This window comes from Sceloporus occidentalis, unplaced genomic scaffold (genome assembly GCF_023333645.1).
Source record: "Sceloporus occidentalis isolate IW3139 unplaced genomic scaffold, rSceOcc1.0.p SCAF_50, whole genome shotgun sequence".
NCBI classification, from domain to species: domain Eukaryota; kingdom Metazoa; phylum Chordata; class Lepidosauria; order Squamata; family Phrynosomatidae; genus Sceloporus; species Sceloporus occidentalis.
In genome coordinates, this window is record NW_028317030.1 from 6,183,625 (window position 1) to 6,247,842 (window position 64,218).

General features: G+C 43.8%; 2 protein-coding genes across 2 annotated transcripts; one reads left to right on the plus strand and one right to left on the minus strand.

Annotated features, from left to right (window-relative positions):
* Positions 1-20,169: 20,169 nt before the first annotated feature.
* Positions 20,170-35,301, plus strand: LOC149288782 (rap1 GTPase-activating protein 1-like). The gene is made up of 16 exons (XM_089491462.1): positions 20,170-20,444; positions 22,630-22,717; positions 23,124-23,159; positions 24,524-24,706; positions 25,552-25,649; positions 26,834-26,912; positions 27,211-27,264; positions 27,366-27,449; positions 28,192-28,292; positions 28,401-28,530; positions 29,116-29,271; positions 29,741-29,812; positions 32,503-32,589; positions 33,429-33,590; positions 33,677-33,780; positions 35,253-35,301. Exons 1-16 carry the CDS (start codon positions 20,170-20,172, stop codon positions 35,299-35,301), a joined length of 1,758 nt encoding a protein of 585 aa, XP_089347588.1.
* Positions 35,302-36,958: 1,657 nt separating this feature from the next.
* LOC149288783 (zyxin-like) lies at positions 36,959-44,917 on the minus strand. The gene is made up of 8 exons (XM_089491463.1): positions 44,653-44,917; positions 42,479-42,717; positions 41,427-42,368; positions 41,025-41,142; positions 39,680-39,849; positions 38,036-38,214; positions 37,754-37,874; positions 36,959-37,069 (listed from the first exon to the last, which is right to left on the minus strand). The coding sequence occupies exons 1-8, from the start codon at positions 44,915-44,917 to the stop codon at positions 36,959-36,961; spliced, it is 2,145 nt and encodes a 714-aa protein (XP_089347589.1).
* Positions 44,918-64,218: the final 19,301 nt, after the last annotated feature.

Consider the following 64,218-nt stretch of genomic DNA (forward strand, 5'->3'; position numbering starts at 1 on the left):
GTGAGCAGAAGAACGTCTCTTGTTACGTTGCGTTAGCTACGTAACAATAACAGAACGGCAAAAGGGACTGAACTTAAAGGTTCTAAGCTTGTAAAGGATAAAGAATTTTAAGAAACCCCAATAGGACTTCTAGAGATCTCGGAAAGTTTGGACGGAGGAGACCTGTGTAGTAATTCCTGAAAATCCAGGACTTAAAGCTTTTTTTTTTCCTCCCCCCCAGATATAGCTCCCCCCCCCGCCCCGATATAGTTTACCTGCTGATGGGGAAAATATAAAACGGCGTTGGTTGTTATGTTCCGATGACAGCAGGGATGGAAGAATGAGCAGACATGATGGATTGTAGGTGTCGGGAAGTGGAGTGGATAACACGTGTTCGTACCACGTCTCCGCATCACTTAGTGAAATGAGGAATGATTTTCTATTATTATACCGGCGCTGGATGCGTTCGGTTTCATTATCAGCTCTCTAAAGGTGCATTCAGCTGAGGCTGCGGCAGATCTTCGCGTTCGAGAATCTATTTTTGTCAGGACTGTAAATGTCCAACTTTTCATTCTTGTTATTTATTTCTCGGCCAGCGATGAGTCCATATTCCTCCTCCTTCCTTCCTTAATGTATCTAGAAAGTTGCAACCTAACCCTTCAAAAGAAACATAGTATCTGCCGGCAGATCGGCCCCATCCGGCCCCCGTCTAGTCACCCGTTTCTCCTGCTGTAAAGACTCAAACCTTAATCAGTCGCTGGTCTCGTCTTAGATTCAGGAGCCGTATGTCTATCCCATGCATGTTAAATACCCTCACTGTATTACGCTCTACCACTTCTGCTGGGAGGCTGTTCCACTTATCCACCACCCTCTCATTAAAGTTAAACTTCTTTACATTCCATCTAAGTTTCTGACTCTCTAAGGTTAGACTCTGTCCTCTTGTTGTAACTTTTCTCCTCCATTGAAATAAACTTCCCTCCCTGTACTTTGTTAAATCCCCTTCTGTATTTAAATGTTTCCATCAGATATCCTTTTTTTTTTGTGCAAATCGTAGCTTTTAGGAAATGGTCTTTTTTCGTTGCTTCAGGACTCGTCTGCAGCTTCGAGGCCTACAGACTTCCATGCGGAGTCTCCAAAGAAGTTCAAGGTCTCCTCTTGGCTCCGCAGGAAGTTACCAGATTTACTGCAGACTTCCTGCTGAAATAAAATTGTATCGAAGGACACATTTAGGTCAAAGAGACACCTGGCATAGCACGACATGCGTGTAGGTCAGAGACTGGCCAACGTCTGCACCGTATAAATAAAAAGATAAAATAAAATGAATATGCAGAATAAAATTCTAAAATAAATGAAGGATTTTGACAAAAGAATAAAAAAGGGGCACGGCTCATACTGTAGCTTAATATACAAAATGTAATTATTTAATAAATACAAGAAAAAAAAACTTGGGGTATCATGCTCCCCAAGACAAGGAGACGATCCCACAGATACACTGTATTGTTTTTTCCGTTTGGAGCTAAATTGCATCCACATGTTTGTGTTTTATATGTAATTTTTTAATGTAGGAACCAAAATGTGTTATTTGTTGAATGGAAGCACTTTTGGCTTTTTTTTTTTTTTTTTTTTTTTTTTTTTAACATTTATGTAACTATCTAAGTTTGGCAGCGGAGTAAAGAATCGTGGAGAAGTTTATTGAGGAATGCAGAGCTACAAACACCAAAAAAAAGCCATGACTCCAACTAAACACAAACCATGAAAAGGGTTTGGGGTAAACAGAACCTCTGGGACGCACGGAATTGCATCAAATTGCCTAACATTGTGTTTAAATGTAAATATGATTATACCAAATTTCGATGATACAATCTCCTTACAGATCATTAAACCGCACGTCTCAGCTTTGGGGAAAAAAACAGTTCACAGCAGGGTAGCGATTACAAAGAATATGTAAGAAAAATGAAAATACTCTCGCCCACCATCATACAGAGCTAACATTGAAAGCCACAATGTCCACAGACCCGCCAAACAGACCACACTCACAGGACCACCACATTGAGCTGTAGCTGAAAGCCACCACTCTCACAGACTCGCCATACAGAGCTATCCATGAAAGCCACTACTGCCAAAGGACCACCATAGAAAGCTAAGCCTGAAAGCCACCCCTCTCAAAGGATCACCATACAGAGATGACACAGAAAGCCACCATGCTCACAGAACTACCAGAGCTAGCCTATAATGCCACCACACTCACAGAACCACCATACAAAGTTAACCCTGGGAGCCACAATGTTCAGAGACCCATTTACAAGGGACAACAATACAGAGTTAACCCATAAATCCACCATACCTACAGACGCACCATACAAAGCCAACCCAGAAAGCCACCATACTTACAGATCCACCATACAGAGCTAGCCCAGAAAGCCACCATACTCACAGGACCACCATACTGAGCTAACCCAGAAAGCCACCATACTCACAGGACCACCATACAAAGCTAACCATGCAAGCCACCATACTCACAGGACCACCATACAGAGCTAACCATGCAAGCCACCATACTCACAGGACCACCATACAGAGCTAACCATGCAAGCCACCATACTCACAGGACCACCATACAAAGCTAACCATGCAAGCCACCATACTCACAGGACCACCATACAAAGCTAACCATGCAAGCCACCATACTCACAGGACCACCATACAGAGCTAACCATGCAAGCCACCATACTCACAGGACCACCATACAAAGCTAACCATGCAAGCCACCATACTCACAGGACCACCATACAAAGCTAACCATGCAAGCCACCATACTTGCTAACATAGCTGGGTAAGGATTCCAGATTCAGTGAAGCCATATTGCGTTGTGGATTCACTCCCTGTTCACAGGATTATGTCCCCTAGCTGTATGCTTCCCGCCACCCTGTTTCTGGAATCTCTTCTAGATTGCCCCACTTTAAGAAGAGAAGATAGTTCAACTGATTTAGACTACTGTAATCCTTAGCATGCATCTCCTTCTGTACTCATCCGTTGAACAGACGTACTTAGCAGTTTATAGATTACTGTATGATAAAAGGGGAGATATATCATAAGCGCAGTCATATAATAAATACCCAACCCTTCAGAATTCACAGTCTGGACACTTTAACAACAAGGTTTAATGGGAAGAATGTTACTCAATTCAACCCTATTCTCTACGGTAGTACGAACTAGTACAAACTTTAAATGACGCATGCATGGCTGATCTTTGAATCTTTGCAATGATTCGACTTCACATGATACATTTTCAGTAATCTAAACCAAATTTAGATTATGGCTTTTATGCATTTTACATGCGCAGCTTCAGTGTATCCCTAAATTTATTCAGAATTCTGATCCAATTTTAAGTATCCAATTATGAAAGGGACAATAAAAACTAGGCTTTTTACCATGAAGGCTTTATATTTAATCAAACGGATGCAGTGTTTTTTTTCCTGAAGACCCAAAACTCAAAGTCCTAGATTATTTATTGGTGATATGCAAACGTTTGGTCGGTGACCATATGAATGCGGCTCTGGATACAAAGTGTCCATACGTAGAATTAAAAATTCAAATAATCCAGGGACAATGTTGGGTCCGAGAGAAGCCCCCAGTGAGGGATTAGTCAAATATTGGGAATAATGTGATGAATCTGGATGTCGGCACATGGATGGGCCAAGCTTTATTCCCATGGGCCTTGCATAAACATAGACAGGGAATGTGACAAAAATACCTTTGGGGTACATCCTTTAAGACGGAAGGAGCAGATGAGCTTTATTTTTTCGATGACCATCTGATTAGCCCTGTCCTGCTGAAAAAAAGTTGCTTGTATTACCTGCTGCCTGCTTCCCTCCCTCTGCTCCTCTGTCTGCTTAATTCTCTTGTACCCTTTGCCTGCTTCCCTCCATCTATCCACTTGGTCCTTCTCTCCCTCCTTAAACTTCTTGCTCCCCTCACTGCCTTTTTCTCCCCTGCCTTTCATTAGCCACCTGCTTCTCTCCCCTCTCGTCTCTACTTGCTTCTCTCTCTCCATTCAATTCCTGCTTCCCTCTGCCTACTGCTTCCTCCTCTATCTCATTTTCTTCTACCCACTGCCTCCTTCTATTGCTCCCTCTTAAACTCCCTGCTCCGCTCTATTCACTACATCTTCCTCTCCCTCTTAAACTACCTGCTCCCCTCCACACTCTGCCTGCTTCACTCCCACTTTTATAAGCCACCTGCTCCCCTCTCTTCTCTCTACCTGCTTATCTCCCTCTTCTTTTAACTTCCTGCTTCATTCTACACCTTTCTTCTTCCTCTGCCTCATTTTCTTCTACCAACTACCTCCCTCTCTCCCTCCCTCTTAAACTGCCTACCCCCTTCTACCCACTGCCTGCTTCTCTCCCTTTTACATCAACTGCCCTCTTCCTGTTTCCCCCACTCAGCTTCAACTACCTTCTTCTCTCATTTACTCTTTTTTCTTTCTTCTTCCCTCCCCACTGCTTGCTTCTTTCCATCTCTCTTTCAATTATGTGCTTCCCTCCCTGCTACTCTGACTGCCTGCTTCAGTCCTTCTCCCCACCCCCTCTCTGGCATATTCTGTGTGGCTCCCTTGTCTTCTCTTATATCAAACCTTTAATTAGATACTCATTAATTATATCTCTGTGTGATTCTGCAGGGAGCCTCTGAATAGAACATTAACCCTTCGTGGCCATACTGGTTTTTTTTTGTTTTGTTATATTCCAAAAATGGGATCCTCTGAGCCAAGATTTGTTTTGTCATATGGTGGGCGGAATGTTGGCCCAAAAAATCCAATATTAACCCATTCCCTTGCATTATTTTATAATTATCAGGTGATCACATGATAAATCAAATTAATGTTTGGGGAAAAAAAACAATGATAACCATAATGGATGTTTAATAAAAAAAAACATATCTTAATATATAAAGCATGTTTGTTGTCTCAGACTTTGTGGGGTGAAAACAGGAACTGTGATCAGATCTGAAAATACATAAGATAATTCCATTGCGACATCAGGTTGGCATTCAGTCCCAAATCCCCACCCATCTGGTTCCAATCTTTTAATCAGGAATTGGTTAGAACATTTTGGATCCAGTGTTCGGGGGGCCGCTGTATGGTAATCATTAGAAGGAAGGACTCGACCTCACCTCCTTGCACGGTTCATTTTGGAACGAGATTATATTATAGTCGTTTACAATGGAATAATGTGAGTCACTTCTGTAATTCCAGACTTTGACTCTTGGGATGGAGATAATATTTACACAATCTTTTTTTCTTTCTGACCGGAGTGGATCAGATATGATACGTTGTTGTGTACAAAGTCATTATTGTGAAACTTTGGAAACAGTGGCGCAATCACCATAGTGACCAATGGAAAGGACCCTTGTCCCTTCTTGGAGGAGGCCTATGGCAGCGGTTGGGCAGCTAGAAGTGAAGCTGTCTCCTGTTGGAAGCATCAGATGCAACAATGTATCAGGGGGTTCTTAACATGGCTGCTAGGGGACAGAGCCTACCTCGTTGACTAACACGTGCATTTGTTATTTCTTTGTTTATGTTTTCATGTCTATAGTCTGTTTTGGTCACAGCTGCAGAGGTGTCCCATGGCCAGCCTACTCCACGGTGTTCCACCAGAATGCGATTGAGAAGATGGGCCTTGTTGGCCATTCATAGCACTTTCTGGACTAGGACTTTTGGTCATAGGTTGGACAAAACCACTTGACTAAAGGGTTTGGGAGCTTATGGATCATTTCAGTAGTGTATTTACGTTGGGAGATGCCATAGGCATGATCAAGGGCAGCGTCCCCTACTCGGCTGCCGTCCTCACTGCGGAGTGCCGAGATCTCATATCCTACAGGCCTGCAGCGCCCTTTACTGCATCTTATGGATGCTATACCTACAGACCTACACGGTATAAATAGGGCAGTGGGGGAGATCAGAGATTTCCCTTGTAATTGTTTCATTGAGCGGTGGGACAGCGGGGGGGGGGGGGGCACGATCACTCAATAGGGTTTTGTAGTGGCATAAAAACGTAATGCGTGGTTTATCATATCCAGCGGTCAGACACGCTTACGCCGTTAGGTGGCTGTCGGCCTTAAAGAGCTAGGGCCAACCTCATTATCCAGCCCTGCCGCCCCAGTTATCCTAGGACAGAATACGTTGTTGCTACCCCTTTTGGCCAATGAGTAACCCTCCGATGAACGCCCTACTCATAAACACAAAGTTACTGGGTTTTTTTGTGTTCAGGGATCGTCTGGGGTCGGGACTCCAGGCTATGGGGCTAAACGCTCAAGTTCATGTTGATTGCTTCATTTTACTGCTTTGTACCAGAATTGCTCTTTATACATAAAACCAATTAAACCTGTTTTCTGTTTTGACTCTTTTAAGAGGAACCACGTCTTCTGAGTCTTAGTACCTTACTGTGATAACTACCCTGAACCACACGAGACATAAAATTAAAGACACAGACACACAGTAATAAATAAACCTTATATTATAAGGCAGAATGTGCGCACGTGTGATGGTTCGACCGCTCAAAGTTTACAAAAAAAAAAAACTTGTTAAAAATGAAAGCATCAAATTATCCATAAACAGGAAAAAAATAAACCACATTCAGGCAGTAAATTAAGCTTTAGGTCGTCCTGATTAATTTAAAGCGTCACTAAACTTTATTGTTCATACTAAAGAAAACGAGTAAAGCAAACCTTACTTATAGAAATGGTAAGGTTTGTATATTCATTAACTTAAGAATTTCAATTAAAAAAATCACTAATTCACCACTGATCACTTTCAGCCGCGTGCTTTCTGTGGGTTCCAGGCGTCTGCAGTGCATGCGCCGGAACTTTCCATGATGCACATGGTATGGCAATACCAATCAATAGCTGATTATGCAATAAAATAAAATATTTAAAATACAAATATCTGTTTTATGGAAAACTTTAGTCCAAATGAACGAGGTGCGTCCTCCATGGAGCTGTTTTGGTGACGCACTGTTCTTTAGAAATATGCAAAGTATTTTTTTCTTTTTCTCTGGTGTCCCAACCAGTTTAAGGTGGAAAAAACTAATTTAACAGGGACCTGCCTACTTCAATTTTATGGAAAAGTATGGGTTAAACCACTTGTCATAATGCCATTCATCAAAGGATGATGAAATAGGTTAAAAGGTCTTCGAAAGAGTAAGCAAAGTCAGAATGACTTTGGAATCTTTAGAATACTGTAGAACTCTAGCGATCTCTGAGGTCTCTTTGCCGTCAGAGGTGCTGTAAAGCTATGACATCATAATAGCGGTTATAAACGTGATAACGGTATGTCTACGAGATGTTTTCCACGGTCAAGCAAAAGCGACGGGGGTTAAGAAGCAAATAGGCAGTTGGCATTTAGACTGTAGTATACCCTACAACCCCTATGTCACGCACGTTAAGCAAGTGTTGGTAATAAATTAAATAGCAATATTGTCTCGCATTTCCTTAGCTCGCCGGAAATGTTCTGTAGATACTTTAAGGATATAAAGGTTTTCGTTAATAAATAAAAATGAATAAAGGTTGCTGCTGTCGGCTTTAATGTCCCACCGGTACGTAGTCACCAGTCTCAGATCTCTGTGTTTACTGTTATTGAAGTTCATAGGGATCGTAGAGTAACCTGTCATGTCCGCGATATATGAGCTCCGCTGATTACTTTTCGGAGATAGGTGGCATGCTGAGCGGTGGCCCCCAGTACTTATTCACATTGAAAGCATTTTTCCTTCTGATACAATCTTTTGTGAGAGTTTTCTGCTATCCCAAAATATACATTTCCATCCAATTTCATAAAAACATCCATCAATCAAGCACTGTCCAAGAAGAACCGGTCATGGGACAACATAGAGCCGTAAGTCTTCGTGGTGTTGGGAAGAGGACTAAACCGTCCTAAAACCCATTTTTTTTTGGGGGGAGCACTAAACATTCAATCTGTCCTGCAGAGCCTACTTAATCTTATGTTTGGCAGAGCAGTAACCATAACCCTCCAGTCCGTTCTGATGAGCGATAGTCGTTCATTTTAGTCCGAGGAGAACCTAGCTTTCACTCCATCCAGTAGAGCGTATTTTGTTCTGTAGGCCATTGAGTTCACAGTAAGTAGAGAGTTCATCCTTCATTTCAGCCCTGAAGAGCGCTTGGACCCGTGGGACACTAATACTTCGTTTTGGCCATCCGAGGCATTGATCCTTCATTTAATTCCGAAGGGCATTAAGCCCCCCGGTCTGTCCCACAGAGCCCTGAAGCTTGGTCCGCTCATTGAGATGCCTCAAACACATCGTCCCATTGTCTGACGGTGTCGTTGTACGATGGTGGAGGAGTCAGCGGTTCTGGCCATCTGTCTCCATTAATGCCAACAGTCTTGAACTCGTGGATGTCAGAGCTGATCCTCAGCAACGTTGGATGGGGTAGTCGTATCTCCCCTATCGCTCCTCGCCTGCCGCGGTTCAGGGCGCTATATGGAGGGGGTTCCGTTTCTTGCGCGGGACCAAGCGTCACCGTCCATACGGTGGCAGGGCCACAGACAATGACGTCTTCATATCGTGGGGCGTCAAACTGCCTGCTATCCCTGTTCAAAGAAAGAGAATGGCATGAGGTATGAGGGAAGCACAAACATATCGGACAAAGGGGAAAATGCTAAGCAACTGAACAATGGCAGATATTTCGTTACATTGTTTCCTGCGAAACAAAAATAAAAGTTTCTATAGCAACAACCTATCAGTGCCTGCTTTTATGTCACATGACAATTAAGGGTTCCCAGCCAAAAATTTCAACAATTCTACATGATCAAAGAGTTACTTCGACAAAAGGTTTGGGCGTCTTACTGTATTGGGTATAAAATAATACATGGAATAAAAGAATCCATCCCACAGCGATATCTGAGCATCCCAATTGGTTCTCTTCTTCCGCTATATCGCGGCTGAAACCCCGGCTTCAATGCAGGTGACTTCATTCAGTATATTTTACCTCCTGATAAGCCACGTTTTTTATAGGGACTAAGGAACCATTTAGTGGCCACCATTAGTGAGTCATTGCCATGTGAGGAGCCTTCAAAGGATCAACATCTGGTAATCCCAGGATTAGCTCATTGAGGAAGCTCCCGGATATTTATTTATCTACATTCCGAATAGAACTCGTCCGGACATAATATGGAAAAAGAAAAGTATTAAAGGGCATTAAAAAAAAGGATAATTAAGAAAAAGAACCCAATCAGGTGTTTTTGTTGAAAAAAAGGCCTTTAAATTTGTCTTTTTTTTTCCAGGGGAACAGAGAAGAAATCCGGAACGAATGGTATGTCGCCTATACCTACTCAGCGATCGGAAGCCTCCCTGTCCTAAATCCGCACCAATCAATTACATTTAAAAATAATAAATTATAAATGATGAATAATTCAGCTGGGGAAGCACCTGGGAAAATCCGACGGATTTAGCAACTTCAATTATTACTGTTTTTATTAGCACTGGCATGGCCGCTGGCTTTGTGATTGTGGTAGAGGCAACAAACCCCCCAGTTTATTGGGGGGAAAGCATTGGGGGAAAGTGTGATTGGTAAATTAATGAGCGTATACCCCAAATTTTAAATACTCCGGAGAGGAACCCCCCGCGGTTTTAGGAGGTGGGGTTAGGGGCGTGGCTGTAGGTGGAGCATTTCTAAAATTTTTGACATTTTGTGCCTTGTTGATCACTACTTATTGTTGCATATATATATATATATATAATTATTTTATTATGTATTGTTTTATATAGCACGATAATATTCCGCAGGGCTGTACAATGGGATGTATAATTATATATATATATATATATATATATATATATATGTCAATATTATTATTTTATTAGTTATTGTTTTCTATAGTGCCAATATATATATATGCTACAGAACGTAATTTGGTAAAATATCTAGTTTTCTGTTTTCTAGGATTTCTCTTTTTGGGCTAAAATTTCAATTATAAATAGTTCTATTCTATCAGCTTTGAAGCAAAGTATGCCTGGAAATGCTGGCTGTTTTAAATAAATAAATCGATGGAAATGTCAAATTTAGTGTAAAGGATTTGAAAATGTGCATTTCTAGAGTATGAAAGGGACCATAACCGGCAGAGTTTTGGAGACATTAGGTAGCAATGGTTTGGCGCCTCTCTCGGACTCACGTTTCTGTCTGCGGCGGCTGCTGGTTTGTGTTCCCGCTCTCGGCCTCTGTCTGTCTTTCTGCGTCCTGATGTCCGCCTGCTTTCTTCAGGCAGGATGAGAAGGTAATTATGAGATAGAAGATGACTGCGAGAGAGCCGGCTCCCATGAAACAAATTCCCAGGATGAAGACTTGATTGGATACGGTCAGCAAGACCACGCCGATCAGCAATAACGCCATCCCGAGCGTCACCAGCAGGCGATGGACGCCCCTCTTGAAATCTCTGGAAACCATGGTGTGGTGAGCAAAAAACGCTAAAAAAGGAAGAAAAATATCAGATAAAATTACAATGTCTCTTATTTCCATTTTGCTGCATTTTACTGCAAATTACATATTGGAGTTAGAAAATAATACTTATTTAGCTCCTCCCCCAGCTGCCTCTACTGAAAGCAGGGAGCATACCTGAGTATGCTTCTTGCACATGCTCAGTAGAACTCTAATTCTAGTCAATGGGAGCTGAGTTACCATTAAAGTCAAAGAGAGAAGCAGCAGCCAATCATATGTATGCTGTCTGAACGCTGATGTTTTGCAAGCACACATGTGATTGGCTGCCAGGGGAGGAGTTAAATGAGACAGAAGTAACTGTAGTAAGTTTATCAGAATCAGGATCTCTTCCCTAACCCGTTATTTCTGTTTCTTTTTATATTCGTTGAAACAAGGTTATTATCGCCTCGATTTGCCGAATATCTTAGCAGAATGGCTCTGATACACTTGAGTCACCTGCATTCAAGCAGGGATATCAACCAAAACATACTGGTAGCAAAAACACCAACTGGGAGTCTTAGGTAACCTCCGAGGAGAAATGTGTATTAGTTACTCGTGACTTTTATACTTGCATTCGCCTTTTTACAAGGAGAGCAGGCGAAGAGTGAAAACGAGTCCAACTCCTTTATTTTAGGTTGAAATATAGACCCATGATCCACCTTAAAAAATCATACCTGTCGGACCATGACTATTTAAATATTAACCCCTTAAGTAGCCCATCACACAGATTCTGTTTGCAGTAACTCACTAATGGTGGCAACCAAATGGTCCTTATTGACAACCACAATTGGTACAGGAGGTAAAGATATTTAAATGAAGTCACCTGTATTTAAGCAGGGATATAGCAGTGAGATGACATTAAATCAGGGGAGAATATAATGGAGTCGGCTCCAGACTGTGTGACCCGAGATTCTGCCCCTTCACCCTGAGATTGGGGTAAAAACCCAGGTATGCTAATCGGCTTATCGCCAGTCATCAAAAAAATAGTACATTATGATTCGAAAGAATAAATTATTGAAAGAGACAAAATGTATGCTCCTTAGTGACCTCCATTGATTAACCCCTTCACGACAAAGCCGGTAGATGTACGGGCTCACAGTCCATTGTCATGAACGCGTTGTCCTTAAGGGGTTAAGCGCGCTAAATTAATATCGTGTTTAACAATTATTTTACACCACCTCCAAATCGTGTAAAACTTAGCCGCCAATTTTAACCCCCATTATTTACAATGTAAGCGTCGAGTGTATATAGAATAGGATTGCGTAATGTGTGACACAACGTGGACAAAGATGGCCCCCTGCCAACACTATGTATGGACAGTCACAAGACACGCAACGTGGGTGTAAAAAACACACAACCGACAAACCGAAAATAAATGTTTTTACGACACGCCAATGACTTCTGCTGAAAACCCCTTCTGCAATTATGTTACAGCCAGAAATGTCCTTGGTTTCCCCCAAAACAGCTGAGTGACCCCAAACTTCTGTAAGATAACGTATATACCCTTAAGTAAACGAATTCCGATGGCCTCCTTATGTGTGATCGATTATTCCTTGTTTTTAAAACATTTTTAATGGTAGGAAATTTCTCTAACATTCCTAAGACTGTCGACAACTTTTAGCCCGGGATCCCATTCATATGACGGCCGACGCATTTTTATAAGGGAACTCTGTAGAATACCCGTCAGATTAGTGGAGGAAGCTCCCGGCAGGTAGTAGATTCTGCCTAAATGTCTTAGTTGCCTAAAAACCCCCAATAGCTTTAGTTAAAAAAAAAAAAAAAAAAACGATCAAAAACTTGGAAATTGATACAACACTTCTGGAACACCTTGGCTGTGCACCAGGTTCTTGTAAGCACTACCTGCTGCACAGTCTATCTCATTCACTCACCGATCGCAGGAAATGTGCTCCTCTCTCAGATCCAGTCTAGGCTTCTTCTGGTCGCTCCAAGGTCTGGCTTAGTCTCAGGTTCTCCAATATCTTTCCCACAATCTTTATCTTCCTCATGCTGACCTCGCTGGATCAGTAGATGCTTCCTGGTGGAGTCGGCCTTTGGCTTCTTATTAATAAACTTTCCTGCTTGTGTTAATTATTATTCAGTCTTTTTGTAATGAGCCGAAGATAAACTTGGAAAAGCCATGCTTTCAGGAATTCCCCGTCCCGCCGTGTTTTTGGATCGTCTCTGACTCACCTGTCTGCTTCCAGAGCCGCGTGCGTTCCTGCACTCTCTCGTCTTTGGAATTCCACCGGTCTCTCTGCCTCTTCACCTGTAACCTTGTGTCGTTTGAATCAGGAAGCTGAACTCTATAACAGATGACACGCCGTCACTCCCTCGTTTGTCTGATAAAAAAAAACCAACCTTTTTCATTCTCCAGGTGCGGCCGTACCAAGGAGCGTCAGAGTGTTAACCTTAACTAGACCCAACCGGTCACCGACCAGCACAACGAGAACCTCATCCCGGTTTATACAACCTCTCCCGACGTCTTAAATCTAACAGATTCTGGCTTTAGAATCTTGGGTATGTAACGCAAAATAGATAGGCAAGAATATATCATTAAGGGATTTCTTATGTTGTGAAGGACAGGACTCATTTCAAGGTTTCATAGTGTTCTACAATAGAACCCGAGTGTTCTATCACAAGCAAACACAAACACTGTCTCCACTACCTTGATGGCCACCAGAACACATTTGGACTTAGAAGATCACCAGAACTGCTTAACTGCAGAAATATTATGGCATTTGATGCCAAAGTCTACTGTTTGGTGGCATGGAAGGGCAAACCATGGAAGATCACGAGGTTAGAGGAGTCCACTCTGATACAAGATGAGCCCAGAAAAAGAGAAATGCTTGGGGTATATTTTCAGCTTTTAGCACATTTTCCAAATCCTACATGTTATGGTTCTATTCACTAAATAAACCAATATTTGTATTAAAATTCAAATATGTGTTTTGAAAGCCACCTCACGTGTATGCCCTGGGAGCAGATATCTTAACGTCCACCTCTAACCTTCCACAGAGTAAAAAGCGGAGTTACTTGACCTTTCAGGACCCAACGGGTCTTTTCTTCTGAAGACGGGACCTCCGATATCTTGAAAGCTTTAGGTGCCATCTGATCATGTCAGGTTCTTCTTTGTCGTTGGTCCACCAAAAGGTATCACAACTTATTTGGGGACTGTAATGAACCCACTGACACAAATCTCTTAATTTTAAGGGGAAGATGCTTTTTTATAGCATTGGTATACACCTCTGGAGCCCAGATACTTCTGCGGATGAGTTGGAAGCCATCCTGGAAAAAGCAGAAGGAAAAGCTGGAAAATGGGTAAAATAGATGGGGCGATTTCATTTGGTCGGGTGGTCTATCAACAAGTTTGTGGTCTGTCAAAGCTTCCTGAAATTTGGATTTCTTGGTGCTTGGGGCACGACTGGACAGGATCATGCCCTGTGCCAGCATCACATCTGCTTCTGGAAACATAAGGAAGCTTAAGGAGGCGCATGGGCATAACCATCAGGTAGCTCATGTGTGGTCTTCAACTTGCGGTGCCTGCTACAGCGGCCCCATAGAAATGATAAGGGGCAACTATTTTTCTTTTACCGAGAGGATGGTAAGTAGGTGGAACAGCCTCCCAGTGGTAGAGGTTATTAATGGTAGAGGGAAATTTGTGTGGCATAGACATATGGCTCCTGAATCCAAGATGAGGCCAAGACCTGAAAATAGAAGTTTGGTTCTTCTCTGTCGTCCCATTCTATGTTTCTGCCCTTCCAATGGCAACCAGAAGGCCCCCTCCGTTAAATGTACTATTATTAACTAATATTCCCCAAAATATAACCCTCCTATTAGAAACCCTTCTTTATAACATTCACCTTTCACACTCCATACACGCACCTGACAGCAGGTGTAGGTTCTGTAACCTGTCACGTCTTGCGACATACATACCTGCGCTCAACTAAGTCGTTGCCGTTTGGTAACACTTTATTGGGACCGGGTGCATCGATCCACAGCTATTAGGAACAGCACTTATCACTTAATGACATTCCATGCTAATCTGGGCGATTGCGTTATCTATAGTTATCACATAGATTGCAAACACTGTAAAACTGCCCCCTTCCGTCAGCAACGACGAGTCCTCCCGCTTTCTACAAGATGCCGTAAATGGGTTAATAATAGCCAATATCTGCTGTTGCATAAGAAACTGGTTTAGAATGTTCTGTATCCAGGTTGCGGACGGGATAATATGCAATTATTATGTCTCTGCCATCACGGGGTATATTGTGCAGGTGCGGGGGTGATTTATAGGATTGCGTTCTTCTTACCACCCCGTGGGTTCTTCTCCATCTCATTCTTAATTGCCAAATCTCTAAAAACGTCACCTTTAATGAAGTCAAATTTTTTTACTGTGTCAAACCCCATGAGTACCCCCAGCGGGGGTCGGATTCACGGCCGAGCGCATCGAGTAATTGCTCCAAAGACACGTAGTTCTGAGGAGCAGAAATCGCGGCCCCTGTGTTCTGATGGGTCCATACCTCTCTCCTGTCCCATGCAAAGAAGAGATCCGATTGGGTCCAAGGACGTGCGGCAATCATCCGGTCTCCCCGTGAACTGCCACGGGAGACAGGAACATACCCCGTGGTGATACAGGGTGCGCGAGCAGCCAGAGGGAAAGTTGCAGGAGCGGTCAGAGGGAAGCGGGGGCAGGAGGTGGGATATATGTGTATGTGTTTGCGTGTGTGTTTGAGCATGCATGTGTACCTGTGTGTGTATTTGAGCATGCATGTGTAATTGTAAGGGATTGGTGAGATGGAGTGTGTGTGTTAGTATGAGTAAGTGTGTAAGTGCATTTACATATGTTGTATGTTGGAAGGAGGGGGCAAGAGCAAAGAAGGCACAGACCAGTTGTTGGGGGGCACTGATGGCACAGAACAGCTGTTAAAGTAGGAGGGCCCGGGGCAATTTTTGGCACCAGGGCCCCGTGGTTTCTAGTTTGACAGTGTGTATGTGTAGATATGTGTGTAGATATGTGTGTAACCTCGGGTTGTGGGAGCAGCGTTGCAGCACACCTCACTCCCCGACCCACTTCCCCTCCAAACACGGCATGTGTCCCCCCCCACCAACCTCAGCGGGACCTCCTACCCGCATTCTCAAGTGGGGGCCGGGTAGCAGGAGCCAGAGAGTTCCCAGGTATGGTATATATGTGTAATTGTGTACAGCCCCGGGGAGAAGTTGGACGCCAAATACTGCTGTATCCCCCCCCACCCACGTCACCTGCCCTAGTTACCCCATCCCGGTCTCCCCAGTTCTGGATCCTATGCGCATTTTATTCTGATCTGAAACACGACAGCTCCCGTGATGGAAACTCCCGCGGAGATTTACCAACCGGCATTATTACCACCGATGCCCCGCCCACCGTAAATTATCCTGTTTATTTAGGCTCCCATAGCCACACCCATCACGCAATCAGAAACATTCATTTCCACGGCACGCCCTGTTCTGTTTGTGGACATTTCTTCAGGGCGACGGCCGACGGACCGGTTATTATTGGGTAAACAGGGAGAGTGAACCTCCGGAAATCTAGTACCGCGCAACGAAGGAATCTGCGGATTCAAACGATTTCATTTCAGTTTCACGTTATGATGGTTTGTAGCCGGTTCGGTTTCCGCCGCGTGTTCACCTTGCGCGCTAACGGCACGTGAAACAATCATATAGACAATAATCAGGCCGGATATTTACAGGCAGATCGGCCCCATTCGGCCCCCGTCTGGTCGCCCGTTTCTCCTGCTGTAAAGACTCAAACCTTAATTAGTCGTTGGTCCCGTCTTAGATTCAGGAACCGTATTCCTATCCCCATGCATATTTAAATCTCCTCGCTGTATTACCCTCTACCACTTATGCTGGGAGGCTGTTCCACTTATCTACTACCTTCTCAGTTAAGTGTATCTTTAAATAACGACACGTCAAGGTTTCCACGAGGGCCGGTATTAGAGCCATTTGGGTAACACATTTGATGTCGTTACATAGAATCTGCACGATGGGCTATTAAAGGGTTAATATTTCCGCGGAATGCTAATAACCTTGTATTTTTTTTTTATTCCTAATAACTTGGATTGGATTCCATTTTCCATCGATCGATTGCACTTTGATCCATTGAGACTTTATGGAAAACATTCTCTCTGATGTCCCGGGCTTATTGCCCCCAACTGCCCCCCACCCCACCCCCGTGATTGTGGATTTCCACAGTTGACCATAACCTATACCCTATCATAATTAAAGGAGTGGGTAAACTTTAACCCCTCCACTCCCATAGCCAGGGCTGTCTCACCACGACGACTTAACTTTTTCGGGGGGGCTCCCCATTGGCATCAACGTCACATAGATGTATGAGGGGGGGCTGGGGCAATAATTAGCCTTGTGCATGGTTTCCTTGACCAAGTGATATGGCCGCGACGGGTCACAGCAGATATTAAACGGATGCGCTATACCTTCAATTAAATTAAGGAAAAGCTGTGACATCAAAGACTCAGAATTGACTCCAGCAGTGACATCATCACTCGCTTTTTTTTTTAGGGTTTTCTCATTGATTTTTCTCATCTCTAACCTGCACCAAACGTATAGCCGACTCATCCTATGGAAACTGTCCCTGCTCCATCAGTTACACGTCCGTCGGATACCGGCTGTCAGTCTGGGAGATATAAAAAAATAAACTAAAAACTAAATTAAATATTTGAAAAAATGTAAAAAAAAATACAATCCACTTTCAGCTTCCAATGAAAAATTGCAATCAATATATTACATAGTCATAAAAACTGCAAAACCAACAAAAACAGCAGTAATTTTCTGCATTTTATATTCTTGCAATAAAAGGGTCCTGAAAGAATTCTGACCATAAAAAATAGACATAGAATCTGCCGGCAGATCGGCCCCATTCGGCCCCCCGTCTAGTCGCTAGTTTCTCCTGCTGTAAAGACTCCAACCTGAATCAGTCGTTGGTCTCGTCTTAGATTCGGGAGCCGTATGCCTATCCCATGTGTGTTTAATACCCTCACTGTATTACCCTCTACCACTTCTGCTAGGAGGCTGTTCCACTTAACTACCACCCCTCAGTAAAGTAAAACTTCCTTCCATTCCATCTCAGCCTCTGACCCTCTAGGTTTAGATTCTGGTCTCTTGTTCTAACTTTTCTCCTCCTTTGAAATAAATTCCCTCCTGCACTTTATAATCCCGACTGTCCATGTATCGCCGTCTGTAGCTGTCTCTCTCTCTCTCTCTCTCTCTCTCTCTCTGTGTCTCTTTCTTGTAAGTCTTTTCTTTTGTTTTGTGTTCAGTTAAAGGTCTCTGGTCCCCGGCGCGTTTGTATCTCTTCTGCGCACGCGTAATTATGTCTTTACGAAAAGGCCGCAGCCAATTTTATTTATTAACCAAGTCATTGCCACGCAGCCTTAGGCCCAACACCTCGTTGCCTCAACAGGGTAAAGACCACCAACTGAACACATAAATATAATAAATAACATCCATAAACATAAATAATTAACAAAAACCATAAGGCCTACGAGGCAAACGCGGAACCGCCACACAGGGACGGACACGATGCCCAAACCTGAGGCTCCCAGCACCACCTACCGAGGACCCCCCCACTAAACGCTTCAGGTCACATCGTACTCTCCTCGTCTCGTATTTCATTTGGCAGAGAATTCCTGGCTGCGCCCCAGAAAAATGCAGCTTTACGGACATTTATTTGATGATCGCGCATGCTGAGACAGATTAGAGGGGAGTGTACGCATTATGTAGAAAAAAGGGTTAAAAAACCACTTTGCTGCGCGGCATACAAAAACGATGGTAAATTCCCAGTTTGTTTATCTCCAGAGAATGGAATTGGGACCCTGGGGTCGCAGCCCGAATCCCGCTGTCCAGCCGAGCTCTACCTCTGTCCCGAAAAGCAAGATAGAAGTAGAGCTCGTGGGATAGAGTGGGAAAATCGGGACTGTCCTGCGCAACTTGGGACAGTTGGGAGGCATGGGATGGGGCCGGAAAATCTGCGCCTCCAATGAACATAACCTAAGGTTTTTGCCATTGATCAGGGCAGACTATCAATGACCCACAGTTGCCAACAGTCCCAAATAGGCTGGGAAAGTCCCACTTACCTTTTGTCTCAATGGACAGCTGGCATCAATGCATGTGAAATATCAACAGGTGGAGACTGGATATGACATCATATGTTAAATGATGTCACTGCCCACAGGCGGACACCCATGTGACACCATGAGACACTCCCAAGTACGAAGCAGACCGCGCCATTCACCTTGCCCTGACTTAGTTGCCCCAGCCTCTCGGTGGGATCCATTACGCGTTCTATATCCACCAATAAAATGTACAAAAATGTGGAATCTGCCGGTCTAGTCTGCCTGTTTTCTCCTGTAAAGACTCAAACCCCTTTGAGGCCGTTCCACGTATCTACCACTTTCTCAGTAAGGTTAAACTTCCTTACATGACATTTTATTATGTTTTCTTTTGTCTTTATGTTTTTGAAGGCTGTTTATTGTCACAACAAACCTTTCAAAGACTTTCAAAGAAGAAGTATATTTACCAAACATTTCGTGGAAATGCAGAATTGCTTCGCAAGAAAGGCCCTTTTTCTGATTTTCTTTACATTTGTTCAAATCCCCTCCCCTCTACCACTTCTGCTGGGAGGCTGTTCCACTCATCTGCCACCCTCTCAGTAAAGTAAAATGAACAATTCATACAGTTAGCAATCCCCATATTTCTTGAGCTTGATGTTGAATAAAGAAATGCAGAGACAGAAAATGTAGGTGAATAAGGTGGTCCGCAAACATTCGGGAGTCTAACAAGCGCAGCGAGGCTTTCCCATCAGACAAACGGCAGGACTGTGTACTCGGCGGATTAATCTGGAATGTATGATATGCATCACTAACAACCAATCATCAGGGGGATAAAATCCCTTCACAAACTATGCCTATCCTGTGCATGTTTAAATTCTCCTCACTGTATTAACCTCTACCACCTCTGCTGGGAGGCTGTTTCAGTTCTCTAGATATTGTGCATTTCTACTGATTTACGGGAAAGCAAAAGTTAAAACAATATATAAAAGCGTAAACGTATAAAGTAACATTTGTAACATTTTTGTGACAGGATGACCACACCAGGGAGCGCTCCAGGGCTTGTCCCGCATACTCCAGGTGAAGCGCTCTGGGCTGCTGGAGCAGCGCTGGGAGACGCCCACTCCCCGCCCACCAAGGCCAATGTCAGCAGGAACAGCCACTGATATCAGGAGACCGCCTGCCGACATCAGCGGGACCACCCACCTGCATCAGCCCACCGCCCACCTACATCAGCTGACCACCCACCAGGACAACGACTATACCAGGGTTATATAATGTTAACCCTTTAAAGTCTGAAAGTTCTATGAACACATTCCATGCTAATCCTGCGTCCCCCCCCCCCCCCCCCCCCCCCCCCCCGGTACAAATAATCCGTGCCGTCTACATAACGCTATATGGACAAAAGTATTGGACACCTGGCCGTTACACCAACAGGGACTTTGATGACATCACATTCTAAATACATTAATATGATGTCGGTCCCCCCTTTGCAGTTATAACGGCTTCCGCTCTTCTGGGAAGGTTTTCCACAAGATTTTGGGGAGTTTCTGTGGGATTTTTGCCCGTTCATCCAGTAGAGCGTTTGTGAGGTCAGGCGCTGATGTTGGACGAGACGCCCGGCTCACGATCTCCATTCCGGTTCATCCCAAAGGTGTTGGATGGGGTTGAGGTCGGGGCTCCGTGCGGCCGGTCACGTTCTTCCACCCCAAACTCATCCAGCCGTGTCTTTATGGATGTTGCTTTGTGGGCCGGGGCGCAGTCATGCCGGAATAGAAAAGGGTCTTCCCCAAAACTGGGGCCAGAAAGCTGGAAACTGCCCCAGAACATTATCCCTCCTCCATCAAACTTTCTCGCAGGCACCATGCCTTCCGGAAGGTAACGTTCTCCTGACATCCCCCAGACTTCTACGTATTGATGGGTGATTCTGCGCAGAATGAACCGACTTGTGGCAAAAGGTGGCATCCCATGTTTAAAGTCACTGAGCTCTTCAGTGCGACCCGTTCTACTGCCAGCGCCTGTCTCTGGAGACGGCCGCCTATGGGCTGGATTTTATACACCTGTCAAATAACGAGCAGTCATCTTAACTTCCTGTCCTCAGGATCCGCATGATTATTCCTCCCTAGGTGGGCTCCTACTTTGCCTATAGGTGGCGCTAGCCCTGGCATTGAAATAAATGTGATGTATACATATATATGTATGTGTATATTTGCGTATATTGTATATATATATATATATATATATATAAATGTACCGTATATGAGCATATACTATATGTATATAGATCTATATGTGTGTATATTGTATATATATATATATATAAATGTATATGTGCGTATATAATATATATATATTAATGTATATGTGCGTATACCGTATATATATATATATATAAATGTATATAAGCGTATATAATATATATATAAATGTATATGTGCGTATATAATATATATATATATATAAATGTATATATGCGTATATAATATATATATAAATGTATATGTGCGTATATAATATATATATATATAAATGTATATAGGCGTATATAATATATATATAAATGTATATGTGCGTATATAATATATATATATATAAATGTATATAAGCGTATATAATATATATATAAATGTATATGTGCGTATATAATATATATATATTAATGTATATGTGCGTATACTGTATATATATATATATATATATAAATGTATATGTGCGTATATAATATATATATATAAATGTATATATGCGTATATAATATATATATAAATGTATATGTGCGTATATAATATATATATATATAAATGTATATAAGCGTATATAATATATATATAAATGTATATGTGCGTATATAATATATATATATTAATGTATATGTGCATATACTGTATATATATATATATAAATGTATATAAGCGTATATAACATATATATAAATCTATATGTGCGTATATAATATATATATATATAAATGTATATAAGCGTATATAATATATATATAAATGTATATGTGCATATATAATATATATATTAATGTATATGTGTGTATACTGTATATATATATATATATAAATGTATATGTGCGTATATAATATATATATATTAATGTATATGTGCATATACTATATATATATATATATATAAATGTATATAAGCGTATATAACATATATATAAATCTATATGTGCGTATATAATATATATATATATATAAATGTATATAAGCGTATATAATATATATATAAATGTATATGTGCATATATAATATATATATGTGCGTATACCGTATATATGGTGTCTCGTGCTGCTTCTGGTAATGTCATGGTCTCCGCGGGACACGATATCAGCGGGAGAGGATATAATGTGTGGCAGGTTAGAGTCAAACAATGAGACAGGCTGAGATAAAGAGACTGACGCAATTCAGAGCGGGAGAGGAACCATCAGAGAGAGAACCGTGCCTGTCTCTGCCTGGGGGGTCCCGTAATCCCAGGAGGGGTCACTCACTGATTGTCTCTCTGACATTTCCCTCTCTCTTTCAAGTTTTAGGCTTTGACATTCATTAGACCGGCTGACGGTCTCACAGCCATCATGAAGCAGCAGGTCTCTGAGTGACTTCCACTCCTGATAACGCTGGAGCGCCGCAGTGTGCCGGAGAGCGCTTCTTAAAAAATCGGGATGTTTTCGAGAAAGAGAAGCTTTACTTTTGGAGCGTATGGCGGGTGAGTAGATGGCAGGCGTCTCCTTCCGTGAGATGCATGGGTGGACTTCTCTTTTTCTCTAGTGCTGTCTCTTTCTTTGAGAACCCGCTTTCTGTCTCTTACACAGTGTCTGTTGCTGTCTCTCCTAGCCAAGCTCTCTCTCTCTTGGCGCTCTTTAATGAGTGTGCGCTGTTGTGTGTGTCATCTTGGTGGTCTCTTCTGGATCCCACCTGTGGAGCAGTCTCATTCTTTTGGTATCTCAAGGTGGATAAACTCCCCTTCACCACCACATTTGTCCCGAGACCTGTCCTCTCGCCTACCAGAGATCTCTCTCCGATACAGTCTAACCGTCTTCCTTCTCTCCTGTTAGGAAACCAGAAGACCCCGACCTTTGTAGCGGCCAAGTTCTGGACAACCACAGTGACGAGATGTCCCACGTACCAACTACTCAAAGCAAGGTCAGCATGCGCTGCGTCATCAAACGCTCGTTTATCATTTTTAATAAATATCTGTCACTTCTCTGTAATATTAATTAACCTAACCTTTAATAAATAAATAGATTCAGGAGCCGTATGTCTATCCCATGCATGTTTCAATCCCCTCACTGTATTACCCTCTACCACTTCTGCTGGGTGGCTGTTCCACTTATCTACCACTCTCTCAGTAAAGTAAAACTTTAGAATTTTAGACCTCATTGTAGTTCCTGTTTATTAGCATTTTGTGTTGTAAGAGGTTATTTTTTTTAAAAAGTCCGCGACTCACACTTTTAGACAGCATAAAAATGGCATGGGAAGTCCTGACCATTGGAGCTTACGATCTAATTCCACCCCAGAATTTGCCTGTAATTCTTTCTCTGTTTCCCAGCCTGCAGATTTGTTTGAAATGATCGAGAAAATGCAGGTAAGTGTCGACGCTTTTAAACTGAAAGATATTTTGTATTTTGTGAAACATCATGCATTTATATATTTTTATATATACTGGCATTCAAAAGTTTGGTTTTGAAATAAAAAGCACATTTTGTTCATTAAAATTACATGAAATAGATCATAAATCCAGCGCAGACGGGGTTAATGTTGTAAATAGCTATTGTAGCTGGAAATGGCTGATTTTTAATGGAATTTCTTCATAGGCGCACAGAGGCCCTTTATCACTCCCATCACTCCTGTGTTCCAATGGCCCTTTATCACTCCCATCACTCCTGTGTTCCAATGGCCCTTTATCACTCCCATCACTCCTGTGTTCCAATGGCACGTTGTGTTCACTGATCCAAAATTAAGTTTAAAAGGATAATTGATGGTTAGAAAACCCTTTTGTAATTATGTTATAGCCAGAAATGTCCTTGTTTTACATGAAAACAGCTGAGTGACCCCAAACCTTTGTATATGATATGTTTCTTATTCTTGTGCTTGGTGTTGATAATGTATGGATTGTTACGATGTTGCGGTTACGCTGTCTTTTATTTGTAGTGCAGCCGTTTGGAGGATCAGCGATGTGTCCTGCCCTCACCTCTGAAGGTTTGGTATTCATTTGACCTTGATGCAGCTCACACTTGTTCCATGAATGTCCTTCAAACCCTCAAGGTCGTTGCATATTTTTTAGTATCCCCGGACCAATGAAACATAATTCTTATCTGTCCCTCTTTAGGAAAAAAACAAATCCTCCATCCCTCTTTCCTCCCTGATGCCCCTCTTTTCTAGGCGCTCAGAATGTTTGCTGGGTATGAGGGGATCGCAGGGTTCTACAGCCCTAAAAGCCCCAATAATATGTATAGAAACAGCAGGAAACGGCTTCATAAATTAAACGCTAGTGACGTAAATAATTATCACTATGTCATAGAGTTCTTTCTAGAACAAACATGTCCCTCCGCAGACATCTAGAATACCGGGGCATAGAGAATATTGTATGTTTGGGGTTCCTCTGTTTTATCGCTCAGACTTCCCCATAACAAAGTAACCAACATATAAATCCCTCGGCACTCGGTCGCGGTAAAACCTTATTCATTGTGTCTCTTTACCTTTTCTGCGGACAGAGAAACGAAGCAGACGCGGAGCATCCGATACACGGGGTCAGGAATTTATTTATTCTTCTCGTTCTCCTTTTACCTTTTTCTAGGTGTTAAAAGTAATATCGCCGTTTGTTTTATTTATCACAGCCTAAATTCCCTAAATCTATGTAAAAAAAAAAAAAAAATGTACATTTTGAATGAATGTAGTAAAAATACTTTCTTTTGGTCTCTTTTGGTTACAATGTATTTTTTTCCCTAGATACTAAAACGTGGCCGTCCTTTCCCCCTCCTCATTTCACCCGCTTCTGGGGGATATTGGATTGAGGGGACCTGTCATTCTTTGCCTCCCCCTGGGTCCGATCTCCCAACATCCAATGAAAGGCTGCGAATTCTCCAATCAGATCCCACCGCGCGTTTATATAGGAAGTACTTCTTGGGTAAGGTACGGTGATCTCTAAATTTCTATCCTAGCAATGATTAGCGCTGATGTCTTCTCGTATACTTCCATGTGATATTTTGCGTTAGAGGCCAGCCTAGGGTTGTCTTGTTTTAGGCACAGGAGGGTCATGTGGTGGGTCTGTTGATGGTTCCTCTGTAGTGGTGGATCATGGAGGTTGCCATGTAAGTAGGTTATGCCATGCTGGTTCCTTTGGTTTGTGTAAGAGAGGGTCTAGTGTTGTGTGCAGTGTGTTAGTTGTTGTGGTTCCTTGGTGCGGGGCATATAGTTGGGTATGTCATGGTGGTTGATGGGTTTAGGTTGGGCAGTTGAATATGTCGCGGTTGCTCCTTTGGGTTGGCAGTTGAATCGGTCATGGTGGTTTCTCTTGGGTGTGTGTGAGTATAATGTGGTTTCTTCGTTCTGGGAGTTGGATAGGTCATGGTGGTCCTTGGTGCGTAGTTGGGTGAGACGTGGTGGTGTCTCTGTCTTGAGTAACGAGTCAGAGAAGAACATATCAAGAAGAACAGACTGTATTTGTTGCAGGAGGAGCCTTAATTACCTAAATGCATTTTTGGATAACTTTGACCCCTAGATCATTACAGCGTCTCATGACTGTTGGACACTATGAAGAACCGGTTGCACTTTTGAAGGTGGCAGTCATCCCGTCATTAAGGCTGGGCGCTGCTAAAGGGCTAAATTTGGAGCAATAGAAGGGACGTTCCATTGGTATCTGACCACATACCAGAGACTTTCTTAATATGGCTCATTCCCATTGCATGCAATCCCTAATTGTGTTATCTACCCCATGTCCGTTAAGCAAGTGCCCTGACCGTCTGATCCTGTAACAGGAACATCAGAATTTCTGTGCCCAAGACCCGCGGCTCGGAGCCGTTATCCTCTCGGCCAGACTGGAGCCAAAAACAGAGAAGCTGAGTCTGATCCTGAGGTGAGAGGCAGAAGATGACATTATTATTCCTCACAAACACAATGTATCTCCAACAGGCTTCCTAGGCAAGCCAGGGATTCTGGATACTTGTGCTTGAAATGACCCTATTGATAACTATGGATGTAGCCGAGTAGGGCATCTAGAAGAAGAATAGTGGGTTTTATTTACCCCGTTTAATTTATAAAGCCATTTCCTGCTGTTTCCATACACATTATCGGGGCTTTTAGGGCTGTAGAACCCTGCGATCCCCTCATACCCAGCAAACATTCTGACCTCCTAGAAAAGAGGGGCATCAGGGGAGGAAAGAGGGATGGGGGGGATATCTTCCCAAAGAGAGGCTGGCCCCCCTAAACAGGGACACTTGGAAGGTCTTGGAGTGTCTATGGCATAGGGGTCCATTGGCCCCAGTTATAGGTACCAACTATTTCTATTTTTAAAAATGTCTATATATACGTCTTCTACTTGCATATTATACCGTATATACAATATGATGTCATAGCCCGGCCTATACAGTGCAGGACTGAATGCTACCGACGATGCTTGTGTATAATTTATCTGCGGGGCTGCTGAATGAGCAGTGCCTATTGCTAGTCACATGACATTGATGGATTGATGACTGCGTGGCGTTCTGAGCATCATATGAATATATGACATCATTAAGCTTTCACCATGGTTAGCGTGGCAGGGCTCCCTCTATCGCAAACCTCCTCCCCGCTTCTAAAGGTTTCCATGTAATTCCATCTCTTTAAAGCATCTTCCTCTCAGAGATTTTTAGGGGCCCTGAGTAAAATGATTTCTGGGGTCCCCATCTTTTACACCCTAAATGAAAAAGTATAGTTAACCATAACCTTGGGACGTTATATTTGACATCACATATTTGTTTCAAACAATAAAGTACCTTAGGGATATAACTTTTGTTATCACACTATGATCCTTTATACATCATACTGTTACAGTATATATCATATATTACTTTATCTACTTTGTACATCTTTTTTTTGTACGGACGTCTGCTCAGGGTCAAGGTCGAGGTTAATGTTAACGAATGAGAGAAGTCATTAAACTTTCACTTTTTACCCAAATCGCAGACAAACATTATAAAGGAACTCATAGAACTTGGTGGGTTCGGCTTTAGCCTCGCTTATTTTTAACGGGCTTCGGTGGGTTGTGTCTGTGTTTTCCAGAACCAAGTACGGCACCAAACATCGGCTGATCGACACATCGAACCTCGACCACTTCCCCAGCGCAGATGAGATGGCCCACGTAAGACAGAGACCTCAGAGGACTCATTCTCAGAGTGTCTGCTCCCCAGTTCTATTAAAGCGGGTGGACAGGTGCCCCGTTTGCGTGGAGCCTTCAGACATGCCACAAATGATGGGCAAATCAAGAATTTTACTCAATAACCCCCAACATTTATTTTTTGACCATCTCTATGTCTGACATTGTAGAGTATCTGACCCAATTTATTGTCCGTCTCTCTACTTTCCCTGTGTCTCGATCCCTAACACCCGTCTCTCGGTTCCATGTTTCTCGCTTTTTCTGTCTCTTGTCTTCCATGCAGATCTTGTGCGAGGATCTGGCGGTGGATCGAATGTTTCCTGTTCTCTACCTGAAGGTGAGGATTCGTAACCCTGTAGCGTGGATGGTGTTCTTATTAAGTTGCTTTTCGTACCTTTTGGCTCGGGGGGGGTGAAATAATGATACTGCCTCCTTCAGGCATCTCAGCTCCTTGTGACCTTCGATGAACACGTCATCAACAACAACTTCAAGTTTGGTGTCATTTACCAGAAAGCAGCACAGGTGAGACGTTCTAAACGAAATGGGATTTGGGGACAAATTATTGGGAAAACACAATAACAAATCACTCCTGTGTTCCAATGTCCCTTTATCACTCCCATCACTCCTGTGTTCCAATGTCCCTTTATCACTCCCATCACTCCTGTGTTCCAATGTCCCTTTATCACTCCCATCACTCCTGTGTTGCAATGTCCCTTTATCACTCCCATCACTCCTGTGTTCCAATGGTCCTTTATCACTCCCATCACTCCTGTGTCCCAATGTCCCTTTATCACTCCCATCACTCCTGTGTTCCAATGGCCCTTTATCACTCCCATCACTCCTGTGTTCCATTAGCCCTTTATCACTTCCATCACTCCTGTGTTCCAATGGCCCTTTATCACTCCCATCATTCATGTGTTCCATTGGCCCTTTATCACTCCCATCACTCCTGTGTTCCAATGGCCCTTTATCACTCCCATCACTCCTGTGTTCCAATGGCCCTTTATCACTCCCATCACTCCTGTGTTCCAATGGTCCTTTATCACTCCCATCACTCCTGTGTTCCATTGGCCCTTTATCACTCCCATCATTCATGTGTTCCATTGGCATGTTGTGTTGTGTTGTGTAGGAATTCATTTTTTGGTCTATTTATGTAGACACCAGGCAGGTATCGTAGGTTGTCTTTTGTTTTTTTTTACAGCTCATCAATTTTTGAAAAATCCAACATTTTCTGTTTTTCTCCATTTCTTTTCCATTTTCTCAGGTAACAGAAGCAGAGCTTTTTAGCAACACAGAAGAAAGTTCAGGATTTACCGAGTTCCTTGACTTTCTGGGAGAAAGAATTAATCTCCAAAGCTTCAAAGGGTGAGACGTTGTTGTCTGCGTGAATACACATTCATTTTGTTTGGTCCACATAACTTATTAGCAGAAAGTAGTTTGCTGAGACCTTCAATCTTCTGGGTTCTCCTGTAGGTTCCGTGGTGGTCTGGATGTATCCCAAGGTCAAACTGGATCAGAGTCAGTTTACACCACATTCCGGGGACACGAGATCATGTTCCATGTGTCAACCAAACTTCCCTACACACCTGGGGATGCCCAGCAGGTCTGTATGAAGTCTCACTGTCCACTTGCAGCTATTTCGGGACCTAAGACCACTACCTGGTCGCTGCACAGGGGCTTCCTGCCCCATCCCACACCCTCTCCTCAAGGCTCTTGTTTATGGTTTTACCGGTTCCTTAAATCTTTCCCTCTCTTCTGTTTTGCCTCCCACCTCTCTCAATTCTTTGCATTCCCTTCCTCTCTCTTTCCTAGTGCCTCCCTCTCTCCTTCCTCATAACTCCTCTCTCCTTCCCAATGTCTCCTTATCTGCTTCCCCTCTCTCCTTCCCAATGTCTCCTTATCTAGTTCCTGTGCCTTCCTCTTTCCTCCCCAATGTCTCATTATCTGCTTTCCCCTTCTCCTTCCCAATTTCTCCTTACCTCGTTCCCAGTGCCTTTCGCTTTCCTCCTCAACGTCTCCTTATCTGCTTTTCCTTTCTCCTTTTTTCCGTGCCTCTTCTCTTCTCCTCCCTAATGCGTCCTTGACTCTTCCCAAGTGCCTCCTTCTCTCTTTCCCTTTTTTCCTTACTTCTTGCTCCTGTTGTTGCCTCTTTCCTTCTGTCCATTCAATAATCGCTCCCCATTTCCAGCTGCAGAGAAAGCGTCACATCGGGAATGACATCGTGTCCCTCGTGTACCAGGACGATGGGGCAGTTTTTTCGCCGGATATCGTTACCTCTCACTTTTTGCACTGTTATATCGCTGTCCAGCCTGACCTCAGCCCCAGCGGAGACACGCTCTACAAGGTGAGGTCTACACCTGAAGACATGGGTGGGTGCGCTGGGGACTGGTAAGGTCTTTTTGTCCTTCTCTTATGGGACCCCCGGCCAGCTTTCCTGAGTACAAAATAAACTCAGAGGAATAAAAAGTAGCGTATTCAATTATAACTAAATTATTAATTCATAACATTATTGTGCGAATGGTTATTTAACCACAAAACTGTAATATCCAATGAAAAGGTGTTGTTTATTTTTTTTATTATGAATAAATCTGATTTAACGTCACATTTTAAAATGAATTAATTTCATGAATTGTGGATTTCACAATAAAACGTTTATATTATAATATTCTGACACCTCTCAGTCCCGAATGGGGTACGTCCTGGAGGCAAAACCCCCCAATTCTTTTTCTTTCGCATGAAAAACAACTTTAATTGACAAAGTTTTTTTTCCTTATATAATATACTTTGACCTGTTTTTGTGTTTATCTATACAGGTGTCGGTCACAGCCAGGAGTGACGTACCAAAATTTAGACCTGCCCTTCCAAACCCTGCTATTTTTCAAAAGGTTAGAGTCTATATTGTTTGTGTGTGTGTTACTTCATGGTGTTAGAATGTGTGTTGTGTTAATGTATAATGGTAGTGTGTGTGTGTGTGTTAGCGTTTAGTGTTAGAGAGAGTGTGCGTGTGTTCACGTTTAGTGTTAGAGAGTGTGTGTTAGCGTTTAGTGTTAGAGAGAGTGTGTGTGTCTGTGTTAGCATTTAGTGTTAGAGAGAGTGTGTGTGTGTTAGCGTTTAGTGTTAGAGAGAATGTGTGTGTGTTAGCGTTTAGTGTTAGAGAGAGTGTGTGTGTGTTAGCGTTTAGTGTTAGAGAGAGTGTGTGTGTGTTAGCGTTTAGTGTTAGAGAGAGTGTGTGTGTGTTAGCGTTTAGTGTTAGAGAGAGTGTGTGTGTGTTAGCGTTTAGTGTTAGAGAGAGTGTGTGTGTGTTAGCGTTTAGTGTTAGAGAGTGTGTGTGTGTCTGTGTTAGCATTTAGTGTTAGAGAGAGTGTGTGTGTGTTAGCGTTTAGTGTTAGACAGAGTGTGTGCGTGTTTACGTTTAGTGTTAGAGAGAGTGTGTGTGTGTTAGCGTTTAGTGTTAGAGAGAGTATGTGTGTGTTAGCGTTTAATGTTAGAGAGAGTATGTGTGTGTTAGCGTTTAGTGTTAGAGAGAGTGTGTTAGCGTTTAGTGTTAGAGAGAGTGTGTGTGTTAGCGTTTAGTGTTAGAGAGAGTGTGTGCGTGTTCACGTTTAGTGTTAGAGAGAGTGTGTGTGTGTTAGCGTTTAGTGTTAGAGAGAGTATGTGTGTGTTAGCGTTTAATGTTAGAGAGTGTGTTAGCGTTTAGTGTTAGAGAGAATGTGTGTGTGTTAGCGTTTAGTGTTAGAGAGGGTGTGTGTGTGTTAGCATGTGGTGTTAAAAAGAGTGAGTGGATGTTATTGGATGGTGATATAGTGTGTGTAAGTGATATTAGAGTGTGCGGGTCAGCATATGGTGTTAAAGATGCAGGAAATTATATCAGCTAATAATTGCAAATAACAAATACCCAGTGCCATTATTTGTATTTATATTAATATGTATTATTATATTTTGTATTATAAATGGGGCATTTATCTACATTGTGCATACATAGGTTCCAAATAAATAAATAATGACTTTAAATGCCTGTAAGATTAAAAATAATAATAATAATAATAATAATAATAATACAGGGCAGTGTTTACCAGATTCCAGTGTCATCCGGCCCCCGTCTAGTTGCCCGTTCCTCCTGCTGTAAAGACTCAAACCTTAATCAGTCGTTGGTCTCGTCTTAGATTCAGGAGCCGTATGTCTATCCCATGCATGTTTAATACCCTCACTGTATTAACAATTACTGCTTCTGCTGAGAGACTGTTCCACTTATCTACCACCTACTGTTTTTTTTCTAATACCTGGATCAATACCATATTCCACCACCGGTGGGCGCTGACACCATATCAAGTTATCCACGCCACTGAGATCAAATTCCTATCAATTATTTACAGAGCTCTCTCTGAATAAAACATTTTAATCCATTTGTTATAACGGGGGGGTCACATCGCAGGGCAAAGGGAATCAGCGAGTATCTTGGGCTGTAAGCGCTAGCTGTAGATATTGCGGAATTTATTACCCCCGTCCTGTTTTTATTACCCAGAATGATTTTTCATTTTGATAAGAACGCAGCAGCCAATCGGAAAAGGCCAACGCTGAACGCAACCGGCTTCCACATAATAGTCACACAAGAGCCGGGGAAACAATTCCTGCTTCGCCCTCATTAACAAAGATGGACGACGTTCCCATACCAGACTCCTATAATAATTTTGGCCTCCCCTGACCTGATTCACCAAAATATTGGTTTCTAAACTTAAAATGTAACTTTTAGGGTTAAAACAAAGCATGGGTAGCTTGTGAGCAGGGACGGGTGGGAGGGAGGTGGGATGTATGTATATGTGTTTGTGTGTATGTGTTTGTGTATATGTTGTATGTGAGCATGGGTCTGTGTAAGTGGGGTGAGATGGAGTGTGTGCTAGTGAGTATGAGTAAGCGTGTGTAATTTGTGTAAGTGTGTTTACATATGAATGCCAAAGTGTATGATGAAAGGGAGCAAAAGGGAAAGAGGTCACCGACAATGATGGCACTGGCCAGCTGTTGAGCTTGGGGGGGCCCCAGGGCAATTTTTGCACCAGGGCCCCGTGGTTTCTAGCTACACCCCCGACTCGACCCGAGACAAAAAAAGGATTGATATGTGGTCCATTCCCTACGATTTGCTTTGTTCTTCCCCACAGTGTGAGAGCCTCATCCGTTTCCCTTTTCAACTATAATTCATCCTAGCAGAGAGGCTCAGTCCCCAGAAGGTCAGATGTAATATAAGGAAGTTTTACTTTACTGAAAGAGTGGTTGATAAGTAGAACAGCCTCCGAGCAGAAGTGGTAGAGGGTAATACAGTGAGGGGATTCAAACATGCATGGGATAGACATACGGCTCCTGAATCTAAGACGAGACCAACGACTGATTAAGGTCTCAGTCTTCACAGCAGGAGGAACGGGTGACTAGACAGGGCTGTTCAGTTGGCAAGTTTCTTGGCCATGATGGTTCATGCAGAGCGAGCGACTTAGGTGAAGTTTTCCTGCCTGAGTAACTGAGCTTTGTACCCCAGCTGTTGGCTGTTTTGGAAACATCATAACAACACATTTTCCATTCCCACCAGAACCAGCATTTCCGCGAGATATTACTCACCAAGCTGATTAACGCGGAGGTCAGCTGTTACCGAGCCGAGAGGTTCTCCAAGCTGCAGGTGAGAAGTAGCTGTCTGGTCTTGGTGTGACAGTCATTAAAACCGGTTACCGTCCGTCCAAAAGAAAGTCGAAATCCTTAAGCCTCATGACCAAGAACTTATAGATAATGCATTTTTATTGAGGTGTTTTGTCTGCCCATATCCTGTAAGTTTACAACAATCCACAGCTCTGGGCCAAACCATTTTCTAATTGAATTGCTCTCCTTGGGTCAGTCCATTGCCTGACTATTACAGTACTTTGTAATCTCTGGAACAGTCTCACTCTCTTGGCCCCCTGTAACTTTAAAGTCTGGACCAATTCATCAGCTTCCTGAGCCCTCCAAGTATGGCTGTCTGCATCCTTCATCTCTGGACCAAACCATTTTCTTGTGTAACCAATCCATGATCTGCCTATATTGACAATACATCACGGTCATACTACACATAATGACACATCATTCATTAACCTCTGGATATCATATTTCTGCATATGTTCCTCATCACTCAAACAGGCCATTGTCACCCTCTAAACCTCTATGTCTGGACCATACCATCATAATCCTGTAATACTCAAGTCGATCTGCTGCCTATATCCACCTTTTCTTCCATTAAAATAGACTTCTGACCAAATATTGGCTGTATTTTTCATCTTTGCAATTGCCTTCAAGACTGGGCCGGTTCATTGGTTTCCTGTACCCCCATCTTTGTGACAATCTATTGTCTATGTCCTATATTTATGGACCAATCCATTGTCTCCCTGTACCATCTTTATCTCTATTGTTGGGATATCGCTACTGCCTTTGTGGACCAAACCATCATTCTCATCACCTATTACTTTTATTTTTAACCTTTTCTTTCAGGAACGCACCCGAGGAGCTCTGATTGACAGCTTGTATGAAGAGCTGGTCCTACACAGTCAGAGGGTGTTGGGACCATTGGAAGAACGAGCAGGAGGGTCCATGGGTGAGGGAACTGGAGATAAACTGGAGAGCACTGGTAGCGGGTTTCTGGAAAATTTTAAGGTGAGAAATAAGCTTAAGAAAACATCCAACAACAATCAGACAAGGGCTAACGAGTCATCTCTCGACTTCCTCTGTCTTTCCTGCAGACCTTTTCTCTTTCCTTACGGAGTCCGCAGAGGTCTCGGGACGCTCTCTCTCGGGGCTGCAGGAGCAGCAGCATCGCAATAGATAGTGCCTCTGATGAAAAGAGGTGAGCGCAGGCGAGATGGGGCAACGACCAGGGAGATTCCTCAGGCCCAGACTAGCTCTCAGACCCACCGGGGCAATGTCTGGTAGGACGGTGCCCAAAACAGGGCCCTAGTTTGCCATTTAATTTATCGCCTGCTGGCCTTAAAGCACCAGAGGGACAATTCCTTAGAAATGGTCAATGAGGGGCAATTTTCCTCCCCTGATGCCCCTCTTTCTGGGAGGTCAGAATGTTTGCTGGGTATGAGGGTTTCACAGGGTCCTACAGCCCGAAAAGCCCTGATAATGTGTAAAAGAAACTGTCCAGGGTGTTCCTAACATTTGGATTCATACCTGCCATATTCCCAATTACTACATTTGGTGCCCCCCATGCCAATAATAACTGCCCGGTAAAAATGTATTTTTCCCCCGATTTTGTGTCGGGGTTTTTAAAAAAAATAAACGTGTAGTTTTTAGGAAAACATTCCCCCCGGGGGGCTCGCTCACAGTCTGTCACCGCGCTTCGACTGTACTTTAAAAATCCCTTCGAGGGGAAATTTATAAGAGCCGTCGGATGTCAGTGTGCATGCGCGGGCGCTTTGGATCCTGCAGTGCCATCCATCAGCCCTCATGCATTAATTAAAGCCCCGTTTTGAGGCCATGCAAGCGCTTCTTTAGATCAAGGCTCGTGATTCGCCAACATTCGCCCCAAATAGCGTTGAACAAAAAACGGCATTTACGCAGCTAAACGAACGGTTAACGATTAACCCTACCGCTGCTGGAACATGAAAGTGGGGGGGGTAAATGGAAACATGGGCCTGTGTCTAGAACTTAGGGAACGGGAAGCAGGGGTAAACCCGGCAGCTTTAGCGTCCCCCGGCATGCTTAAGCATACCTCCCAAGTGTCTCTATTTTTGAGAGGCAGTCCGTTTTCTCCCCTGATGTCTCGCTGGGAACTTTCTAACTGAGCCGACCCCCGAGACTCGAGAAGTAGTAACCGTTTAACAGCCTATCATGAAGATTGTATGGAGTGACTCGCTGAATGTGCAACCCAAATGGCTCTAATACTGGCCCTCATGGAAGCCTTGACTTGTCATTCTTTAAAGATACACTTATGAGCCACCTGCATTCAAGCAGGGATATCAACCATAACATACTGGGAGCAAAAACACCAGTTGGAGGGTCTTAACAATGATCACAACGGGATAAACTAGGAAGGAATCAGCTCCAGACTGCGTGACCCTGAGAAATTGCCCCTTCGCCCTGAGACTGGGGCAAAAACTTTGAGACTCAGAGGGGCAAACCCTGATAGTTCCCAGGTATTGATACGAGGGTATCACAGGGTTTTATTACCTCATAACTCACATTCATTTCACAAAAGCCATAGTTACATAGATAACTTCAAACAAAAAGTTGCATAAGAAGCCCCGCCCTGGTCCCACCTCTAACCACACCTCCTAATATCAGGATTTGTCAATTTATTGTTGCTGTCACTAGCGGCAACAAATTGCGCACAGCGTTTTATCAGTCTGATGAGCGTACCTAGGAACTCCATGGGGTAGGTTACCTTGAGCTCTTATAAGGGAGGGGCTTCATGAAGGGGCGGTGCTAGCCAAATTCAGAGTGTTTGTGTGCACGCGTGTTTGTGTGTAAGCGTGTATGTGTGTAAGCGTGAGTGTTCCCAGGTATCGCCGAGGGTGGCGATACGCACCAAGATCGCTTAGCGGGTTGCATACCATCCACCCATTAACTCTTTGAAAGCCAACACAGTAAAATAAAACATTTTTGTTTGATTTTTTTTTTCTCTTTTGTGAGTTGGACCCAAACAGCAGGCCTGTCAGCAGGATTCTGACACACTTTTTTTTCCCTCCAGGACCCTCTCTTGAAGACCGCGCCGCTCCCCAAAGATTGCGCTGATCAACTGGGACCTGCCGCTCAAAAACCGTTTCTTTCATTTAAAGCAGATTATTCCCGATACCCTGTCTTTCAGAATTCAGTACACTAAACAAACCTATGTAATGGTGTTTAAAAATTAAAATAAATTATATATATATATATATATATATTAGACATCAGCAACCATCTAACCTTGCATGCTTATTCCTCCCCATTGGCTGTCAGCTATTCCAGAGGAGGGGGATAAGAAGGGATAAAACATTAAACCATTTTACTAGCTTTGCCTCAGGAGTCAGCTCTCCCAGCTTATATCTACAGTTGCCGTACGGTTGCTTTGTTATGTGGGCCCCTGCTGTTTTTTGGTTATTATTCGTTTTATATAGCGCCATCATATTCCGCAGCGCTGTACAATGGGTGGTTTCAACCAGAGACGTATTTACCTGTGACATTGCCCTAGGCACACATTCACGCTCAAGCTTACACACATACACTCACACACAAACATTGTGCATACGCTCTCACTCTAACAAACATCCATACACATACACTCACACTCACTGCTGCTGCTGCCATTTAATTCTGTCATTTGCCCATATGACACGGGCCACTAGGGGTTGCTATACAAGAAAATAGCAAAAAAACACTGTTATTTGTATAAAATGCTTTATTGGTTATATGAACCCGACCCCTCCCCCCGCTTTGCATCCCGACATAAAAAGTTAAAACCTTAGAATAAATTGCATGTCCCCCTCCCCCGCTGCTGTGCCCACCAGAAATGCATCAGCTGGAGCCCTGATCGCTAATAGGTTTTCACACCAAGACTAAAACTGCCCACTCAAGTGAAGCGCAGCCCCCCCCCCACAACTGATCTGTCAACCCTTCTCACACCAGACGAAAGGTGACTTATGGCCTCAGAGGGGTTAATTAACCTTTTCCATCCCTTTTCAGAGATGAATGTGCATAGATTGAGGTTAAAAAGAAATTCTAGGAAAATTAAACAAAAAAACAAAACCCCCCAAAATGTAAGAAAAGAATAATTCTTAACATGCGCCGGCACTTGCTGGTACGGGCTATCTGACAGATAAAAAGAAATGTACTAACTAGTGGTTAGCAGCTAAGGGCCGGCTAACCAGCAGTTAACTAGGAGTCTCTGCAGAAGCTGTAAACTGGTTAATAATCATAACACTGAACTACGTTACAAGCAGCATAATGGACGGAGTGGCCGGAGGGTCCACAAGTCTTTGGTGGTCAGCGCCTGAGCATTGGTTAGCTGTATCCGGCGGTAACGGACCGGCAGGGTGGGCTCATCAGAGAGCGGCTCGGGCGCGCACGGTGAAACACTGCTTACACAGGACGTGATTGTTAAGCGGAAAACAGCCCGAGTCGTTCGCTTCCACGGAGAGAGGGCAGCTGCAGTCCTGCAAGGGAGACACCAGGGGGCAGCGTGTGAAACAATCATCCACAGGAGGAAGGGAAGGGGGCAGGAGAAGGAGAGCAAGGGGGCAGGAGGAAAAAAAATTGGCAGATACGGGGAAAATATGAGCCACAAATGGCATAGATGATTGAACGAGTTAAAATAAAGAGAATTAAAAAAAAAAAAAGAAAACCTTTAAATCAAGCAAGTTGAAGATAAAATTGGCATGAAACATGGTCAAGGCTTTCTAAAGGTTATATCAAGGTGACCTTAATACATATACATACCCGAGCGCCACATTTAAGTCAACTGGCCCATTTGCACTAATTCCCCACCCCATCTTCTTTGCTTGCATGAGATGTATTGAGATCTCCTGCATGCCACCGCGCATGCACCATATACCGACCGCCAGACCGTTTGCATGAGAGCGCCAAAGGAAGACCACTCGTACTATGCTCCAATTTAAATCAATGGGAGTGCAACAGCCAATCGCATGTACGCTGGTTCAGATAGCATTCGTGTGATTGGCTACTTTCAGATGGACTGTTAACCGCGAGCACAGGCTGGATAAGCCAATACACATTATTGTGACACCCGCTGAATTAGGTGATCAGGGTGGGGGGGCAAGCAAATAAGACAACGGAACGTCCTTCTTCAGAAGGGTCAGAGACCGAGGAGGGCTTCTCACCTCACATCTATAACACATCATGTGAAAGTTCCTCTCGAGTGCAAATACTCTCACGGTTTCGTCTCGACCGGGCTCCGGAGCGATGGGCTCCCCACATACCGAGCATTTCGGGGCATATTTCCTGCAAGACAAAGTCATCATCACCCAGAGGAAGAAACGTCTCGGAAACAAAAAAAAAAAAAAAAAAAAAAAAAAGAGAGGAGAGGCTCCGGAATCCAGGAAACGAGAAGAAAAACAAACAGCGCCAACGCCGCCAGCCTCGCCGACGGCCGAGGAACCGACCTGTGATAGTCCGGCACGCAGTGCGGCTGGTTGTTGTCATCCACGATGAAAGGGACTCCCTGGAGAGAGCAGCGACAGACGGCGCAGGTGAAGCATCCGGGGTGATAACATTTCTCCATGGCCTTCAGCAAGCGCTCCGTGATCTTCTTATCGCACACCGCGCAGCGCTCTAACGTGTCCTGCGGGAGAAAGAGAAAGCGTTATCGCCACGAACAAGTCCGTAAGGAAACGTAACGATTCACATCGGGTTCAACTGATACGGAGATCACTTTTAAAGAAGTTCTAATAGACGTGTAAATAATACGGGGCCTGTGGCTTGGACTGAAGAAGTTTGAGATACTTTTTAGTGGACCAATGTTGCTGGGCCAAGATGCAGCCCTCCGAGCTGCCTTCTTCACCCACATCTTACGTGAAGAACATCGGTCCACTAAATATCCAGTCTTCTCTATGTACCGAGTGAGTGTAGAGATCAGACATGCATAAAACGCCCCCAAAAAACAAGGAATTCTCATATTCTCTGGAACGATGGGTTCTAGATCATCGACCCTCAGACCCTCTGGAACCTTTGTATGGAACGCAGGCAGATCGGGTGTTCTATCAGAGCTACAAAATTCAGTTGCCTTGCTTCCCTTAGACATTTCGAAGGACGCCGGGTCTCCTAATGTCTTCTAGTAAATGTAAACATGGCAGACGCTCCGGTGAGACGTCGGGGGGGAATAACTTCATTTTCGAAAGCTGTGAGCTTCAGAGCGAAAAGGAACAGACTGCTTTTTAAGTGCATCCAAGTAGGAGTCGCTCGCGAATGATGTAATTAGAAATGGCTTCTTGATTCCCTCAGGCGGAGCGCAGTGATTAAAACGGGGGACTGGAGTTTATTTAGAGAGTGGAAACATGTCGTGCAACTCGTGTCTGCCATCCAAGGGCAGTCGGAGCTCTCACTCCCGAGACATCCAGACAGACGGGGTGCTGGGTAAAGCCAGGTGGAGTTGCCACAAAATCCTCGCCATTTTGGCCCCTTCTGTGGAACTTCCAGCGGTGAAACCTGCCAAATCTGCCGATTCCTGCCAGCGGACGTCACAATGGGTCATGTGACATAAAGGTCATAACAAAAGTGGCGCAAATAGCAACGGCAAGTCAACCACGGAAAATGGGGATTTTCACTCAGACTTTCCACTGGACCAAAAGTTCCAATTCTTGCCGTTTTTCTCATATGGATGCAGCTTAAGGGTTGAGCGCCATCCTCAACATGTCCACGGAGGGGCGGTGTGACCTCAGGGTCCACATATCCAGAAAACAATATGACATCATAGCACCAAAACATTTAAAGAGACGGTGTGGTCACTTAGCCCTATCACATTCAGGAACTCAAAGAAAGGCTGGCACCTTCAGGTCGTAAAGTCAAATGGCCCCATTGGCCCCTTGCCGCCCCCCCCCCCCAACATACGCACTGGCAGATATGTACACACACGCTAACACACATGCTTACACCGGCCTGGTCCAGGTCGGACAAGCCCTTTGTGAAGTGATTGCCCCGAGGGGGGGGGGGAAATCACCCCCTGCCCACTGGGCCAACTGCCCCTGCTGGGACCACATAGTTATCTCAAAGATTCTCCCACATTAAAGGCTGACATTTTACACACGTACCTCGTAGCACTCCTCACACAGCGGCTTCCCGGCGCTCTCGTAGTACTGCCGGCCCTGAAGCTGCTGCTCACACTTGGAGCAGGTGAAGCAGGCCACATGATAATGATGTTCGCCGGCTTTCACAATGGTCTCTGTGCGAGACAGCCCTTGGCCACAGAAGCCACAGCGATCTGAGGGCACATCAGAACGACAGTTAATATTATTGCCGCATTTTAACATTAATGAACCATTTTCTCCCATTTTAAACTAGAGTCCCATAAAATGCTTTTATACGAGAGGGGACACTGAGAAAAGGATATATCTAAAATGACGACACTTGCCTGTTACTGGTTCTGTTTGTCCACGAGCTGTTTGTCCACGAGAGGAAACATACAAAAGCAACGGACAGATAACAGGAGAAATTATTATGACGGACTTGTAAAGCAATCATGTGATAGAAAATAGTACCAAAAAGTGTCAGTGGCCAAAAACACACTTTTTTTTTTTTTTAAAGTGGTAACCCCTCTCTAATCTTATTGGTGCATTCAAATGACATTTCATCATTTTTTTTTTAAAACATATTTGCTCTATATATACGGGCAAGTAAGGTTTGGACAGAACTTGACCATTAAAGAAATGCTCAACATGGAAGAGATTTATGGTTGAGGCCAAATGGACTCCCATTTCAGCCTCATGGACCATGTTGTCAAAATTATCTTTAAAAAAAAAAACAAAAAAAACTTTTTCCCCAGTGACAGTTGGGTGAATGTTTTCCAAAAGTTCTATCTATATATTCCATAGCTCTGTAGAAATAGTTGCCAATGTACTGCCCAGACTGAGGCATGGACACTGGTGGGAAGTCCAACAAGTGCTGTCGACATAAAGTCCCTTTTCTCGAAAACCCGATTAGTTGGAAAACTTCTGAGGGTGAATGGAGACAAGTAACCATGCCAGGACTGTCCCAACCTAATCAAAGATAGCAGGCAACTATGGAAACATTTAAACAAGGAGAGTGTCCGCTGCAGATCCTAGATCGCAGGTGGACAACAAGCAGGTCTACAGCATTGAACGGCGAGACTATTTTTGCTCGGTAGTTAGACAAGTTGATGGTTGGTCCATAAAAAAACCCGAGAGAGGCACGTGTTGGCCATCTGTGATCTAGATACATCATCATGTCCCAGTTCTGTACCTTCTCCGGTAAGCTTAGAAGCACAAAGGCAGCCAACAGGTATCTCCCTAGCTGGTGTTGAATAACAGTCCCCGTGATCCTCTCTTTGACTGTTTCAGAGAATCATAGGAGCTTTCACTCAGCAACAGCTCGTGGAATACCTGTTGTCTACCTTGGCTGTACAACGTATCCTCGTACCCATGGTCTGTGACTTGGTGGCCTGTTGGTTGTCCATCTCCCGCATAAGCTGCTGAGCAAGCATCTCCAGCTCCATTACTTCATTCATATTCAAGCCTGGGGGACCCGCAGATCCATCCTACAAGGGAAAACCAAAGGGTTCTAGGCTCAATTAAACAAATTCTAGACACAAGCCTACTTTTAAAATGTATTCAGTACCCAAGATGTTAAGGAAGGCGTTCTTGATGTAGCCAAGGGTAATTCTGAATACCAGTAGAAAAAAAAAATGAGAATAGCACTTAATAATTTGTTATTTTGGGTTGTTTTTTAAAAACTCATCTCCGTTTTAACCCGGTGACAAGACTGCGGTTCTATTATATTAAGGCTATTAGATTGCTAAATAGAGTAGAGGGCATCACTTACGGCTTCTGGAGATCTCTGCATTTTGGGTGGAGGCTCTTTCTTCTGAATTTCATCAGGCTTTGGTCTCGCATCCAAAACGCCTTCTGGTTGCGATCGGAACCCATGTGCTCCGTTGGCCTGGCTTCTGATACTCTCGTTATGGGACCCAAGACTCCTGACGTTCTGAGATTGGGGCCCCTCGGCATCGGGTCTTGGCTTCTCCAGAACCTGAGGCTTCTCACGTTGTTGTGCAAATGAAAAACCAGGCGCTCGCGTTCCAGAGGGGACTAAAGGCCGCGGGGCTTCACACGTAACATTAAGGTCCGGTTTTGAGCTGGGTTGGGCTGAGGAGAATCTCTGCTGAGGTTGAGAATTTTCTCTGTTTGTGTCTTGTGGCTTAGGAGCAAATGTGGGAGCGTTGGGTTTGGGAGAGAATGTGGGGGGGTTAAGAGGTTTTGGGGAGAAAGTATGCGACGGCGGGGGTGCAGGTGCAGACGGGGGACTTGATAAAGCGTGAGGGTCAGACAGCTTAGGGACAAATTTTGTAGGTTTAGGGGAAACCGCAAATGGCGCAGCTGGTTTTGGAGCGACTGCTAACGGGGGAGCTGGGTTACGGACCGATGAAGAGACAGCAGGAACCGTCACAAACGCAGGTGCAGCTGGTTCAGGCGTAAAAGCGGCGGTAGTTGGTTTAGGAACAAACATAGGGGCAGCTGGCTTGGGGGAAAACGTAGGGGCAACTGGCTTGGGAGAGAATGTAGGGGCAACTGGCTTGGGAGAGAATGTAGGGGCAACTGGCTTGGGAGAAAACGTAGGGGCAGGGGGTTCAGGTATAAATGCAGGGGCAGCTGGTTTCGGAACAAACGTAGGAGCAGCCGGTTTAGGAGCAAACATAGGGGCAACTGGCTTGGGGGGAAATGTAGAGGGGGCAGGAGGTGGGGGAGGAGCTATTATAGAATTCACCTGGGGGGGGGGGACAAAAACAAAAAAAGCAAAAAAGGAATTATAAATTATTATTAATAATAATAATAATACTCAAGTGGTCAACATCAACTTTACTTGATCTACCATACCTGGATGTCGGCGCCTTCAATGGCTTCAACAGGTGACTCTTCTAAAGGAGGAGGGGACGGGAACGACTCCTCTATAGCAGGAGGGAAGGGCTCTGAAAAGTCAAGCGGAGGAGGTGGAGGGAAAGCGCTAGTTGGGGACCCCAGATTGTCATCTCCAAAAGAGGGTGGAGGAGGTGGAAAGAAAGTAGTTGGAGATGTGACGGCATCATCATTGGGTGGAGGAGGTGGTAGGATAAATTCTGGATGCAGAAAAAAAAAAAAGTTTGTTACAAAACAGATGGAAGGATATCAACGAGCAGGACAAAAGTGGGCAATCAGCATAAACAGAGTTTATTTCTTCCTTACAGTAATAGCCCCCTGCGCTGTATACAGTAATATAGCCCCCCAGCGCTGTATACAGTAATATAGCCCCCCAGCGCTGTATACAGTAATATAGCCCCCCAGCGCTGTATACAGTAATATAACCCCCAGTGCTGTATACAGTAATATAACTGTAACCCCCCAGCACCGGCAAAAACCTGGTTTCATCTCATTTTGTCCCAATAAACTGGTGGCCTCCTTTACTGTCAGTCATGTGATATCTTGGGTGTCTTTCACACTGAGCTGATGCTTTATGGCATCCATAGAACTTCATTAGTCAGAGTGTCCGATTAAGACTGAGCCATTCTATTGCCCCCCACAGGCAGTATGATAAGGAGTTGGGGGGTTTAGTAGATCAGGGGTCAGGCAACAGAGCGAGAACTCATACAAACGGCTGATATGCAGCTGCCTGAAAAGATTATATTATGCGGCCAACACCTAGAACTGCTTTAAAAAAAGAAAACTGAGCAATATTTTTAGAAATGTTTTAATAATAACATTTTGGTGGTAGATCCCAGAAGCAGATTAAGCTAGAAGAACTCTTATAATAAACACCATGTTAAATGAGTCGTCCAAAAACAAATACATGATACAAAAATATTTATAGATACTAAGGAAGCGTCTGCTGCGCCGACAACGAAAGGAAGACCTGCTGCTTTAATAGGGTCCGATACGCAAAGAAAATAATGAAAATAAACACCAGGTTACTGCAGTTAAAACCCCCTGTCTGTTATTTAAGGGTCTCCGGTTGCACGATCGCCAAGCAAACACTACAATTTTCATAGACAGACCTTCATATGTTTTTTAGGGGAGAAAGAAAAAAAAGGGGAAAGAGGGAAAGGACAGAGGAGACGTCAGCATCAGCCATCAGAATCACAGTTCTGTTCAATATATGTTAAAGAGGAGCTCCCATTTGTTTACAATTAGTATCAGATAAAAATAGAATGGCTCAGTCTTATTCACCCAGCCAGACTCTCTGACTAATGAAAGTCTATGCAGGAACGGACCTCATTAGCATCGCCATAAAGCATCAGCCCAGTGTGGTGTTTGAGCCGGGAAAGTCACCCAAAATATCACATGACTGACAGCAACGGCAGCTCCAGGTCTGCAGATAAAAGGGGGTTTATTGGAATAAAATATCTTACTGTATACCTTGCTGGGGGGGGTATCTTACTGTATACAGCGCTTGGGGGTTATATTACTGTATACAGTGCTGGGTAAAAGAGTCAACTTCCAAAATGATATTGGAAATCAATGTGAAATAACAGAGACCTGTCAGGGGGTCTACTCTGTACCACTGTGGAGTTTACTCCCTTTTGCTCATATCCTCCACTCTTTATATTATTACCATTGTTTATTGACAATAGGTCAATAGGTCATAAACAAATAGTAGATTTTAAATTAGCTTTTCTCCCCCGATATACACCATGGGGGGGGGGTTGGCACAAATGACCCTCTTGGGTGCCACTGTGCCGGTTACAAGGGAGATCTCCCAATCCAGCCCATTTACATCATGGAATTGGTGCCGACACAGCCTCCAAACCCCGCTTTAAAAGGGACTTGTTAACTTTAGGTCACAGAGTGCCGACATATGACATCACACCCGGCAATGCTCAGAGAGGACCATGGATGGGGCAGTTGGGTGAGGCCTGGGGCAACATCCAAGGTAAATACAGTCAGGGGTTCTTGTGAATTTGGTTCCTCTCTGATCTATAGCCATGCAGACCCGTCACCAAGAAAACCCACGAAACATCTGTTTCCAGAGAATGGCGTATGGGGCAGCCTGCAGAAGTTACCAGACAGATGTTTGTTACCTTCCTGGTCACCGCTAGATGGTGCCGATGAGGGAATCGCCCCAACTTTCCCCAGAAACGCCCGCACCCCAGAGCCTGACGAACGTTCTTGGGGGGCTACGGACACGTTCTGGACTTCTGGTTCTTCCGACGCCTTAAACGGGTTGACTTTGGGTTTGGGGGGTACCACCGGCGCAAACTTTTTGGGAGAATTGTAGAAAGACGGGGTAGAAATATTGATGGTGAACGATGAGGTCATCCGCGTGGCTGGAGCCGCTGGGTCCATCTTCAGGTCTACAAAAAAACAAAACAGCAACAACAAAGAGAGATTATGAGAAGATGAAACCAAAATCAATCTCGTTCCTCGGAAGAAAAGAACATGGCCCGAAGGGGTTTCTGGGAAAAAACACAACCTCGCTTTATTTGGTATTGAGCCATATCGCCAGGTTCCCCATGGACATGACTCAGCGCGGTTCACGCTCTCATAATTTAACCCCTTTATATCCATCGGGGCCTCCATTGTCGTATTACACACGCCAAGCCGTTCGAGAGTGGAAACCGTGGTATGTATCGCTAGTCCCCGGGAGGCACGGCAATGGTTAATGCATAGCAGTTATGTGTAATCTTACTCTCACTATATCCTGCAGAACCGCTCTCTGCCAGCTCAAGGTTGAACGCCTTCCTCCGTCTGTCTCAAGCTGAGCCTGTCTCTACTCGTTTCTATGGAAACCTTCCCGGGGGTTTTTCAGCATAGCTCAGCATTTGAACCGAAGAAGTCTCTTATCTCAATAACTCTATGCATGTGGACCGGGCCTGGTATAAACAGGGGACGAATGGGCAGAGTGCAAGGGAAGAACCGCAAGAGGCCACTCTTGGACCTTGGTCCTAAAATACCAGGTCAAGGTGCCACCATTTTGCCTGTTCTAGAGCGATGGACCCCAATAATTAAGAAGTTGACCTGGAGTATCGGAACGTATTCCTAAATGACTGCTCTAGAACATGGTGTCATATCTGCGTGGCGAAGTTCTGAAGAACTTGGATACAACGTAACTTGTAGACAAACATCTTAGAACCCTGGAGTACAGCTCTCTTGTTCATGACCTTCCAACATGGTTTTTCTTTTAGGTTATTGGGTGACCGTCTGTGTCCGATCTGGATTACAGGGGGTACAGCCGTATTGTTCAAAACGTCGCTTCATTAGTACCGGGGCTAAGGTGTCACAATTCTAACGGTCAGCTTGTTTAACAGCTGAAAGGCAATAAGAGAGCATTTCACCCCAGAGCGTCAAGAACCGCGGCTTCCTCATTATATTAAAGTTTTAGCTGCTGGATAAATCTTAGATCTTGATTAAAAAAAAATGGGAGTGGAGAATGCCCGGTGTGGTTATGGGGGGGGGCATTACTGTAATTACAGGGGACCCTGTGTCTGTGGTTAGAAAGCTCTTGACCTTGGGGTCAGGAATGAGGTAATTAGCCGAGTGTGAGTCCTAGGTCAGGAATGAGGTAACTACAGCGGAGTGTGGGCCTCAGGGCAGGAATGAGGTAACCGGCTGGATGTGGGGGAGGTCTTGCTAAGTCAGGATGTGAAAAGAGAAGAGGTGAGTGAGCAATGGCTCTGGATTGCAGGAGGGGGAGGAGGAGAGATACCCCCTCTCCCCCCTCTCCATCTTGGATCCATTAGCTTGTGTTACAGCTGGATTTACAGAGACATCACTCAGTGATCCTGTAGGGGGGGGAGACTGCTCCATGATGTCAAACCAAGGGGTGGAGAGACAGCACTATCTGGGAGAGAGAGAGAGAGCAATCCATGGCAAGAGAGTGACCACTCGCTGGAGAAATCAGAACATGGACCTCTGGGAGTTAACACTGGGGTGGAAGACTTCCTGAAATCTCGAGACATTCCAGAGTGACAAAGGCTGAGATTGGGGGTCTCATAACACTCCATGAGGAATGGGCGACACTCAGAGACAGTTTAGGTTAGCTGGTAATACTTAGGAGAGATCAGTATGAGACCCCCAAGATATTATCACTGAAAGAGACACCCCCAAAACACAACATCTACCAGGAGACCACAATACAAATAACCATGTCCTCTAAGTAACAGCCCATAACTCTTAAAGCACCAGCAGCAGGGTGGCCCAGGGGCAAACATCCCATAACTCACGGGGGCAAAACCAGCCCCAGTGCAAACACCCCATAACTCACGGGGGCAAAACCAGCCCCAGTGCAAACACCCCATAACTCATGGGGGCAAAACCAGCCCCAGTGCAAACACCCCATAACTCATGGGGGCAAAACCAGCCCCAGGGCACCAAAACAGCACAAATACGACGATCCCAACCATTCAAGTCTTTCCTAAACACAAAGTACCCACAATGCCCAGTTACACCAGTATCACCAGTATCAACCCCACTGCACCCAGTCCAACAAAAACAAACATTGACCCCGGACACATTTAGTTTACCCCGGGACACACAGCCCTAAACAACCAGAGACAGCAAGGACCGGGTTAAATAGACAGTCTGTGATCACACACAGGACAGACAGGGGATGTCTCTTACCTCTGAGTATCAGAGACTGACTGCAAGCTGTGAGACAGACAGACAGACAAGCAGAAACCACACAGGGGGAGGGAAGAGAGATAGAGAGACCGCCCAGTGGGAGGAGAGAAATAAAAGCAACCAACCCAAAGGAGGAGAGGGAGAGAGACAGCCTGCCCAGCGGAAGAGAGAACCAAAGAGAGAGACAGCCAGTTAGCCTAGACCCTAGGGGAAGAGAGAACTAGGGATAGAGACTTTCCAGGGGGGGGAGAGAGAAGAAAGAGGGAGAGAGACAGCCAGTCCTGGAGGAGACAGAAATAGACAGACAGTCATAGGAGAGAAATAGGAAAAGAGACCACCAGTCCACAGATATGTTATGAGCCCTCTCCAGATGTGTGTGAATTGTGCATGCGTGGGCTTTGTGGGTCTCCTTACAAAGTAAAGTGGGTTCCTTTAAATGCCACAATGTTACAGGACCTGATAGATACAGCGTGCGCGATACAGCGTGCGCGATACGTCTACGTGATGCAGTGTTTTATACAGTGTGTGATACATATGTGTATGTTAAACAATGTGCAATAATCTGTGTGATGTGTATGTGATACAGTGTGTATTATACAGCATGTGATATGTGATACCTCGTGTGATACGTGTATGTGATAAGTGATTGTTGTGTGTGTTATATGCCTGTGATACAATGTATATCGCTGTGTGTTATATGCCTGTGATGCCTGTGTCTAGCTGTGTGTTACAGTATTAAGCTGTGTGTTATGTTTGTGATACTGTGTGTATAGCCATGTGTGTTATATGACTCTGATACAGTGTGTCTAAGCTCTGTGTGTTACAGTATATGGCTGTGACTGTGTGTTCCATGGCTGGTGTGTATCTCTTTGTGTGTGTTGGGTGGTTGTGATACAGTGTGTGTGTGATATGTGTATGCGATACAGTGTGTACAGTATGCTGCGGGCTGGGTATGTCTCTTTAAAAGCACACAATGTGTGTTGGAATCCTGGTGACATGTAATGTGTGATTAGCGTGTGCTGCCGGCTCCCGGTGACCTCACCCTGCTGCTCTGTTTGCCCATATAAGGAGTGAACTCCCAAATCAGGAGGAAATGAGAAATACCACGAGTGACCCCTCCCTCACTGAACACATCACTACCGCATGGCCCCCGCTGGACAGGCCGAGCACACGCGTCAGGGAATAGCTGTATACACACTACTGGCCTCCTAGACATATCTGGCATTATTCCACCCCAGTAAAGCTCATGCTTCACAGGACGATCAGCCATTTTTTCAGTGCTGCCCCCTGCAGATAAACTCCCAGAGGAGAATCTGTTATACATACTGCAGGCAGCGATGGATCCTGGCCTATGGCGGCAGTCCCCCTCCCCTCGGTACAAAACCAGGGGGCAAATCCGGTGACCCTCCGAACAATGGGCCGGTTACAAGGGATCCCACCAACATCCACTCGCTTCCTACGTAGTAAGAGGGCCAGGAGGGCATTTGCCTCTCTCATTCAAAGGGTAAATTCATGCAGCAGTCCCACACTGACCGGATCCTTTCTGAGCTCCTTTTGTAGGCTTTCCCATTGGCGAATGTGCATGGTGGGGCTGGATATTGTACATTGTCTGCCATGTGTGCTTTGGGCCAGCATATTACCGGGTCATTTGCCTGCGCCAGACACCCCCCTTTAATCATAGCAGTAAGTTGGGTACTAGAACAGATTGTACAGCGCTGCAGAATATGGCGGTGCTATAGAAATCAGTAAATAACCCTTTAGCTTTAGTTTTCTGGTCTCTGACGTCTCCTGGGGCCCATATTTTATCCAAGACTAAATGTCCATGTTCTAAACCCGTCCCCACCACCCACCCTCACTCCCCACCACCACCCACCCTCACTCCCCACCACTAGCTTTTCCAGCTCACCTTATTTATCTGTATTCATGATATGTCAGATTTCCAGGCAAATCCTGCCCCGGGGGCAACAGATGAGAACCACCTCCCTCCTACACACGCAGCTGTGCTTCACATCCCCTGAACTGCCCTACAGACCCCCTGCCATTCCTGCACTGCCTATTCCCCCCCCCCCAGCCGCCACCGACTCATTAACCCTTTCAATGTCACAGGGAGAGAAATCTACCCCCCCCCTTTAGCGGCTGCCGGCAATAAAAGGGTTAACCATTTAACCATTCTTTAAATTGCACAGTAAGCCGCGGCTATTAAGGCTATTTTTTTTTTATTATTATTATTTTTTTTTAACAATGATTTCCTTCTTGGTTGTTCTTTACCGGTGACATCATATTAAAGCTCTAGTGAGCGTGACCTCACGCCTCCTATACAACCTTAACACGACTTCTATATATACATTACCCGCATTGTACGGGACCGGGGAATCTGAGAAAAAAACATACAAAGGGGTTCATGCGTGTCCGCAGAAATTTTCCCCGGGGAGGGGGGGTTGCGGGAAAGTAAAGTTATTTTTGCCCATTTTTTCTGCCTTCCTGTATTTTTGCCCATTTTTAGCCTCTTTCCTGTCATTTTTCATTTCCGAAAACCTCATTTTTTCAACTTCTCCTCCTACAACCACCTGCGATTGCTCCAAGTTGCGTTCAAATCCCTATTGGGGATCTTTTGGCAAAATTGCAGGGAGGGGGCACTATATGGGGGTCTCGATCACCTCTCCGGGGGGGCAGTTTTAGTGGCTATTAAAGGGACACTCTAGACATCACATGCACTTTAAAGCTGTCTTTTAGATGAGAGGTCCCTTTAAAATGCATGGAGGGGTTCGGCAGAATCCCCCCTAAGCATTTGCCGTTTCCCCCATCCCCCAACTCCTAGACATGCAGGAAATGTGTGCGGCCAAACGCTTCTCCTGCTTGCCCCTGCGCACGGATCGTATGCCTACCCCATGCATGTTTAGATCCCTCACTGTATTACCCTCTGCTACTAATGCTGGGAGGCTGTTCCACTTATCCACTACCCTCTTAGTAAAGTAAAACGTCCTTACATCACATCTAAGCCTCTAGTTTTATGACCTCTAACATTTGATTTGAGACTTTCTAAATGAGCCGACCCCGAGACACTTGAAATATTAACCCTTTAAAGCCCGTCATGAAGATTCTATGTATAACTATGCTGATCCACTTGTCTACCGCCCTGCGCTGATATCAGACCAGCGATTTGGATTCAGGCTGAGGGCTGGTCACCTAAACGCTGCGATTACCTATCTTCATTACACCGACCTGTAAAATAATCCAGGCTGCCCTGATCCCGGGATGCACGTTATTACCCGCTCATCACACCTATCCTGCCCCGTGCTGTGAGTGCAAACACAGAGCTGACTCATACTCTGTCATTTTCCTCCATTCCCTTAAAATACCTGGAACTGCCCGAGAATCTGGCCGCCGGGTCTCCGGTTTCCCTGTAAAAACACGCAGACTCCGCAATCCTGGAATTCCTCATCGAATTTCCAGTCCCCCCCCACTCCCCATCTTTGTACAAAGTCTGGGAGACAGGAGTGGGCTTAATACACTTTATAAAAATAAGGAGGAAAGGAGAGAAGAGAGAGAGACCAGAGAGAGGAGATGGGATAGAAGAGAGAGAGAGGAGATGGGAGAGGAGAGAGGGGCAGGAGATGGGAGAGAAGAAAGGGAGAGGAGATGGGAGAGAAGAGAGGAGATGGGAGAGAAGAGAGGAGATGGGAGAGAAGAAAGAGAGAGTAGATGGGAGAGGAGAGAAGAGAGGGAGAGGAGGAGATGGGAGAGAAGAGAGGGAGAGGAGATGGGAGAGAAAAGAGGGAGAGGAGATGGGAGAGAAGAGAGAGGGGAGATGGGAGAGGAGAGAGAGAGAGAGAGAGAGGAGATGGGAGAGAAGAGAGAGGGGGAGATGGGAGAGAAGAGAGAGGGGAGATGGGAGAGGAGAGAGAGGGAGGAGATGGGAGAGAAGAGAGAGGGGGAGATGGGAGAAAACACAGATAGAAAGGTGATGGGAGAGAAGAGAGAGAAACATTTAAATAAATAAAGGGATTTAAGAAAGTACAGGAGGAAAGTTTATTTTAAAGGAGGAGAAAAGTTAGCAGAGACCAGAACCACTAGAGGGTCAGAGGCTGAGATGGAATGTAAGAAATTTATACTTTACTTAGAGGGTGGTAGACACCTGGAAGAGACTCCCAGCTGAAGTGGTAGAGGCTAATACAGTGAGGAAATTTAAAGTTGCACGGGATAGGACATTTCTCTATGACCCAAATTGTTTTCTTGCTGTGTTTGTTTTAGATTCCTCTCCAGCATCTGAAGGGTTAAGGGGTGCAAATAACCTGAATGCCAGCGGCGGAGGTATTTACAATGTCTGGGAGGGAATGTGTGCTTCTCTATTGTTTGCTCAGCGATTGCAGATCTTATAGATTTCTGCACCTTGGACTTTGTGTCTCTGAAGCCCGTGAGCCGTCGGTAGGTGGATCTCTCCTGTGCATGCGCTACCAACCCTGCGCGGCGCTCGCAATCCTGTGCATGCGCTACCAACCCTGCGCGGCGCTCAAAGCCGCAGGCACATGCAAACGACAGATTGTAAGCTCCTGTGAGCAGGGCCCTCGTTACCTCTTCTTTCTGTATACTTGTTATGTCCTGTTGACCCATTGTACAGCGCTACGGAATATGACGGTGCTACATAAAACAGAGAAGAAAGGATGAGGGTCGAGCAGTGTTCACGTACTCATTCCTATCACACTCAGCCATGTCAAAGAGCAGGGTAACATGCCCGTGGCGGGTTGTAGTTGTGCTAGCGATCCGACTCCCGCACACCTCTGTTAAAACAGACGCATTGGGGACGGCTGAGACTCCAAAAGCCATGCAGCTTAAAAGCAAGAGGAGATGCGGCCTCCCAGCGCATTACTCACTGCGGTGACAACACAAAGGGTTACATAGGAGTATAAATCATCAAAGATATTAACATTTCATTTAATTAGCCCCTTACCGCCTGCACCGTATGTTATTCCATCTATCTACTACTCTTTATCTAACATTGAGGTTACCCACGCCATGGTTGTTAATATCTCTTTGTTAAGGAACTCAGCGGAGATCAGTCCCTAATAAAACCTAACCTCTCTAAAATGTTTCTTTCGTTTAGGAGAAGCTGCAGCTCCAGGACTGCTGTGGAAAACGTCCTCTTTGGTGCAAGATTTCGCATCACCGATTGGATGCTTGAAGCAGCCAATCAGTGGCAGGAAAGCACTCCCATTGAAGTTTTGTTTTGCACCTACAACCCTTGCCAAGCCAGAGCTGGGGGTGACTGGAGGTGGGTATGTGACGTGGAAGGAAATGTTTTTGCTTCTCCTGCAGGGAGGGGGGGGGGTTGGCGGGTGCAATAAAGCTGACGGGTGGCAGAAAAAGGAGATGCGTATGGGGGGGGATTCTGCAGAATGCAATCGCAGCAGGGTGCACTCCGCTATTACATGCATTAACGTGCATCTGATGGTTGGATTGCCCCTTTAAGGTCTGGTCGATGCTGAGAAAGGCAAGCGGTCCGAAAGCTGGAACCCTTGCCAGGTCGTCCCAGGTTTCCGATCGGTTAAAATAAGCGCGACGTCCAGATGATTGACGGCTGTCGTTAGAAATTCTGCAGTGGAAACCCGAACAGCGTGACGAGAACGTCTCAATAGCTGCTCCAGCCTTTTGAGGCCCTTTGATGGTTTCTTCAAAAGCTTGGTGGGCTCTTTTCAGGGTCTCCGTTCTCCTGCCAGGATCTGACCTCCCTCTGCCGTCACTCTTCTTTTGAGTCCCAGTATCGCCCCCCCCCCATTCACACTTATTAAATGATCTATGGACCGCCGGGGCTTCCCGCTAATGTCAGCCTCCTTCTAGCCCTGACTTCTGCATATCTGTTTTTATTGTTATTGCTTATTGTTTTATACAGCGCCAACATATTCCGTAGCGCTGTACAATATTCATGTGTCCAATTCTTCCTTGGTCTGCCAGTTTCTCCTGACATGGAAAGCAGCAAAGACTAGATTATAAGAATATAATATTATATATACCTAAATTATAAAGCTGTTCCTGCTGGTTCTATGCACATTATCGGGGCTTTTAGGGCTGTAGAACCCTGCGATCCCCTCATACCCAGCAAACATTCCGACCTCCTAGAAAAGAGGGGCATCAGAGGAAGAAAGAGAGGCACAGAGGAGGAAAGAGGGGCATTAGGGGAGGGAAGAAGGGTGTATGGGACTCAAGGAGGGACACTTTGGAGGTATATGCTGATATTCTAATCTACAAACCTCTCCCAAACTTTAGCTGAATATTTATAATATTAGAGCGTCAGATCTGGACAAAGCTGCCACTGGCCCCAAGACGAGACACTGATATAGGGCCATCACACTGGAGTGCGGCAGCCACTGGCCGGGGTCCCTAGAAAGTAACTCAACCCAATGGCACCAATGTAGCCTCGCAATTCATAGCCCAAAGTCCTTGGGTTTTCATCTCACATTGATAAATAGTTAAATTCCCACAGTAGTTATTATGCGGGGTTATCTCCCAACCCTGGTAAGAAGTCCCAGCTTTCTCCAAGTTCCAAACATCTGAGGCTCTTCCAGCGTCCGGGGGTTTCTAATCAGACGGCTTCCTGGTTTTTCCTCTAATCCTTTGGGCCGTTCTTTCCTCTTTTGATAACAATCCTTCTTTCATTGCATCCCCTGACCCGAGGGAACCGCAGCTTTCTATTTGGGGTCTTCAGCTATTCTGCCCTTGGTGGAAGACACTTGATGATCTGATTTGCGCAGACGCTTGTCTCTAAACTCTGCCCAACTCTAACATGACTCCTCATCACCCATAACCTCCCTCCATTACATACTACCCACACGCGTGTCATTACATAACATCACAGATCTATATGACTATGTTCTTCGCCTACCCTTATCTTTTCCCACCTGGTTTACTGTAACAATATCATTCCGTGAGATTCCCTCACAATCGGTCTACAAAGCAGCCTCCAGAATAATCTTGTTTTCTTATTGGTGAATCTGTTTCCTCTTTGATGACGTTACGGTTGCCTAATTCGCATTTTGTTTTCTTTCTTGTGAAGGTGACATTTGAGGAACCAGGAAACCAAATTTGCTTTGTTTTTCTGCTCGATGACAGCTGGGAACGCTGGGGACTTCAGCTTCGAACACCAAGAATGGGTCAATAAACCCATATAGCAGATTTCATTATATAATAGTTGTTAGAATATATTATGGATTAATCTTTCAATATCTTTCAATAATGTTCTGACATTCCATCTGAGGAAGAAACCTCTGAAGTCCCAAAAAGACTATATATTTTATTATGTTTTCCCAATAAAAAGAACCACCTTCGCGTAGAAAAAAACCCCACTATTTTCTTTTGGACCTAAATGGCTACATCTTTATCCAGGCCTATACCAAACACATTTGTTAGGTTTTTGGTGGTGGGACAGCGGTACCTCTTTGGGTTCCTGCCTTCCCTTGAAGACCCCAGAGGTCCTTCTTCGGAGAGAGGGCCAAGAAGATGAAGTTCTCCTTCAGGACTTTTGGCCAAGGAAGGAAGGTGAAGCTTTGAGGGTCTCTTATCCTATTGTGGCCCTTACTCGGCATATTGGCACCTGATCCCCTCTTTTTCACATCTTCATCTAAATGGTCCATCTTTTTGAAGACTTGACCCAACGCCGAGTGTCCGTATTTAGAAGGTCCTCCCACCCTGATGCCGCTCAGCGTAGCTTCCTCTTTTAATGGAACAGAAGAGCGAATGAAACCAGTTCTGCTTCCGGAAGTGAAATAAATATTTTTAGCTGAAAAAGGAACTCCTGCCAGTTTTATCTATTACTGGTATGCGTTTAAACGTATGTTTTACAAATATTCTTCAGCTTTCTTTTTTAAGCCAGTTTTAGCCCCCCCCCATAATGTAATGTTTTCAGGCAGCTGCATTTGTATGAGGTTCTCGCTCTGCTATCTGAGCCCCGATCTACTAAACAAACACCCCGACTCCTTATCACACTGCCTGCGGGGAACAATAGAACGGCTCAGTCTTCATGGGGGGGGGCAGGGTTAGCGGTGGGTGCAGTATTTCTTTGGTGCCTCCTTCCGTAACTCACACTTACACTCAAAATCACCGATAGCTACTCATGCTAATGCTATACATTAGAGCACACACTCACTATAACATGAGTGCACACTTTCTTTCTCCCTCTCCAAGGCAACACTAAACCTTGGGTCACCCCTGACACTCTCACACCGTCTGTTGACACTCACACTCACACACACACACTCATGCTAACACCATATACTAGCATACACACTAACACTATATGCTTATATATGTTTATTTATACACACTCTCTTTCCCTCTACATCACAATGACGCTCCCATGGCTCCCACGCTCTCTCTTACCTGGCATGAAGCTCTGTCTTACATAACATCCACCCGTCTTAGTTCGCCCAAGTCAGTTTCATTCACCCAGCCTGACTAATGAAAGTCTATGGAGGAATGGACTTCATTAGCATGGCCATAAAGCATCAGCTCAGTGTGGTGGTTGAGCCGGGAAAGTCACCAAAAATATCACAACACTGGCGGCCTCCAGGTCTGCAGATAAAGTACGTTTATTGGAACAAAATGAGATAAAAACCAGGTTTTTGTCAACATTACTGTATACAGCGCTGGGGGGTTATATTACTGTATACAGCGCTGGGGGTTATATTACTGTATACAGCGCTGGGGGGTTATATTACTGTATACAGCGCTGGGGGTTATATTACTGTATACAGCGCTGGGGGTTATATTACTGTATACAGCGCTGGGGGTGTTATTACTGTATACAGCGCTGGGGGTTATATTACTGTATACAGCACTGGGGGTTATTAATGTATACACCTCTGGGGTTCTGCTCAATGAGAAAATATGTTTTGCTCTGGGACACCCCTTTAAGGAATGAACCCCTTCAATACCAGATAAGCCTGTTTTTTATCGTTAAATATATTATTAGCCAAAGCCAAAGTAGTGTTCAGGAGAACAAACTACAAAATATGTGCAATAAGTGGAACAGACTCCCAGCAGAAGTGGTAGAGGGTAATACAGTGAGGGTATTAAACACGCATGGGATAGGCATACGGCTCCTGAATCTAAGGCGAGACCAACGACTGATTAAGGTTTGAGTCTTTACAGCAGGAGAAACGGGCAACTAAACGGGGGCCGAATGGGGCCGATCTGCTGGTAAACTCTATGTTTGTCCCTGGGGGTCTCTTGTCTGTGGTTCTGTCTACACAGAAGTGCTGCACATGCTGCGTCTCTCCGGCAGTCTTCTGCTCTCATGCATGAATTTACTGCAGATGTTTCTGATGCAGGATGAAATGTACACCCTCTGGCCTTTAAATGGTTAATCTGCATATAGAAGGGTATCAGTGCATACGTCTCCATGCGGACCCCGCGCAGGACTTCCTGAACTTTATATTTTTATATTGTGGCGATTTCATAATTTTTAAAACTTTTTGTCATAAATTTGTATCGGTTTTCCGTCCAACTTTCTATACGCCTGTAAAATTCTGTATTAACCACCCGATTCTAAATTGGTTAATAGAGTCATATTGTCGCCACATCTCATAATCCTCCATTGTACAGCGCTACGGTATGTGGCAGAGCTGGCCCTACCTCTGCCGATTTTTCCATTATTATTATTAGTAGTGGTAGTAATAGTATTTTTATAATTATTATTATTAATAAATTATTTCAATTAATTCCAATTTCAAGCAGCCAATCAGCAGTGAGAGTGGTCAGACCACAGAGGAAGCAGGGAGCTGCAGCTTCTACCTAAGGAAAGTGCTTTTATATATTTTTATTTTGGAAGAATACATATTAAAGTACTTACAGGGGGGGGTCGGGGTTACCCACAGAGTACTTTATGCGTTCTTTTTTTAATGGGGGGTCACATTCCGTGCAAAACAACATTACATCCAATGTAAAAAAAAACTGACACTAAAGAATTTCACTTTAGGTTATTTTTATAAAGAAAAACAAATTCCAGCAACGCGGCCGGCATAACTGGCTTTCACGATACGCGGAGATTGAAACGAATCAGCGGATTTCACCGCGGCGAGCAGCATTTTTTAGGTAAAAAGCCACTTTGTTGAATTCCGCTTGCGTCGGAAACGGGAACTTTTATCTTACGCAAAGCAGCTTTTTGTTAAAATTCCATTATTTAAAGTAAAAATAATGAAAGGTTAATATTGCCCAGCTTTAAAGGGACAGTTTAATGTTCCTGGCAGCCCCCCCCCCCGCTATTGAAGTCCTCTCCGGAGACTCCGGGGTATGCTCGGCTTCTCTGGGTCTCCGGGTCACCACGGAGATTCTCAGGGTTGCCGTTGGTTACGCCCCACTCATGCTCAATTCCGTGTGGCATCAGGCGGACCCCCTATTCACATCCCCAAAATGGAGGGTCCCGTGCAGCCTGGATGTCCCCAGGTATGTCTGTGAGTAACCCTAACCTGTACGTACAGGAAGTAAAAATAAAGCGTTTACCTGATCCATGGGGGCTCCTTCCATGCGTGTTCACAAAGGGGGTCTTAAAACAACCCCAGAGGGGGGGGGGCATATGACAGTGAAGAGTTCCTTTAGGTTGAAATGTTTCAAAATAAGTTCATCCACAAGGAATAATAATTAAAAAAAAGTTTATTTCTAATATGCCAAAAAGGGTCAAATAGATGCCCTTCTCGACTCCAACGGTTGAAGTCACTTATTATAAAATATATAACCCTTTTTCTTGCATTATCTAGAGATTTTTCCAATTTTCTAAAGTTATTGAAACAACAAAAAAAAACTTAAAAATGAAGAAAATTAAGTGATTTTTTTTTTCCGCAGCATCTGATATCCTGGCATGAAATTTCTTGCTTTTTTCCGATTTTAAAGGTTTTAGTGGCAAATGGCTTGTTGGAGTATGATGTTCTACTTGTAATGACATCATGGAGAATTCTCTAGCGACTTTGACAGATTCTCCCGTCAGGTGTCTCGTTTCCAATCCAATTTTTTTGTTAAATCCTTTTTTTTGGGGGGGGATAAATGCATTTCCACCTCATATTTTTTTTTGTTTGCATTGCGGGTTCTGAATGCAGTTTCGGTAAAAAAAAATGAACGTTTCAGGATTCCCAGAATCTACACAGCTGGAAAAGGGTTAAAATTCATAACAATCCTCCGGATCTTAATTCTTACCGGATGACCTCACTTTGACTTGCCTCGACACGTTTGATAAGCATGGAGTATATATATGACATCATCGATTTAACATTTTTAAGGCCCCGACCGTATAACCATGCATGGGAACTTTTTGGCCCGGGCTTCCCAGAGTTAATCCTTGTGGGACACGGCCAGGACTGCCCACTGTAGTCAGTAGGTGGTCCCACTGACGTCACCCCGGGCAGTCCCAGTGACTTTGGTGGGCGTTCCCGCTGATGTCATAGGTGATCATATATCCCTGCTTGAATGCAGGTGACTAAGTTAAGTGTATCTTTAAATAATATTATTTATTTATATTAGAGCTGGTTGGGTAACAATATACCCTATTCACTATAGAATCTTCAAGATGGCCTGTTAAAGGGTTAATATTCAAGAGTCTCAGGGTCAGCTCATATAGAAAGTTCCGGTGTATGTATGTTACTTGGGCCTGGGGGTCCACCAAACCGACCCACCATATTGAGTTGACCAAATGGGCCTCTCTAGGTGTAAGCCTCTCCCACCAGCTTACATGCACAGTTGGATGATGCGTAGTATGAGGATATGATGTCATGCGCAGATGTAAGAAGGAGTGGAAGGAGTGATGGAGGTGCAGCCCTTCCCTGCCCCCCCCACTGAAGACCAGGTTTGAGGACTGCTTAATTCAGTTGGGGGCTTAATAAATGAAACCTTATATTATTATTATTTATTGTTTTATATAGCGCCATCATATTCTGCAGCGCAGTACAATGGGTGTAGGTAAAGTTCCTAGGGGCTCGTGCTTCGCAGGTCAGATTTCCAAAATTAATTTCAGAGACATTTTTAAAAACTTTGTTTATAGGAAAGGAGCAGAAAGGATTTGGGGGAATTAATAAAAAAAAACAGCCATAAATAGTTTCTTTTTAACTTAACTTGGACTTTTATCGCATTTAGTGTCACTGATGCAATTTTTAAGGGTTGTATGAAAAAAAAAGGGATTTTTAGATTTTTTGAATGCCAAGGACTATGGTAAATATCTTTAATGGTCATTAACGCAAAAATGCTTTTTTTAATATATAGAAACCGAACCCACTGCCAGATCGGCCCCATTCGGCCCCCGTCTAGTCGCTCGTTTTTCCTGCTGTAAAGACTCAAACCTTAATCAGTCGTTGGTCTCGTCTTAGATTCAGGAGCCGTAATTCTATCCCGCGCATGTTTTAATTGCCTCAATGTATTAGTCTCTGCCAGTTCTGCTGGGGGGCTGTTCCACTTATCCACTACCCCCTAATTAAAGTAAAATTTTCTTACATTACATCGGAGCCTCTAGATTTAGATTATGACCTCTTGATTTGAGTCTTTCTAAATGAGCGCACCCCAAGACTCTTGAAATATTAACCCTGTAAAGCCCATTATGGAGATTCTAGGTAGTGACTCTCCGACTGGCTCTAATACCTGTCCTCATGGAAGCCTTGACTTGTCATTATTATTATTATTATTATTACATTTAACACTTAATTGAGTCACCTGAATTCAAGCAGGGATATCAACATAACATAATGGGGGCAAAAGCACCAATTGGCAGTCTTTTATATGAACCCAGCTGGGGGGAGATTAGGAAGGAGTCGGCTCCAGACTGTGTGACCCCTGAGAATCTGCCCCTTCACCCAGAGACTGGGGCAAAAACTCTGAGGCTCGTCAGGTATAGACATCATATAGCATTCACTCCCAGCATGCTAATAATCCATACATTATTCTATATATTTATGTATTTATATACCGTATATATTGATATATTTATATACCGTATAAATTGATATATTTATATACCGTATAAATTTATATATATTTATATACCGTATATATTGATATATATTTATATTTAGATATTTATATACCGTATATATTGATATATTTATGTAACGTATATATATTGATATATATTTATATTTATATATTTATATACCGTATATATTGATATATTTATGTAACGTATATATATATATATTGCTATATATTTATATTTATATATTTATATATCGTATATATTGATATATTTATGTAACGTATATATATTGATATATATTTATATTTATATATTTATATACCGTATATATTTATATATTTATGTAACGTATATATATTGCTATATATTTATATTTACATATTTATATACCGTATATATATTTATATATTTATGTAACGTATATATTGATATATATTTATATTTATATATTTATATACCGTATATATTTATATATTTATGTAACGTATATATATTGCTATATATTTATATTTATATATTTATATACCGTATATATTGATATATTTATATGTATATTTATATTGATGCCTTCGGTGCGGCCCTCTGACTGTAAATGGATTTCCGTGTTTCCGTAATTAGATTTTCTGAGAATTAGGTTTCCTTAGCAAATTATTATTCCTTCCAATACGCTATTTTTCTGTTTTATATTTCGGCTGCGCAGCCCCCCAGCCAGAAAACCCCTGCTCAGCGTACGCTTGTTTAACCCTTTATGGGCCAGGACACTGCAGAGTGAAGCCATTTCTGACACATCCATTTAACTGTGATTTCTACATTTCTCCCATTTCTCATCTATTGCACACGGAGTATATGCTGTTTTTTAAGGATAATTATTATAATTTCTTTTTCATTTATATATATATATATATATATATATATCAGAATTAAAATAATTTTAAAAAAGTCCTTTTTTTGGACCAACTTGCTGAGGATATGAGGGCGTGCAGACGAATACCCCAAATATATTCAGTACCAAGCACAATCATAGATTTCTTATGTTTTTTGGGGGGTCAATTATAGCGATTTAACGGTTTGCTTTCTGATCCTAGAGCAGCTCAGTGACCCCCTGTACTGTATTTCTGCTTAGCCCTCCATCACTTATCTCTGAGGCTGCTGTCACTATACTGAGTGCTGGGATATAATAATAATAATAATAATAATAATAATAATAATAATAATAATAAATAATAATAGTAGTAATTAATAATAATAACAATGACAAATATTATTATTATTATTATTATTATTATTATTATTATTATTATTATGCCAACAATTTCCGCAGCTCTTTTATGTATTTTCAAAACTACAATTAACAGACTAAGATAAACTGATACATTAGCCAAAGATGGTCCGTCTCACAAGCTTACAATCTAGACCCTATGATGTCATATCCTGATGTCCGTTTTAAGGACACAATGGGCTGAGTAAGTGAGTATGGGAGTGATTGAGCTTCATATTGGATCCTCCGTCTCATATTACCGTACTTACCCTACTACTCTTATTTTATTCTCTGTTTGCAATTATTTAATTTTATTTATACAGGATAGATAGATAGATAGATAGATAGATAGATAGATAGATAGATAGATAGATAGATAGATGGACAGATAGATACATAGATAGATAGATAGATAGATAGATAGATAGACAGACAGATTATATATATGTATCTAATAAAAGTGATGCTTTGTACAGCACCGATACACCAGCACATCCCGGGTTTGATTTTTCATCCAAATCAGTAAATTGTCACTTGACTGTTGTAGCTTCGATCTTCCGGGCTAGGCATACTCCCCCCTTAAAACCCCAATAATGACACCACACCATAGAATATGGATAAGAAAAGGCCACAGCCAATTTTATTTATTAGAGTCATTGTCACGCCAAAACCTGGAACAATAAACATAGGTGCGTTAACAACGACAATGACTCAAACACCAACATGTAAATATTTACAATAAACACTCAAGCTTGCCAAGTAATCCAGGTAGCATAACCAAATACCACTTAAGGAAGGGACATACCGAGATGCCCCCACCCTGACCTGAGGTTCCCAGCACTGACAGCCAAGAACCTCCCACCAGATGTTACCAACCATTCACTTACCACCACATTAACCCCCTGGATACCTGGCAAGCTGCCGCCCCACAGACTGTGACAAACGACACAAACCTACAAACAACAGAAAAAAGGGGAGGGAGGGTGGGACACGCAACCAGGTAAGCTAACCACAAGAATGGTTCCTGAGCCCGGGAAAGCAGGCACTTATATAATCTTCCCCTAACTCCACCCCCGAAATTCCCGCCAAAAAAGCCTACCCCTCCTCCGCACAACAGTCAAGGCCCACTATAGCCCATGCTGGCCCCCCCGTGGGCATCATTCTACCCGGAGGAAACACCTGCAGTAAAAATCACGTTTCCACAGCGGAGGTTCTGCAGTCATTTGCGTCACGAGCGCCACCGCAGGAAGCAGCGGTTTCTTCAGCCTTCACCCCCAGGTCCCCCCTTTTTACCCTCATACGGCCCTCGTCTCTGATATTTGAGAGCAGAAAGTGAAAGCGCGAGTTGTCGTCTCCCTCGGCTTTGTCTGCACGCTCCTGGCCTTGTGCACACAATTAACCCAATCGCACTCAGCTCGCCGTGTTCCAAACACCGGGGCCGGGGTCAAACTCATCCAGCTGTCTTTATGGACCCTGCTTTGTCCCTTCAGCATTCCAAGACATTTTGGACAATGAAAGACTTCCTAGAAGAGTGGAAGCCGTTATAACTGCAAGGGGGGGCCGACTTCATATTAATGTCTGTGTATTTAGAATGTGATGGTGTTGGTGTGATGGTCAGGCGTCCCAATACTTTTGTCCATATAGTGTATGGATCAAGTCAACCATGTATTTTATTTTTTTTTCTGTAGAATTGAGAAAAAAAACCAACAAGGTTGTGTCTGGGCAGGTTTATTTTTCTATCGTCAAGGCACAAAAATAGTTTCACGGGATGTTACATTTCATCATCGTTATGGTGTTGCTCAACGTCGGGGAACAGCTTTCACGCAGACACAGGGTTGGAAGTTACACGTAGACATGCAGTCTCCGGGGCCCAAGAAAACATCGCTGGATAAATACAAGTAAAACATATAAATACCTAATAAATAAGTATAAATAAATATATTCAAAATATAATCAGAAATGTATGTAATTACATGAAATTATAATTAATTACACTCAAATATCAATTCATTTATAGTCAACTACAATTAATTGTAGGAAGCAGCTATAGATAGATATATAATATATACACAGTGTGTGTGTGTATAAATGTGTATGTATGTGTGTATATATGTGTGTATGTGTATGTATGTGTGTGTGTATGTATGTATGTGTGTGTATGTATGTGTGTGTGTATGTGTGTGTTGGTGTAGATGTGTGTATGTATGTGTGAGTGTATGTGTGTGTGTGTAGATGTGTGTGTGTGTGTAGATGTGTGTGAGTGTGTGTATGTATGCGTGTGTGTGTATGTATGTATGTATGTGTGTGTATGTGTGTGTTGGTGTAGAGGTGTGTATGTATGTGTATGTGTGTGTGTGTAGATGTGTGTGTGTGTGTAGATGTGTGTGAGTGTGTGTATGTATGCGTGTGTGTGTATGTATGTATGTATGTGTGTGTATGTGTGTGTTGGTGTAGAGGTGTGTATGTATGTGTATGTGTGTGTATGTATGCGTGTGTGTGTATGTATGTATGTGTGTGTGTATGTGTGTGTTGGTGTAGATGTGTGTATGTATGTGTATGTATGTGTGTGTATGTGTGTGTTTAAGCCCCAACATCCTTATTATTTTCTTTACTAAAGCTGCGCGCTCCTTTCTTTCCCTTTTCTGAATATTTATTATGTTCCTTTCTGCCTTGTGGTGAGAACGTCGTTATTTAGCGCACAAATTAGCTGTTATTAGATACGCTTTAGCATTCAATTAGGAATTTTGGGTTCAATAATTCATGCGTATTGTGGTGGTTTTGGGACAATCCACGACCTAGAAATGGTTCAAAGAAACGAAAGCAAGGCAT

What these genes read in the sequence shown, in the direction of transcription:
- LOC149288782 (XM_089491462.1), top strand. Translation starts at nt 20,170, where the DNA reads ATGTTGGACGAGACGCCCGGCTCACGATCTCCATTCCGGTTCATCCCA. An exon ending in GCGCAGATGAGATGGCCCAC is followed by an intron (nt 26,913 to 27,210) that starts GTAAGACAGAGA and finishes TCTTCCATGCAG; the next exon opens with ATCTTGTGCGAGGATCTGGC. An exon ending in AATCTCCAAAGCTTCAAAGG is followed by an intron (nt 28,293 to 28,400) that starts GTGAGACGTTGT and finishes GTTCTCCTGTAG; the next exon opens with GTTCCGTGGTGGTCTGGATG.
- LOC149288783 (XM_089491463.1), bottom strand. Translation starts at nt 44,917, where the DNA reads ATGGACCCAGCGGCTCCAGCCACGCGGATGACCTCATCGTTCACCATC. An exon ending in TGTGTGAGGAGTGCTACGAG is followed by an intron (nt 38,215 to 39,679) that starts GTACGTGTGTAA and finishes TTTCTCCCGCAG; the next exon opens with GACACGTTAGAGCGCTGCGC. An exon ending in TGCGTGCCGGACTATCACAG is followed by an intron (nt 37,875 to 38,035) that starts GTCGGTTCCTCG and finishes TTTGTCTTGCAG; the next exon opens with GAAATATGCCCCGAAATGCT.